General features: G+C 36.3%; 7 protein-coding genes, 1 long non-coding RNA gene and 1 other non-coding gene across 16 annotated transcripts in view; 2 read left to right on the top strand and 7 right to left on the bottom strand.

Annotated features, from left to right (window-relative positions):
• Positions 1-2167, bottom strand: part of LOC106436805 (probable thimet oligopeptidase) — a 4750-nt gene extending 2583 nt beyond the window's left edge. Inside the window, exons 1-8 of one of the 2 annotated variants that reach the window (XM_013877753.3) lie at positions 1892-2167; positions 1699-1823; positions 1461-1624; positions 1287-1377; positions 652-831; positions 462-542; positions 198-278; positions 32-124 (exon numbers count right to left, since the gene is read on the bottom strand). In XM_013877753.3, coding sequence (XP_013733207.1) covers positions 32-124; positions 198-278; positions 462-542; positions 652-831; positions 1287-1377; positions 1461-1624; positions 1699-1823; positions 1892-2051 — 975 coding nt within the window. In that variant the 5' untranslated portion in view covers positions 2052-2167. The remainder of the gene's footprint in view (positions 1-31; positions 125-197; positions 279-461; positions 543-651; positions 832-1286; positions 1378-1460; positions 1625-1698; positions 1824-1891) is intronic. The other variant, XM_013877754.3, reaches the window with a different exon arrangement.
• Positions 2168-2243: 76 nt separating this feature from the next.
• Positions 2244-5180, top strand: LOC106436808 (signal recognition particle subunit SRP72-like). The gene is made up of 6 exons (XM_048760174.1): positions 2244-2445; positions 2521-2647; positions 2759-3113; positions 3477-3577; positions 3660-3941; positions 4027-5180. Exons 3-6 carry the CDS (start codon positions 3083-3085, stop codon positions 4993-4995), a joined length of 1383 nt encoding a protein of 460 aa, XP_048616131.1. The 5' UTR covers positions 2244-2445; positions 2521-2647; positions 2759-3082; the 3' UTR covers positions 4996-5180.
• Positions 5181-5794: 614 nt separating this feature from the next.
• LOC125589366 lies at positions 5795-5990 on the bottom strand. Its single transcript, XR_007325556.1, has one exon. It is a non-coding gene; the product is annotated as a U2 spliceosomal RNA (small nuclear RNA).
• Positions 5991-7426: 1436 nt separating this feature from the next.
• LOC106436803 lies at positions 7427-11044 on the bottom strand. 2 transcript variants are annotated; one of them, XM_013877750.3, is made up of 5 exons: positions 10408-11044; positions 10169-10231; positions 9244-9675; positions 8609-8930; positions 7427-7744 (listed from the first exon to the last, which is right to left on the bottom strand). In XM_013877750.3, the coding sequence occupies exons 1-5, from the start codon at positions 10894-10896 to the stop codon at positions 7602-7604; spliced, it is 1449 nt and encodes a 482-aa protein (XP_013733204.1). In that variant the 5' UTR covers positions 10897-11044; the 3' UTR covers positions 7427-7601. The 2 variants fall into 2 exon arrangements, with proteins under 2 accessions (XP_013733204.1, XP_013733205.1); XM_013877751.3 differs by lacking the exon at positions 10169-10231 and having other exon boundaries at positions 10408-11013.
• Positions 11045-33606: 22562 nt separating this feature from the next.
• Positions 33607-39311, bottom strand: LOC111207131 (lipoxygenase 6, chloroplastic). Its single transcript, XM_022704806.2, has 9 exons — positions 38828-39311; positions 37351-37625; positions 37022-37256; positions 36592-36924; positions 36426-36511; positions 35945-36058; positions 35564-35868; positions 35210-35476; positions 33607-34500 (listed from the first exon to the last, which is right to left on the bottom strand). Exons 1-9 carry the CDS (start codon positions 39210-39212, stop codon positions 33741-33743), a joined length of 2760 nt encoding a protein of 919 aa, XP_022560527.2. The 5' UTR covers positions 39213-39311; the 3' UTR covers positions 33607-33740.
• Positions 39312-42732: 3421 nt separating this feature from the next.
• On the top strand, positions 42733-44100 carry LOC111206934 (glutathione S-transferase T3-like). The gene is made up of 4 exons (XM_022704408.1): positions 42733-43098; positions 43140-43296; positions 43358-43423; positions 44060-44100. The coding sequence occupies exons 1-4, from the start codon at positions 42733-42735 to the stop codon at positions 44098-44100; spliced, it is 630 nt and encodes a 209-aa protein (XP_022560129.1).
• Positions 44101-54598: 10498 nt separating this feature from the next.
• LOC111207201 (E3 ubiquitin-protein ligase ORTHRUS 2-like) lies at positions 54599-59013 on the bottom strand. Its single transcript, XM_022705003.2, has 9 exons — positions 58244-59013; positions 57063-57592; positions 56767-56892; positions 56373-56472; positions 56215-56279; positions 56037-56139; positions 55763-55907; positions 55418-55632; positions 54599-55030 (listed from the first exon to the last, which is right to left on the bottom strand). Exons 1-9 carry the CDS (start codon positions 58688-58690, stop codon positions 54779-54781), a joined length of 1983 nt encoding a protein of 660 aa, XP_022560724.2. The 5' UTR covers positions 58691-59013; the 3' UTR covers positions 54599-54778.
• A 3207-nt stretch (positions 59014-62220) lies between these two features.
• On the bottom strand, positions 62221-64464 carry LOC125588627. 6 transcript variants are annotated; one of them, XR_007324762.1, is made up of 8 exons: positions 64088-64461; positions 63927-64013; positions 63643-63839; positions 63380-63528; positions 63184-63298; positions 63020-63045; positions 62789-62944; positions 62221-62629 (listed from the first exon to the last, which is right to left on the bottom strand). It is a non-coding gene; the product is annotated as an uncharacterized LOC125588627 (long non-coding RNA). The 6 variants fall into 6 exon arrangements; XR_007324764.1 differs by lacking the exon at positions 62221-62629 and having other exon boundaries at positions 62671-62944; positions 63643-63801; positions 64088-64464; XR_007324761.1 differs by lacking the exon at positions 62221-62629 and having other exon boundaries at positions 62672-62944; positions 63380-63523; positions 64088-64462.
• A 783-nt stretch (positions 64465-65247) lies between these two features.
• LOC125588517 (F-box/kelch-repeat protein At4g38940-like) lies at positions 65248-66723 on the bottom strand. Its single transcript, XM_048759903.1, has 2 exons — positions 65764-66723; positions 65248-65331 (listed from the first exon to the last, which is right to left on the bottom strand). The coding sequence occupies exons 1-2, from the start codon at positions 66721-66723 to the stop codon at positions 65248-65250; spliced, it is 1044 nt and encodes a 347-aa protein (XP_048615860.1).
• Positions 66724-69744: the final 3021 nt, after the last annotated feature.

Below are 69744 nucleotides of genomic sequence, written 5' to 3' on the forward strand. Positions count from 1 at the left end.
TGACAAACCACGTGAAGGATCTTTCACAAACCGTTGTTGATGTCTTTGACATCCTATGATCAAGAGCATAATCAGCGAAGTGTGCATAGCCAAGTAAGCGAGCTAATCTATGGCGCGACTGAACCTACAAAGACAAGAATATTTAGAAGTCTGCTGCAGGCTCCTGCCAAGGGTTTCTGGAGTAAACATGCAAATACCAATTTTTGTAACACCGGAATATTGGCATCTCCACATCTCTTTCCATATGCCATAGCCACTGTCTTCCTTGTCTTGGCTATCTGCAAAGTTTAAAACAACAGCCAAAATTTGTTTAAAGATAACTTTGAATGTGTTGGCCTGAACATAGAGAGATGTTGAAATTCTTCCCCAGTTATACAAAGCTAGCATCAAGAACTGGAAGTAAATGTATCTTCCACATTTGCTGTGGCAAGGCAATTAAAAAGGAACATGGGAATTGTTACCTTGCATAACTCCAGAATAGCTGCTACGTGACTACTTTCCAAGGTGAGCTTAAATTCTTTACTTTGAGTTTTATCCAAACTCTGCAGGAAGAAATGCAGAAATGAAAAATAGTTCAGAACAAGTCAAGTCCGAGACACGTGACGGATTTGCATGTGACAGAGTAAGCTAAATAATATTCAGGTTAAACACCTGAAGAAATTCTACAGGCAAACCAGCAAGCTCAGCCTCAGTAAAGAAAAGACAAGAACTATCTTCATTTAAATTCTGAACGTATCGCAAGCTTAGCTCGTCAATTTCATCTTTCAATCTCTCTACTTCCTCTCTTTTTGTTGTAGTAAGGTTCAGACCATTGTCCTCGAAGTCTCTAACCTGTCACTGATAAAACATAAATCAATACTCAAACCCCCACAGCTTAGCAAAAACAACTAAGTCAGCAAGCAACTCTCGCAAACGTGCTATACTGCTATGAAATAAAGCTCATTATCCCATCCGCTTTCTTCTAGCGCAACTGGAGGAAGATCATGAATACTAAACCCTAAAAGAGTGATATTTGCTAGTCCATGAGGATCAGAAAACTTCAAAAGTATCAAATTTGCAAGTGGACATGTTGTTAAGCAATTCAAAGCTGGTCAATCCACTTTCAAACAGTACAAAGTCATGGACTAACAAATTACAGAAGTGTGAAAGAGAAATTAGAATTGGTAACAACTAACAACTTCGCAGAAGGAACATTATACATTTGGGAGATGCTTAACCCCATAACCATGTGATATAGTAGTATCTGAGACAGCCAGAGAAAAATCATATGATTCAGTTTTCCTTACCAGACACTGTAGATAGCATTTAGCTTCAGGAGCAATTGATTCTCCCTTTGCAGCATAAATTCTGATAACCCGATAAACATCTTCACGTTTCCTGATAAGCTTGCCACAAAGATACGATCATCAGTTTCAAAAACAGCATTCCGTGCCCCCATCAAAAAAGAATCCACAAAACACCTGCAGGAGAGAAGATGAGCGTCTATCTTCAGCTCAGCTTCAGCACTAGCTTTACGAACATTATCCTGAGGAGATAACATCTTAGGAACCACACAGCATTGTATAAGAGGAAGCAGCCTTGCTTCAAGCTCCGCCAGCGGCAACACAACGTTCTCATAAGAGAGCTTACAAGATTAATCAGACATTCAAGTCAGTAACATTTTTTTCCATATTGGTGAATCGAGTGATTTCGAGTTACCTTGTTTAGAGGAACCGAGGCAACAGCGTCGTGAACTCGAGTGGACTTGGAGATGATTTGGTCAGCTAAATCGAGGATCTCCTTCGCGGATAGGTTAACGCAAACAGAATCGCAACCGGGAAGACCTAAATCGAGAATCCGTAGTCAGCATTGTGAGATATGGATTCAAGCAAGCGCAAGCGAGGGAGAGTACCTTTCTTTTTGGATTTTTGCTTGTGAGAGTTGAAAGCGAAGATGGCGAAACTGACGGCGAGTCCAAACAGCCCGGCGGCTCCGGTGAAGGTTACGAGTTTGAGCTTCTTAGGGTTAGATCCTTGCGTTTTCTTGTCGTTTCCTTCATCGTTTTCTGACATTTTCGCTATTTTCTCTCTCGGGGAAATAAAATTGGGAGTGGGAGGGAAAAGCTTAGAAGGTGTAGTGAGTCCCTCGGCTCCCTGATGTCCCCCTCAAGGCTGGAAGTGATAGGCGGACGGGATAATCTTCGTGTGGAGACGTTAGAGAAAAAATGGATCATGGTAAAGGCCCATTTAAAAGCCCATGAGTATCGTCTTCGACAACACATGCATCAAACCTTTCTCTAGTTCCATCTCCGTTTTCTTCTCCCAGCAAAGCCATCGATGGCTCCTAAATCGAAAGAGAAACCCAAAACCTCACAGCCTCCCCCTGCAATCGAAGATCTCTTCACCACTCTCGATAGGCACATCAATCGATCCGAATACGAACAAGCCGTTAAGGTCGCTGATCAAGGTACACACTACTCAGCTCCACCTCCCTCCTACAATTCTCAGGTGAAATTGAAATTGTGATTGTTTTTTTTTCCAGTTTTGTCGATTGCACCTGCCGATGAGGATGCAAAGCTGTGGCTCTTGTCAAAGACGATAAGATCGACGACGCTCTCTCCGTCATTCACTCTTTCCACAAGCTTCCCATCGATCTAGGGTTTCAAAAGGTCAGTTTCCATAAGAGTAATCGAACTACATTGTGCATTCTAGTTTACTCGAAATGAATGATTGTATAGCTCTTAACGGTTTCTCTATTATTGATTGATTCTCTTAATCAGGCGTATTGCTTGTACCGTCAAAACAAGCTAGACGAGGCTATTGCGTGTTAAAGAGGCCGAGAGAGAGATTCCGAGACTTCGCTTTTGGAGGCTCAGATTCTCTACCGTCTGGGGAAAACAGATGCTTGCGTGGGTGTGTATCAGACGCTCAAGGACTCGGAGATTGAAACGGCAGAGGTCAATTTCGTGGCCGGTTTGGTTTCCGCTGGTAAAGCTTCTCAAGTGAAAGGAGCGTTGGAGACTTGGAGGATCAAACCAACTAGTAGCGCTTTGAGTTGGCTTTTAACACTGCTTGCTCTTTGATTGAGAACGGTAACTACGCCAATGCAGAACAGCTTTTGCTCACTGCCAGGAGGTAAATTATCTCTCTTTTTCTCTGAGAAGTTCGAGACATAATGTTATTAGGATTGGTCATTATCCTTATCTCCTAGGCGATTGTTCCTAATAGTAACTGTTAATTGGACCCCCCCCCCCCCCCCCCACTTCTTTTGGTTATTCTTCTAGAAGAACACTGAACCTTGCTGTTTGGTCTCAGTTCTTTCTTGTCTTATCATCAATGCTCACTGTTTAATCATAATATCTCTATTGATAGTCACATCAATCTAGTATTAGGGATGTATGTGTATCAACACTTCAAGTACATTGATCATTTGGCTACTGATTCTCGAAGTTTTTGTACAATATACACATTTTCTGATATAGATGCTGTTGGTTTGAGACATAATTGGTCAGGAAACACTCACGGATGACGGTTTTGCTGATGAGGATATTGAAAATGAGCTGGGCCCAATTTCTGTCCAATTAGCATATGTCCAACAGGTATTTTTCATGCTGCTCGCCTTGTCTTTAACTTTATGTCAGGATATCTTCCACTCGTTAGTAACGTAGTTTTTTTAATCAGGTCCTTGGACAAACTCAAGAATCCAGCAGCTCTTATGTAGACATCATTAAACGAAACGTTGTTGATGAGTCGTCACTTGCTGTTACTGTGAACAACCTTATCGCCTTGAAAGGTTCCAAAGATGTTTCTGATGGCTTGAGGAAGCTTGATCGGCTGAAAGACCAAGACTCCCAGATTTTTAAGCTTTCTCAAGCACTTGATGCGAAGCTTTCGCAGAAACATAAGGAAGCTATATATGCCAAACGCGTCCTTCTGCTCCTCCATGCTAATAAGATTGATCAGGTTCTTGTAACTTGAAATCTTATTTATGCCTCTATTTTTTTCCTTGCTTATTTGGCTTGACCAGTTCAAAACTTTCTCACCTCAGGCACGAGAACTTTGTGCTGCGCTGACTGGCCTGTTTCCTGAGAGTGTTATGCCTACATTGCTTCAAGCTGCTGTTTTGGTGAGAGAGAACAAGGCTGCGAAAGCTGAAGAACTTCTGGGACAGTGTGCTGAAAAGTTCCCGGAGAAGTCTAAGTTGGTTCTCTTGGCCAGGGCACAAATTGCTGCGTCTGCTACTCATCCTCAAGTAGCAGCAGAGTCCCTGTCCCAAATAACTGATATCCAGCATTTTCCTGCAACTGTTGCCACCATTGTTGCACTCAAAGAGCGCGCTGGGGACAACGCTGGTGCTGCAGCTGTTCTTGACTCATCAATCAAGTGGTGGTCAAATTCGATGATAGAAACCAATAAGCTTAGCATATTGATGCCGGAGGCTGCTTCCTTCAAGCTCAGGCATGGTCAAGAAGAGGAGGCTTCACGGCTATACGAGGAGATTGTGAAAAAACATAAAAGCACAGATGCTCTGGTTGGTCTCGTGACTACACTTGCTTGCGTCAACGTCGAGAAAGCGGAAACTTATGAGAAACAGCTAAAACCGTTGCCGGGGTTGAAAGCTGTTGATGTGGATAACCTTGAAAAGACATCTGGTGCAAAACCTATGGAAGGCGCTGCTGCTTCAGCGATGCAGGAAGAAGTGAAGAGCAAAGAGAAGGCAAAGAGGAAGAGGAAGAGAAAGCCAAAGTATCCGAAAGGATTTGATCTGGCAAACCCGGGTCCACCTCCGGACCCTGAAAGGTGGCTTCCGAGAAGGGAAATGTCAAGTTACAGACCCAAGAGGAAGGACAAGAGAGCAGCTCAAATCCGTGGCTCGCAGGGTGCAGTGACGAAGCAAGATAAACAAGAAACAGCTCCTTCAACTTCAAAGTCAAGCCAAGCGACTAATAAGAGTGCAGGTGCTGATCATTCGAAGCCTGCTTCCTCTAAGGCCTCGAAGAAGAAGTCTAGGAGATGAACAGTTACTAAAAAACAATAAAAGGACTTGGTTAAAATCACAACACAAGAGCTGGATTTATCAAGTTTTAGTTTTTTTTTGTTTCTTTTATCAAATGTTAGTTGTCTTGGCCCTCAAAAGATTTTGGTTCATTTCTTTGTCTGCCATAACTCTTTTGCATTAAACAAAGAATCATTTCTCTCTCAGTGGTCAAAGCTGCAGCTTCTGTCGTTAAGTCTGACTATGTTTATATAGTATCTGTTTTTTTCTTGGAGTTCTGCTGTGTTTACGCAAATAGGTTATGATAGCATCAAGAAAGGGAAAGATGTACTTGATATGAAAGGTTTGTAGCCACATAAATGAGATCTCATCTTATCCTTTACTTTAGCTTGAGTGTGTCTTGAGTCCACTCCTGCAACCTTAAATATTTGAGTATGCGGATGTTATGACTCGTCGTTCACTAGTTGCGTATAATCCGAGAAATATGTGGAAGATGAAGATAGAAAACGCTTTTAACTTACCTTAGGGCTTTCATACACTCGAATCTAGATAGATTTTCACTGTCCTTTTAGATGCAAATGGGGATCTCAAAGCTCAGAAATCTCTGTAACTGTATCACCATTCCCCAAGGAGAGGAATGTGTACATGATGCATTGCAGGAATACACATTTGGTGTGTGTTACTTTTCTGGTCATTGACCTTGACTACAACTCTACCAGCTATTGCGGACGTTTAAGTAAGTTAAAATGAACTATCTCCTTCCCTTCGGCTATGCTGAAACCATTGGCTGTTTTAACCGTAAAATTTAACTATTGATTTAGCGGGATGAGCCAGGCCCATGCAGTAGTGCAACGCATGAGCGACTCATAGAGGCCCAGATAGCAAGCTATCTTGATAGGCTTCTTCCCTTAAAAAATAGAGTTAATATCGTGTGGTCCGATGGACCACATATCAGATATTAAACTGATAAGAACAGATACTACACTTGATCTTAGCCAAAAGGCCGAGAAATGTATGATTTGAAAGTTAGGCTCAGCTTCCTTTTTATAGTGCCAAGCTTATGCCCAATGCTTCTATACATAGCGATGTGGGATGTTGGAAATAGCCTTTTTAGTTTTCTTAGGCATCTTTTCTGTCTTCAACCAAACAAGTTGGCTTCATCCGCTTCCCGAGACCGCTTTGCTTCCATATTCTTACTTCTTCTTTTTGCTCTCATCCTCTTTCGTTGGAGGAGGATCATGGGTTGTGTGTGTAGTACTATTGAACAGCCTACGATTGCCCCAAATCAATGTTCTCCTCTTCTTGCAGATCTTTTCAGAATCAAAGAAACATTAGCGAAGAGAAACATCTTTGAACTATTTATTTCTAGCTTTCTTGTTCTTGTTCTTGCTATCAGTTTTCAGGTATTACATTCCTTTTAGCAACCAATTCGTTTTTTTCCTACACACCTCTACGTTTCTGGTCATCTGCTTGGTTGGCACAAAAAGAATCAAATATTTCTTATATTTTCTGTTCTGTCTGAAAACTAGACCATCTTTGGTTTAACTTTCTTCACCTAATTTTACAATGAAAATAGATGGGTTTGATGCAACATACAAAGTTTTGATCAAGGATGAAATGGATGGGTTTCTGGTCATATGGCTCGTTTGAACTCTCTTAATGATCATATCATCCTCATTGTTTTCTATATCACTATTGTGTCCATTCTCTCCCTGCGCTGACACATTATTGATGTTGAATTTCACCACAAACTTTTCTGACTCATCGGCCAAATGGAGTCCCAAACTTTTCGACTCATTGTCTGGAATCCCATTCAAAAGGCTGGATAAAAATAGTTTGTATGTCTTTTAAAAGAAAACATGTGCTCAAACGATATGTCTACATCTATTTTTGTTACATGTCTACATCTATTTTTGAGTAGATATGCAGGCCAGAGTCCTTTGTTATCATATATTCTTTCTGTTGCTTCTGAAGATGCAGTAGAAAACAATGAGGATGATATGATCATTAAGAGAGTTTAAACGAGCCATATGTGTTCTCAATGGCTCTGGACCTAACCTGGTTGCAGGTTCATGTATGACAGAACTGAGGACAGGTTTAATGCACTAGAAAAGCGGATAGTAAGGAATGCAGATGCATTTGTTGCCAAGGGGTTATATGAGGAACAGGTGGATCCAGCTGTTACTTCACAGATAGCTTTGGTTATTATACACAAGACACTACTTAGGTGTCATATAGGATTTAACATCTTGGTAAAAATGACTATAGTTAGTGACATAACAGTCTTTCAAACATGTGAAGCACTTCAGTGCTGAATATCCTGATTTTCCCTATCCTAATGGCAGGAAACCTAAACTCAAAACTGAGATACAAATTTGGTTTTATGGTCTAAATAATGATCTTCCAACCGCATTCATATGAGAAAAAAAAACTTCAGGTGTATAAGAAAAAATCAATCAAAGCCTCATCAATAAAAGCTTATAATACACTGTACAGGTAAGCAAATTAAGAGCTCATGACAAGTTTCTTCTTCTCTCAATTGCAAAAAAAAAAATTGAAAATTTTACATAATTGGCAAAAGGGTTAAAAAAGTGTATGATACACCAAACCTTTATTTTGTTGTGTGGTCATTCAGAAGTGAAGACTACAGTCCTCCCAAGTACAAAGGTAACAAGAGAGAGCTCAATGAAGAATATTGTGTTTATCAAATGCCTGTCTACTGTCCACCCGAATATCGTTATCCCACCTGGATTCATCTGCAAATACAACACTGCAACAACAATCATCAAGACCATGTTTGTTTTTGTATTTGATACACCATTTAGATGAATCATCTAAATACAACATCTAAATATTGCATCCAAACGTTGTTTGGTTTTATAGTTGGTATTTGCATCCAAATACAACATCTAGGTCAGCTATCATGACTGGTTTCGAGTAGGCCTGGGCGTTCGGTTTTCGGTTCGGTTCCGGTTCGGTTCTTTCGGTTTTCGGTTTTTCGGTTATAGAGATATAGGAACCATTCGGTTATCTATGAAATTCGGTTCGGGTCCGGTTTGGTTCTTTTCGGTTTCGGGTCGGTTCATATAACAATTATAAGAACCGACTAATATCCGATAAATTTGTGGTTTCAATTCAGTTACGGTTCGGTTCCCTTTTTCGGTTAATTTTGGATGACTCGGGGTAAAAACAATTTATTGGGAATTTTTTGGATATAAATAGGATAATTCGGATAAATTTTAATATTTTGGATAAAAACTATTCGGGTAATTCAGTTCTTTAGGATAATGTGGATAATTTAAAACTCTAGATAAAAAAAATATTCGAGTATTTCGATTTTTTGGATAGTTCAGTATATAAGTAGTGAGTTTTGAATATTTAGTATTTTTAATACTAAAATATAATTAATATTTTTAGGTATATAAATTTTATTTCGGATATTCGGATATCCATTCGGTTCTCGGTTCGGTTTCGGTTTTTTGGTTATAGAAATATAGGAACCGTTCGGTTATCTTTGAACTTTGGTTCGGTTTAGGATTCGGTTTTTCGGTTCGGTTCCGGTTTAGTTTTCGCTTTTTATGCCCATGCCTAGTTTCGCGGAAAAGAAAAGAAAAAAGGGTGAAACAATCCTCACCGAAAGCTTGTCTTCTGTGATATGAGGACATGGACATGTATGAAGAAAAGTGGCTGTTATTAGCAGGCATCCTCATGTAGTGATCCATTGATTCCACATCGCTTTCTGAAGGTGAAATCCGAAAGGAGATGGGTGGATTCGTGGTGGCTTCCAAGTGAACACCACTAGGAGAAGCCCTGATTTGAGTTGAATCTGTAGATGAACAAGACATTATCGCATGCCATTTACTTGCAACTGATGCTATTGCTTGTGCTCTGTGAGATATCTTCGTTGCTGCGTGTAAACATAAAATTATTCCAACAACTTGGACCACAGCCGAGACCTGAACATAAACCTTTCCAAGCTTAACCTCACCAGATAAAAGCATTAAAAACATCTCTAACCCCACTTTATTTTTCAATCTAAAATAGAATTTAAAGTAAAAGAATTCAAACTCAACTCTATTTCTCACCCTATAATAGTGTAAAAATAGGTTTAATCTATAAATAAAATAATTCATTTATTTTTATTCATCACTCTGTTTTTCACTATAAAATAAAATACTATTGGAGAATATAACTCAACTTTATTATAGAGTTTACTCTATTTCATTGGAAATACTCTAACCATTAATGTAAACGAAGAAGTTAACTTACAGCAAAATCACCACCGTTTATATAAGTGATACGCCCACTGTACGCAGTGGTCTGGAAAAGTGTAGTGAACTGGCTAGCCGTGACGACCAGAAACTGCAGAACCAGAAAGATGCGGAACCTATGGCTTATTTTGGATAGGTAACGGCGCAAATTAGTGTGCTCACCGATGAAAAAGGAGATTTCGGACTCCTCATCTAAGAGCTTTGCGTAATCTTCAAAGTGAATGACTTGCAAGTTGCAGACCAAATGAAACATGGAGCTCGCAGCTAGAAAGATAGTGCTTAAGTAAGTCCATGACAAGATCATTGATACGAGGATAAAAACAGATAGCCACGGCTGGTCATGAGGCACATATAGCATTCGAATAATCTCCCGAACAGCTTTTAGTCCAAAACATATGAGCGACCATAGTCCAAGCAGTTTCACAGAGTTCTGCAACGAGGTAAAAGAGAAAAAAAAATTCAGCTTTCCACATCAGATGCTTACTTTTATCACAAAAAAAAAATCTCGAAGTTCTGATTTCAAGCAAAATAAACACTTTATGCAAAGTTTATAAATTACAAGATCGAGTTACAATTGGGAAAAAAATTAATATTAGATGTTGTGATTTCAGAGGATTTCTGGAGGATTACAAGATTAGGTTTAGAAACTCCTAATAAAGGAAAAAAATCATGCAAAGTTAGAGACTATATAATGTGACATAAGAACAATTTTTTTTTAACACTAGTTAAATTACCAATTACATCATCATCGTATAATCTTTTATTCTATTACATATGATGATCAAGTACCTGCAACTTCACTATATTATCGTTTTGGACATTAAAAACAGACATCGGCTCAAAACCTCTTCCTAATCTAAAAAAATACATTCTAGAATTAATGTAAAAATACCGATAAGGTTTGGGACGAAACTAGCACTAACATGTTGCGGTTTCAGACATTCAAAGACGGTGTTCCGTCCAAAACCTCCACCTAGAAAAGCACACTACAGATTTAAATGTCAATTTCAGTTTTCAAGATTGAAAACACATTCAAGAATTGATGCATGCACATACAAGAAGAAGAAGCAGGTCATATGATATGTAGAACCAATGATCCTTCATAATCAACCAAGAATCATCACAGAAGGAAAAAAAAAAAGTAGAAGAAGAATCAAATCACCGAGATTTGCTGCATATACTGATCCTTGAGCCGTCCCATACGACCACTGAGTTGATCAACAAATAAAAACTCCCTAATCCCATACTTCCTCAAGTTATGCGAAACGCAGAGCAGAGAGACACCAGCCAGACACGCCTGCGAGACAACGATGTTGAGCTCGAAGCTCTTGTTCTGATACGTCTCACACCCTTTGCAATGTCCTAGCTCCAACACCGTCACCGGAAGCACCAAACCGATCGTCAAAAACACGATCCATGACAAGACGAGGCTTCGCGTTGACGACTGGTTAAACCCGAGGAGCGTCAGAAACATCTCTAGCCTTTGCAGCGTTTGGCCGAGGTCGTCGTCTTCGTCGGGCGGAGGCTGTTCTTGATCGAGCAACGGCGTTTCAGTGGCAACTGGTGGTGATTGGTCACTAGTCGACATCAGAGCTTGAATACGTTTGTAGAAACCCACGGCGACGGATACGATCTCATTCAAAATGGACATCTGACCGTTCAAACGCCCGGTCGACGGCTGTGATTCATCTTTCGGGTTAATCGGGAATCAGAAGAAATGAGGGATTGTCATTTATCGAGGGGAAAGTTTATAAAAATTAAATTTCTTTGTTATGTGATTTTAAGCCGTTAGATTGGATGTTAGACTGATGATTGAACGGTCGATGAGGAACATAAAATGCACCACCTGATTCTTCATTTGGGACGTGGGAAAGAATAATACTTTGGTACTCGATACAGATTTAAACTTGTTTATAATATCTTTTGCTGACGGTTCAGTTCATAGTGTACAACGTTTATTTTTTTTTAATTTGGTTTGACCAAACATATATACAAGATTATCTATGATTCTTTCAATTATTTTTCTTAAATTACATCTTTAAAAGTATAAAATAACATCAAAATATTGAAATAATATGGAAATTAGAGATGAATTTCATTATAAAGAATATATATATAAGCAATAGAAATCGTTGTTTATATCTTACAATACTAAAATGGGATATTGGGAGTGTTTAGGGTGTCTACCTCGGCACAAAAAAACAACCAATAACAATCTTTCATATTGCCACATCGTCACTGCTTTCTCGATAACAAAATTCTAAAGACTGCGTTTGGGCTCTATATTAATTTTAAAGGCCCAGATGACCTTCATTTGACAAAGCTCATATCCAAAACACTAACGACTCTCTTCTTCCACTTCGTCTTCTCTTATTCCTCTCCATCCAATCTTTGTTGTTATTAAGCCTCATCTGCTATCAATCAATGGTGTTCTTCAATATCCTTTTAATGAATTTGTTTCACCTCTCTCTCATTTTCCTTCTTTACAAACCACTTCGTTTTAAGTTGGTTCTATTCAATCCTGAAAATCTCTTCCCAAAAAAAGAAGGGTTTCAGTCTTCAATAGACGCTGAGAAGAGAGCCGACATATTTCGAAGTTCCAGTGTGAAATCATTTCCATGGCCATGTATTGCTTCTACAGTCCCAACAATATTATGTTAATAATGTCAAAGAATCTATTTGCATTATGGTATATCTCACCAATGAGTTTGCGATCTGTAGTGTCCATAACGGTCTTCCGAGTGTCTGAACTCTCATATGTTATTGGTCCAGTTCATGGACCGAGGAGGAATGAAAGAGAGCTACAGAACTACCACTTCGCCTAGGTTACCATGTCAGTTCTGACTTTGTTGGCATGTTCTAATCATACAAAGGAACACGAATGTAAAATTTAGTTTTTTAAAAGCGCTCCATAAGATTGGAAACTGTCTCCATCTTATTCAGTGTTTCCCAATTTGTTTATATTCTGGAATCACAGTTCTGCAACTGTAATTGAGTTTCACCCAATGGAATATTGCTTAAGCAGCTGATGTGTAATTGTTGTTTTTCCTTTAAAAGCATGAGAATGACTAAAGTTTCATTTTTAATTTCTGGAAGATTTGATGCCTTTTTAATATCTTCACCATTTTTTGATCTTTGTCATGGGAGTATTAAGAGTTATATCCTCATAATTTATTTCATCCCCAGCATCTTGAACGAGCTCTGAGTCAATTCTCTATCTTATTGAGTATGCCAGAATCCAGATTCGTTAAAGACATGTGTTTCAGTTAAATCATTTCAGAGTATTGTGTTGTTCTGGTGGTGGACAAACAAAACATCATAGCTTTTCCAGCACTCTATGGAACCTGCATATGGAAACAATGATTGTTCCTCAACCGTTTATGCCTGATCAATTAGGGAGCCGAGGGTTCATATTTGATCTCCAAATCCTAATGCTTCAGATGCTACGTCAGTGCTTAACTACTCCATACAAACAGTGAAACAGGGGAGGCGTTTACTCTTCGGTTTATGCGTGATGGGGTTATATGTTTATTTTCTCATATATATGTATACTAGGTTAAGATCCGCGCCTTGCGCGGGATAAATATTATATATAAATTACTTTTATGTATTATATGTTTTTTACATATTATGAAATAATAAATATATATTGAATAATTAAAAATTTAGTAACTATTACGTATATAGTTAAATTGGTGCAAATACATAGATAAATTTTATTAATTCATACAAACACTTTTTCCATTTAATATGGTATAAAATTAAATTTAAATGATATTAACATAGATATATAGTACATTTTTAATATTTACATCTGTTAAAAAATATTTTATACTCATATTATTTTTGATCATTTGTATTTCTTTATAACAAAAATTTTAAATCACTGATAACAATAAAAAATTTGTAGGATGTTTAATAGTTTTAGTAATTTATAATTTAAAAAAAATTCAATACAAAGTTTAAAATCTAAATATTAAGTTGTCAATATTTTTTCCAAATGTTTATCAAAAAAAATTCAAAGTAAATTTCGAAATTAAAATACTTATGTATTTTATATGGTATATAATTTCTTTAAAAAAATTATTAATATACATATATGTAATATTTATTAAATGAGACTTCCTACTTATGTAATTTCGTAATCATTTGAATCTTGTTATAACATAAATTTTAAACATGGATCAGAAAAATTTTAATATGAGTTTTTAACAACTTTAGTCATTTATAGTCGTTTTTAAAAATTCAAAATATAATATATACGAAAAAATCTAAATTTTTATTATATAGTTAATGTGGTTGTTTAATTTATTTTAGTAAGTTAAAATTTTAAAAAATGATAGAGAATAGACTAATTTGTATCAAATCTTTATTATTCAAAATTATTAATTGTCATATATACTTTAGTCGCATTAGGTAATTCCGTGATTTTTATTTATGGAAACAATGTAGAACATTCATGATTAATTTATGGTTAGTTTAATAAAAGCTTATTAAATATTTATATGGACCAACATATTTTTCTAAGGATTCTATGAATGATTTTGGTGATGTCACGTGGCTACAAAAATATGTTGTAATGCTTCTCTTTTAATATATAAGGGATATATCTTTCCTGTGGTTTTGAATTTCTTAGAGTTCATACAATCATATTCTAATCCAAAGATGACTCTCTCTCTCTCTCTCTCTCTCTCTCTCTCTCTCTCTCTCTCTCTCTCTCTCTCTCTCTCTTCTCTCTTTGCAGTTACAGCATCTAGCATCTAAGGAGAAGAAAAAGAAGAGGAGATGTGAAATATTTCTTAGCTTGTTCTTTGATCTATGTAATTTTTCCAGTTTTCTCTCATACATGGAGCATATCATATGTAAGCCTCTCCATCTCCTTTCAAAAAGAGATATCTGTCTTCAAGCTTTCAGTTGTACTGTTGGATAAAGTCATGTGAACTCTGTTTCTGCAGAGATATTTGGTGCTGCAATTGGCAAAGGAAAACAAGCTGCTAAAACGTAAGCTTTTGTGTGAATGTGTTTGGTATAATCGTAGTATGATTTATGTGTCTGGTCTGAAGCAATTTCTAACTTCACAATGAACCAGACAAGTAAATTAAGAAAAATCGAAGGAGCTTCTATGGCTAATGGGATTAATGATACCTAACTTCTGTAGTAAACTATTGTAGTGGTTCTCTTGAAGACTTGTGATTTATAAGAAACGAATCTTTGATACTTTTAGAGTGAAACATGGCGAGGGAATGCTATAAGGTAATTTCTAAACTAAACTCCTCATCATATATCTATATTCCAACTCAAAGAGTGAAAAAACATGAATTGGACTGGAATTTTGTCAATGTGATAAAAACAGCTGCGAGGAGCACATCAGATGTGAATCACTCAAGGTTTATGCAGAAATCAGGAAAAGAGTCAGGGGAAGAGGAAGAGGAAGAAAAGGATCGAGAGAAAGGATCAAATAAAGTGAACAAGAAACTGAGAGAAAAATCTAGAATATCAAAAAGTCTTACCAAATATGGTCATGGTCATTATCACGACCATGATGTGTACGAAGAAGAATATGACGAGCAAGAACCAGAACGGCAAAGTGAGCCAGATTTGACATTTAACTTGAGAAGATATAAGCGTTATGTATTTTTGCATTAACGGTGTCTATGTTTTACATCTGAATAGCATAGTTTATAATCTAGGAGAAGCTAATTTTCCAGCACCGGAGGAGATCAGTCCACCAGGGAAAAAAATGTTTTTCTGTTCGTGTCTTCGGATTATACCAAGTGTCCAAGTTTGAAAGAAGATTATATTTTGGTATCTCATGTTTTGCTTCAACAATGTCATAGGGACGCCTGCTTAGAATGCACGAATCTGGTCAGTGCTTTGAAATAGAAGCAAGAAATGTAAGGGCAAACCAAGACCTGATGTCACACCTGAAAGTAAAATTGCTGTAAAAGATTCATTCAACTGAATGTAGGAGCTTCGACTAAGTTTATTTTTCTTTCAATAGTATTCTTTTTGTACGTCTTATGAGCCATTCATTGATAATTTATCATAATATAAATGTTCTCCAACATCTATGTGTATATGGTTGAGACTCTCCAACATCTATGTGTATATATGGTTGAGCCCAGCGTGTTGCTATAATTGCGCTTTTTTCTTCCTCTTAAATCAGTGTGATAAGAAAAACAAGTGTAATCAAGTCCTGCTATTAGCATATCAGAGTTTTGGCTTAGTGTTAGGAGATTTGAGTGTATATCCTCTCATGTGTATTAATGTGCATGTACATTATGCAGTTTTTTTATTGTTTTTGTTTTCAGTCATGTATGTATATGATATATCTAAATTGGATAATATCTCTGCAGAATAAACAACAAAGGACTGTTTGAATCAAGAGAATGACAAATTGTCTTTTGCTTGCAAAACACAAGGAACTAATGGTTATAATAATCTTGCATTTTCATAAGTAATGAACACACATTTTTTCTAACTAACCTACAAACAAGAGTTTTTTATCATAATTTTTTTTGCAGCAAGAAAAAGAAGCTCTAACTCAAAGAAAAGGGAAATAGCTGATGATGTTCCAAATACAGTGAATCTAAAGTTTACAGAAAAGATGCAGCAGAAAGATGGAGAAGCTGATGAAAAAAAAAGAGTGGTGTCAGGTTTGAAGTACAGAAGAACCTAATCGGAATATGAATTTGATTTGATGGACGAACGAAAAGTGGTGCACCCAGCTACCTATTTTATTATTTAGTTTTCTTAGCTAAGAAATTAAATATGATCTCCCTAATTTGACTTTATATGATGTTCTTTGTTTCATCGCTTTCTTGCTTAAACGTGCATTCAATAAAACCTATTGACTTATATTTGTGTGAAGATATTTGTTTGCATTGTCTAATCATCGTAATTGATTTAGGGATGGTAATGTAAAAATGGTGTTCTGTATTATGAGACTGCAGGCAACTTGGTATGTAGCCAACTGTTTGAAAACAACTTAAGAGCATGCGCAAGAGTAAGTCTCAGTTTTTTTTTGCCAGCAACGTCCTCTGATCTATCCCATTTAGCTCCAAAATTACATACTAATTCAATCATTAGAGTTATTATAACAAAGAGTCATCAAAGCTATTTAAAGTAAAAGTAAAGATTAAGGCCTTTGAGACGAGGCCGGAATTCTTAATTTGGAGCGTCATTGTTTGTTTATATGATTTAAATATCAAGTTTCGGTGATGGTTTGTTTAAAAAGTTTGTTCTGGTTTGGTCTGTTTTTTTTTATTTGTAATGTATTTTCAAGAATTGGTTTGAAGAATAACATTATTCTTATGTTTGAATCAATTTTTTGCTTCAATATTTGTAATGTATTTTCAAGAATTGTTAGAAATGAATCAAACAAGTAATAAAAGAGAGATATGCTCAAAGGAGAAGCATGCCACGTCCTCTTAAAAAATCAGCCAATAAAAAACAATTATTTTACCACGTCATATCAGTTCAAGTCGAAAATGCATAAAAATAGGCTTCTTCGTGCGGGTTTATAATATTAAGGATTGGCCCAGATCGAGTCCACCTCTCAAATGAAGCGTTGATCGTTTCTTTCATAGGGACTCCGTCTTCTCCGTTTCCTATACCAGTAAATCTCCGTTAGTCTCTTCAACAATCAATTATGTTCTTCACTCCCATCTTAAAGAATTCGTTTCACTTCCCTTTCTTTCTACTCCTTTATAAACCGCTTCGTCTACACTTACCTCAAATAAACCCGAAACTATCCTAAGCTAAAGTAATGGTGATGAAACCCTAACAGTTCCAAAGCTAAAGCGCATGAATCGTATCCTCCTCTTGGTATGTAATATCGTAATCCACTTCTTATTTTGTTAGGATTCCTTGCGGTAGAAGAATGAACCCTTTGATATTCTGGCTCGACTCTAAATCTCTCTTTCCCTGGTGATCAAATTGATTACGTTACCAATCTCAGTATCTTCCGCTGGGATATCCACCTCAAACGCCTCCGGGTCCTCTTTAAGAAGAAGCAGCAGGAGGAAACTGGTAGGGTCCGTAGAGCCATTGCATCGAGGTAACGAATCAAAGCAGTGATCTTTTTGTTTACATTTGATTGGTTATAGTAATAAAGTTTAAGCCTTTTGATTGGTTATAGTAATAAAGTTTAAGCCTTTGTCACTTGTTGAATAATGTCTTGAATCTGTTGGGCCTTAGTCTTTTTTGAGGCCCACTAGTGCTAGGGTTTTCTGGGACACAACTATATATATCTTGTGCCTCTTCTAAACCTAGTTAGCAGCCGTAGAGAAACTAGATCTGATATTCTTGTAGACAGATCTCTGTAATTCCTTCATCAATAAAATCTCTCTTTGCCCGTAGACATAGCCGTCAGGGGTGAACCACGTTAAATCTCTGTGTCTTTCTTTATTGTTTATCCATCTGTTAATCTCTATCTTCTCACATCCGTCACAACAAACTGGTATCAGAGCTTCGGGTTGAATCTGGTGAGAAGATGTATGGGATGAATATGAAGATCGACAAGTTTAATGGAAGGAACAGTTTCAGTCGCTGGCAAATCAAGATGAAGGTGTTGCTGAAGCAACAAGGTCTTTGGGCACCGTTGTCAGGGAAGAAGGTTGAACATGTTACTACTGAGATGGAGGTTAGTGAAGAGAAGATGTATTCAACAATTCTGTTGTGTCTGGCAGATGAGATCATCATCGAAGTTTCCGGTGTTGATGTTGCAGCTGATTTGTGGTCGAAGTTAGGGAGTCTATACATGACGAAGTCTCTGACTAAGAAGCTACTTCTGAAACAACGTCTTTTTCTCTATGAGGATGCAAGAAGGTACACAAATCCAAGATCATCTTGGCAGTCTAAATTCCATCTTGTTGGATCTGAGGAATATTGATGTTAAGGTGGAAGATGAGGATGCAGCACTGATTTTGTTGGTATCACTACCAAACTCCTATGAGAACTTTGTTCAGTCATTCATAGGGAGTAAGGATACAGTGAGTTTGGAGGAAGTCAGGTCAGCATTTCATAGCAGGGAGTTGCGACACAAGGCATCTGGTTCTGGTACAGACGACCAAGCTTCTGGGTTGTTTGTAGGTGGTGGAAAGAACTTTGGAAAAGGTAAGAAGTCGAAAGACAAAAGGTCATTTTCAAAGGGTCCTAAACCAACTGATATTTGCAATTACTGCAAAGAGAATGAGGCTAAATCTGATGAAGATATTGCGCTGGTTGCTCGTGAAAAAACACATCCTAGAGATGTGTGGGTCCTGGACACAGGCGCATCTTATCATATGTGTCCAAGGAGAGAATGGTTCTCAGAGTATGAGGCAGTGACTGATGGCAAGATCAAGATGGCGAATGACTTTGCTTACGATATTGCAGGAATCGGTTCTATTAAGCTCAGGACACATGGTGATAGAGTCTGCACGTTGACTGAAGTTAGACATGTTCCATCTATGTCTAAGAACTTGATCTCAGTTAGTCTTTTGGATAGCAGAGGTTTCAAGTATTCAGGTGGAGATGGAATTCTGAGTGTCTACAGAGGTTCAAATGTGATTCTCAGAGGTTTCATTCATGGTACTTTGTATTTGCTGGAAGGTTCTACGGTTTCAAGTTCAGCAAATGTTGCATCTCCAGAGGTTCGCAAGGAAGATATGGACAAGTTGTGGCATATGAGGGTTGGACATATGAGCGAGGGTGGGATGCAGATTCTGTCGAAGCAGGATCTTCTTTGTGGTCATAGGACCAAGAGCTTTGAGTTCTGTGAGCACTGTGTGTTTGGGAAGCTGCACAGAAAGAAGTTTCCTAAGGTTGTTCATAAAACAAAAGGCACGATGGATTACATCCATTCAGATTGTTGGGGTCCCTCCAAGGTGGAGTCGCTGAAGGGTCACAGGTATTTTGTGTCCATGATTGATGACTATTCGAGGAAGACTTGGATAACATTCATGAAGCACAAAAGTGAAGCTTTCAACAGCTTCAAGGAGTGGAAGATACTGGTGGAGAATCAAACTGAGAAGAAGATTAAGAGGCTTCATACTGATAATGGTCTGGAATTCTGTTCAACAGAGTTCAATCAGTTTTGTAAGGATGCAGGGATTGCTAGGCATCATACAATCAGGTATACACCACAGCAGAATGGTGTAGCAGAGAGAATGAACCAGACATTGCTGGAGAGAGCGAGGTGCATGCTTTCTAATTCTGGTTTAGAGAAGAAGTTTTGGGCTGATGCAGTGAACACAGCTTGTTATTTGATCAATCTTGGACCGTATACAGGGATCGAGTGTCGAATACCTAATGAGGTCTGGTCAAGCAGATCTGTTGATTATTCTATTCTGAGAGTCTTTGCTGGCACGGTTTACTATCATGTTAATGAAGGAAAGCTGGAACCAAGAGCGAAGAAGGGAGTGTTTATGGGATATGGAGATGGTGTAAAGGGATACAGAGTTTGGTCTCCATCTGAGAAACGGGTTGTTATGAGCAGGAACGTTGTGTTTGATGAGAGTTCTATGTTCAAAGTTTCAGCTGAGTCCATTTCAGAAGCAGAGCAGGAGAATGTTGACAAGCAGGTGGAGCTACAGGAAGTGCAGTCAGACCACCCAGGATCAACCGATCCAGTGTCAGGGAGCGATCGATCTACGCCAGACACAGGATTGGGCGATGGCAGAGATCTCCGATCGATGTCCGACAACACGAAATCGATTGATCCTCAGGAAGAGAGCGAGCGATCGACGTCTGATGAGCAGCCTCAATCTTCCAATTCTGGAAATCAACGTATTGGGTCTGAAAAACGTAGTATTGCTAAAGACAGACCAAAGAGAGTTGAGTTAGACCACCAGAGAGATATTAGTTTGAAGATATGGTGGGTTATGCACTACAAGTTGCAGAGGAAGTGGACACTTACGAGCCGTCTACTTATAGAGAAGTCATTTCAAGTTATGCATCTGAGAAATGGTTTGCTTCAATGGAAATGAGATGGAATCTCATGAAAAGAATTACACATGGGATTTGGTCACACTACCACCTGGGAGAAAAGTTGTGACTTGCAAGTGGATTTATAAGCTAAAAGAAGGTCAGTCACCAGAAGAGGGAGTCAAGTATAAATATCGAGTTGTTGCTAGAGGTTTCTGTCAAAGAGAAGGCGTGGACTACAATGAGATATTCTCACCCGTGGTCAGACACACCTCTATTAGAGTGCTATTGGCGATAGTAGCACGTCAGGATCTGGAGTTGGATCAACTTCATGTGAAGACTGCTTTTCTTCATGGAGAGCTTGAGGAGGAGATCTATATGACTCAGCCTGAGGGTTTTCGATTTCCTGGTAATGAAGATCATGTGTGCAAGTTGAGGAAGTCGCTGTATGGACTTAAGCAGTCTCCGAGATAGTGGTACAAGAGGTTTGACACCTATATGGTCAAGTCGGGTTACGACAGGAGTCTTTATGACTGTTGTGTCTACATGAGCAAGGTGGAGGATGAGTCGTATATCTACCTGGTGTTGTATGTAGACGACATGCTGATAGCTGCCAAGAAGAAGTGTTATGTTCAGAAGCTGAAAGAACTACTGAGTTCTGAGTTTGAGATGAAAGATTTGGTTGCTGCGAGGAAGATTCTAGGAATGGAGATCTTCAGGGATAGGACGAAGAAGAAGTTGTTCTTGTCACAAAAGGCCTACATTGAAAAGGTCTTGACAAGATTCGGGATGCTTAATGTTAAGCCTATCGATACTCCATGTGCAGCAAATTTTCATCCTACCATGACTGATGAAATGCCTGAAGGGGAAATCGATTATATGTCACGTGTTCCTTATGCTAGTGCTGTAGGAATTTTGATGTATGCTATGGTTTGTACAAGACCAGATCTTGCACACGTAGTCAGTGTTGTGAGTAGGTTCATGGTTCAGCCGCGAAAGGAGCACTGGATCTCTGTGAAGAGGATTTTCCGGTACCTTATGGGTACATCTAATATTGGTCTTGTCTATGGAGACAAGGATCCGAGACTGGTTACTGAGTATTCTGATTCGGACTATGCAGGAGATGTGGACATCAGGAGATCTATGACTGGTTACGTATTTACTTTGGGTGGTTCTGTTGTGAGCTGGAAGACGACTTTGCAGTCGATAGTGACTTTGTCTACAACTGAGGCAGAGTATATAGCATTGACAGAAGCTGCTAAGGAGGCAATATGGTTGAGAGGATTTGCCAGTGATCTTGGTCTTCATCATGATCAGGCTACTGTGTTCTGTGATAGCTTAAGTGATATCTGCTTAGGAAAGGATCAGGTTCATCATGAGAGAACCAAACATATCGATGTAAGATACCATTTTCTGAGAGATGAGAAGAGGATTGAAGTGAAGAAGGTAGGAACAGCTGATAATCCTGCGGATATGTTCACTAAGCCGGTTCCTCATAGCAAGTTCAAGCATTGTCTTGATTTGCTAAACATCTCAAGCTGTTAAATCTGGCCCTGATGGGCGTTTGGCCCTGAGGGGCATCTGGCTCGAAAAGGAGCATCTGGCCCAAGTGAGGGCATCTGGTTCTGAGGAGCATCTGGTCCGACGGGACATCTGACATCTGAGTTCGATGGAACATCTGAACAAAGAGAGAGTCTGGTACATCTGTATTCTGAGCACGAAGAAGTGCATTCTGGTACATCTGATTATGGAGGATTCAAGTCAAGGTGGAGATTTGTTGAATAATGCCTTGAATCTGTTGGGCTTTAGTCTTTTTTGAGGCCCACTAGTGCTAGGGTTTTCTGGGACACAACTATATATATCTTGTGCCTCCTCTAAACCTAGTTAGCAGCCATAGAGAAACTATATCTGATCTTCTTGTAGACAGATCTTTGTAATTACTCCATCAATAAAATCTCTCTTTGCCTGTGGACGTAGCCGTTAGGGGTGAACCACGTTAAATCTCGGTGTCTTTCTTTATTGTTTATCCATCTGTTAATCTCTATCTTCTCACATCCGTCACAACATCACTATTCAGTGTTCAGGAGCCTTTGAGCAGCGAAGGGTTTCGTGTTTTAGTCAAGCACCGACACTCCTATGTCTCCGTTGATCTCTCCGACGACGACTCCAAAGGCTTCTCAGCTTCGAAAGAGGGTATTATCCTCCACTGGGACGTCTCCTCTGGGGAAAAAGGAGATTTACAAATGGCCGAGTGATGATACTCTCAAGTCTCACGGGATGAAAGTGAGGGAGCCTCGGATTAAAAAGCACAGCAGAGCGACTCTCGCCTTAGCTGCTAGCTCCGATGGTCGTTACTTGGCGACTGGAGGAGTTGATCACCATGTTCATATATGGGACGTTTTGACCAGAGAACACGTCCAGGCCTTTCCGGGTCACAGGAACACAGTTTCTTGTCTGTGTTTCTGACACGGGTCCACGGATCTTTATTCCGGTTTGTTTGATCGGAGCGTCAAGGCGTGGAATGTGGAGGATAAGGCTTTTGTGCAAGACAGTTTTGGGCACCAGTATTATGTCTTAGCCATCGATGCGCAGAGGAAAGAGCGTGCGAATTCTGTTGGAAGAGATAGAACAATGCAGTTACACAAGGTGAATAGGGTTTCTCTTAATCTTCTATGTGAACACTATTGGTGCACTGTCTCTTGAGAGCTGCTGTTTCATCAGTGATACTGAGTACCGGTCTGGTTCTGATAACATGACTGTTGCACTCTGGGGGATGTTGAAAAAGAAACCGATATTTCTCCTTAAGAATGAGCATTCCGTTGCAGCTGATGGAATCACCATTAATGGTAAGTTGCTTTTAACATTGCAGCATATAGTTAGTCAGAGAACACACAATTTTCTATTGTTTTATTTCAGCTGTTTTAATTCTTTTAAAAAAAACAGAAAATGGTGATCATGATAAAGTGGAGTATAATAACTCTTGCACAGCAAGTTCTTGGGTCAGTTCAGTTGCTGTATGTAGAGGTAGTGATCTTTCTGCATCTGGAGCTGGTAATGGTTTTGTGCATTTGATGGCTGTTAAAGCAAGTGCCCTTCGGCCTTTATTCAAGCTTCCATTGGTGAGGTTACCTGACCTCCACCTCAAACGCCTCCGGGTCCTCCTTACGAAGGCGCCTATCAGGGTACTTCTCAGTCTCAGCCTCAGCCTCAGCCTCCACCAGAACAATACAATCACTGTCTGCTATCATGATCATCACTATTACTAGGACGCGAACTCTGATTACAGCTCTTGCATCCGTGGCTGGTTCGTTCCTTGCTCTCCTTCTTTTTGGATCCATGATAAATTATTTTCCTAGATCAATGTATCGTTACCTACTTACTATACGTGTTTTAGGAGTATTGAATCAATAATATTGATAATGATTCCGTTATTGCGTTCTTAGTCTTTAAATGAACTCTCAAACATGATATGAGTTTCTGTCATCAGGACATCATCTTCTTCTGTTAAACAAAGTCCCATCTAATATATTTTAGCTGTTCTGTCTGAAACTTTCAGTGTATTCACTTGTGATGTACCAACTTATATTATGTTTCGTTACAGTGAAGTGACCAGTGAAGTGACTCAGTTAACCAAATAGTTTTTGTTGCTGCTGTTTGTTAGAGGAATGCCGCTTAAGTTTAATAGCTATCGGATCGAACCACTAAGACCCAAAACGAAAGTCAACTTTGTTGCCTGTTTTTTTATGTTTATCAGATTTAATTAAAGAGGAGACCAGTGGAAGATAAGATCAAGAGGAACAAGATCAAGAACAGATCACTCCATCAATATGTTGTTCTCTGGGAATACAAAGAATTGATCAAAAAGACAAGACGTGGTCCTTCTATACAATCTGTCAAGCTATGAGGGTTCTGAAACCGAAGGAAATGTAAGAATCATTATACATCCTTCCTTTATTAAATAATCTCATGAAAGAACTGATTATATGGATAACGCTTTCAACTTTCCTTTTGTATGTATAGTTTGAATTTTTATAATTATTGAATCTCACCTTCGGGGTTAACGTAATCTCATCATCTTCCTTTTTCACATATCTCAGACTCGGATCTTTAGATTAGTAAACACAAATGAGACCCCTTTCTAATTGCAGAATCATTTGTTGTGTGTTATGGATGGCTGGTGGTTACATCTCAAAGGCTTCGCCTTACATTTTATCACTTCGTCTGAACCTCAGGAACTTTAGGTTCTGGAACCACAATCGAGCATCACGCTGATCTAGAATCGGTGGAGTTCTGGAATGGTTTAGCTAAAGAGACAAAATGATCTAGATTTCACATTTTACTTTAGATCAAACAAGGAAACAGAGAGAACATTCATCAATTATTCAAGAAGCAAATAGCCAAATATATGTCTAGAAAGGCTTATTCTCGAGTTTGTTATCAAAAACTTTACTCCCCTCTGTTGTTTCTGTTGCTTCTGCATGTATTTTTTTTTTTTTGACAGCAAACAATCACAGACTCATGTAGACTCTGTAAACCAAATTGGTAATTCTGCATCCATGTGTACAACGAAAGACGATTGTTGCCAGGCACTGTGTGCTAAGCTATCCGCCTTTAGGTTCGCCGCCCTGGGTACATGAATGATTTTTGAGTTGAGAAAGCTTCTTCTTAAAAGCTTGATGTCTTCCATATAGGTTCCAAATAATGGTCATTCTTCCGGTTCCGAAACCATCTTCACCAATTGAGAACAATCCGTTGCAAACGTAACCTGAAACTGTCTTAAATTCCTCATACATTCCATTGCCCATATCAATGCCTCCACCTCCGAATGCAGAGGTGATAGACATGCCGTACATTTCTTGCCCCTAGCAAATCATCAAAACCCGGTAAAGTACTAAACCAGCCTTGCCCTGAAAAAAGATCCTTATCTTTCCAGGAGCCATCTATAAAACACCATCTTCCTGAGTTCGCTTGAATAGGGTTGCTTTGCACTTCCTGTACCACCCGCTGATTCCTTAATACATGTGCCTCAGCCCAAAGTGTTGATTCCAATTCTGCTATTTTGAAGGTTTCCCTCGGGTCAATATCAATATTGCTAAATATTTTGTTATTCCGACATTTCCATATATACAATAATATCCTTGCGAACTGATGGTCATCCATTTTTGGATTAACTCTCCAAAAGAGATGATCCATATTGGCGAAGAAGGAGCTCATAAGAAAGATATTCAGGTTCGATGTTATCTTAGATAGCACCCACACTTGTCGTGTTGGAGGACATTCAAAGAACACATGGTTAATTGATTCCTCATGATCTCCGCATCGTTTACAACATATATCTCCCACGCTTCTGCATGTATTATTTCGAAGAAAATATATGTAAACAATATCATTTCTAATTTTCTATGACCCAACTTAATTATTAAGATGCGAAATTGAGTATTTGATAGTATTCTTTTATATGGGATATGTGTAAGGCGATGGAAAAGCCAAAGGATCTACTAATTAATGGTCTGACTGGTTTATCCGCTATCACCCACAAATGCAGCTTTTGCGGTTAGTAGCGGTTCCTGGCGTTTTACAACAATCACAGAAACCGTTTTACACTGTTCCAAACTTCTCAAAATCAAAAGCTGGTAATCTTTTTTTCATTTTTTTAAAAAAATATGTAAATATAAAAATAAATAATTATATATTTTTTTTTATAAATACTAACATATATATATAAAATTTTAGTACTATTATTTTATAAATTTAACTTTTATATTTATTTTAATGATATGATTTATAAATATAATTTTAATATTTATTATAATAATATTATTTATAAATATAGTTTTATATTTATTATATTATATTGAGTATTAAAATTAGCATTTTTGTAATTAAACTTTCTGCCTATTAAATAATGTTTTATTAATTTTTTTTTTCATATGTGGGTAAACCAATCAAAATGATCCGTAAACGCAATAATTTTCAAACGTTGTGTCAGTTATACAAAACACTTAATAATGCTTAAAATCGCAGCCACCCACTTCCGCAAACTCCCGCAACTGCAACCGTTACGTTTGAACCAGTCAAACCTTAAATATTACTTTATTAGTTGACAATCATATGACCAAAACCTTTGAGTCCAAATGAAGCGGACCGATGGACGGGTTCATAGGTGCATAGCATATACTAAGGGTACGATTGGTTTCTCCGCTACCACCCGCAAACACAGTTTTTGCAGGTTGTAGCGGTTGTTGGCGTTTTGCAACAATCATTCAAACCGCTCTAAACCTTATAAATTCAAAAGCTGGTTACATCTAACGTTTGCGTTTGCAGTTGCGGGAGGATAAATTTTTTTCTTTTTTTAAAAAACAATATAAATACATAAATAAAAAATTTTCAATAAGAATTTTAAATTTGAATTATAAAAATACAAAAATATATCTATTATATTTTAATTAATATTATAAATTTTTTAAATAAAAACATTTTCTATAATTTAAAAAAAAATTAAAACTATAACTTTCTAAATATACTTTTATATTTATTATAATATTATGATTTTTGATATTTTTATAATTATATAAAATGTAAATATTGTTAATTTATTATTTAACCGCTGCTGCATTTGGTTGTTAACCAGTCATAAGTATCCCGCATACGCACTAATTTCTAACCGCAGAACCAGTCGTACAAATCTTTTAAAACCGCTAGAAATCGCAACCACCTGTATCCGCAAACTTCCGAAACCATAACCAAAAACCGATGCGTTTGAACCAGTCAGGCCCTAAATTCAACGGGTACTTGGGCTGATTATAAAATTATAACAAACCAATATTAACTCAGATATCGGTTGCCAGTTGGCCAAAACTGGGTTAACTTGGGTTTGAGGTTAAACAATAAATTTTCCGCTTCCACTAAAAGTTTTACTTGCTTTCTTTTCATTATTTTTATAACGTTAACCATTTTTTTTTTAATTTTTTACCCACTTCTACTATATTATTCATTATTTTCAATGTCAGTAGCCATATTAAATTCAAAGAAGATGTATTAGTTCCTTTCTAACTAATTTTGTATTTTGGATTTATAATATTTTTAATTCATAATGAAACGACAGATTTTAGATTTTCTGATTCTTACTATTTTAATGTTTCATTATAATTCAACCATTTATTTCATAATATAATGGTTTAAAAGTACTTTTGCAATATATACATTATTTTCATATTTCAATGTAATTTTATACTTATTAGATATTTTGTGGCCAATTAAATTATGCTAATTATTGTCTAATTGGTTGAATTTAAATTACAAAACACAGTTTTCTAAATTAATAATTTTTATATTAAAGATTTAAATTAAAACTAATTACATTTTAAAACCGATAGAGTAATCTGTATACTAAGGGGATGACTGGTTTTTCCGCTACCACCCGCAAACGCAGCATTTACGGTTGGTCGCGGTTGTCAGCGATCCGCAACAATCATCCAAACCGCTCTAAACCGCTTCTAACCGCTTCAAACCGCTTCAAACCAAAAGCTGGCTCCAGCTAGCGTTTGCGGTTGCGGGCTGTTGCGGGAGGACAATTTTTTTTCTTTTTTCTAAAACAATATAAATACAAAAATAAAAAATTTCAATAAATTTTTTAAAATTGAAATTATAAAAATAATAAAATATACCTATCATTTATAATTAATATTATAAATTTTTATAATTAATATTATAAATTTTTATAATAAAAATAAATTAAATAATTTTGAAATATAATTTTCTAAACATAAATTTTATATTTATTATAATTTTATGAATTTTGATATTTTTATAATTATATTAAATGTAAATATTGTTAATTTATTATTTAACCGTTACTGCATTTTGTAGTTAACCAGTCATAAGTATCCTGCAAACGCATCAATTTTTAACCGCATTACCAGTCGTACAAATCTCTTAAAACTACTAAAAACTGCAACCACCTGCATGCGCAAACTCTCGCAGCCGCAACCGCTGCGTTTGAACCAGTCAGACCCTAACTCTACACAGATATGAGGATACAAATTTTAAAGTGGTCTCACATTGAATTTCTCTCATTCTGTGCAGTCCTAATTGAAAAGAAATAAGCAAACATCTAATATTATAATATTCTCAATATATTAGAAATGGTCGAACCGTACAAAGACTATACAAACCAGTTACGGGTGATGTTAGGAATATTAGTGGCTAAATCAGTTTTCTTTCGCACAAACACTCACTCCATTTATGAAGTGTAATTTTTCTATCTAATGATATCAGTTATTTGATCAGAAAAAAAAAAAGAAAAGAAATTGTCAAACTGTACAAAGACTATATACATTGTAATTGGAGAAACAAAAGAAACAAAAATCAATCGATGACTTTTAAGGTATATGACCCGGAAGCATAATGACTGGGTGATATATACAGACAGCAACATACAACTTATTTGCAAATAAATTTTCATATAGACTCAAGAATGACGAAAAATATGTCATCAAAATATATTGTATATATTGTGATAAATATATTCAATCACATTAGTATTTTCATGATATTTTTTCTTAATAGAAAGATAGTAAACAAATTTGTAAATATCATATACACTACTAAAAAAATCAGATCCTTTAAATAATAACAAAAAGATATAATGAAGGTACAAATATTGGAAACATCAATTCTCTGCAATTAAAAATAGGACAATAAAAATTTAAAAATACGAAATAAAACAAAAAATAAATATAGTAAAAAAGATTTAGTAAAATAAAATCATATTATAGTTTCCATAATTTTATTTATTTATAATTTTCATAATTTATAGTGCTCAGTTACGCTAAAAAGTCTAAATTTACAACATACACAATTTTATTTCCATGTTTTAAACCTATTACCTAATTAAAATGATTCTAAAATAAATGACAGCATGAAGATTGGAAAATCTAAATAAAAAATATATGATAAAATATAATACATAATGTTAAAGTTACATTATCATTGATCACTAAAAATCATGATCGTAGCAATAAAAATAAAATTACAAACATTTTTATTAAAACCATAGAAACACAACAAAGTGTTATTAAATATACAAAATACAAATTTGACATAAAAACTCACTAATATGACGGAACAGCATTTAAATAAATAATTTTATCGTCACAAGCTCGGAAATTTCAAGTTGTTATCGTCACAAGCATAAGACTATCTAAAGGTAAGCGATCTATATTTAATTTATTGTTCATACATATAATACACTCACTATTGCGGGAAAACTACAACTCAGCTTCATCACTAACAACAAAATTTTACTTTGATAGCTTAATCAAATACATCAAGCACCTCAAAGGACGAATAACAAGTCAACCAAATAATGAACTCAAGAGCACCTTCACCTATTCAACGAAACAAAAACATCAAGACAAATCAAAGCAATAGAGGAAAATACGCTCTCCAACCTCTTCATGTTTCTTTATTCGTATCCCAGCAAATTATTGTACTATGCCTTCGAATATAATAAGTGCACTAAATCTATTTTCATCAATTCATTCACAAATTTTATCTCTCCAACTAGAAAAAAGTTATAAGACATCCAATCAAATCTTAATTAAAATTAGCAAATACATTTTCAATATTTTAAGAGATTTCCACCTTAAAATTAATATATTTAATTAAAAGCATTATCCGCGCGTAGCGCGGACAAAGAATCTAGTGATTCTAAAGTTAAAACATAGTTTAAATTTGCAGTAGATTTTATAATTGTTTTATACAAAAACTAAGTAAAGATGAAATGTATTTACATCATAACTAGGTTTAGTTAACTTTTATTCATCTTACTTATCATTCTATATATGACTTCGAGTAATAATAAACAACAAATTGTGAGTTAAATTATTTTGAATTTGTTAGACAGAAGGCAAAGAATAAATTCAAACCAATTTAAAGTTTCTACCCATTTAATAGTGCTTAAAATTTATTGTAACATATATACACAATTTATATTCAAATATAAGTGCAAATTTTATAAAAATACCCCGTGCGTAGCATGTCCAATATGGTAAAACCGAACCGTACCGAACCGAACCGAACCGAACCGAACCGAAATAGACAATATGGTGTGGTTTTGGTATATACCATATAAACCAAATGGATATGATTTTATAAAAACCGCAGGATTTGGATATGGTTTGGTTTATAACCGATTAAACCGAATAAAACCGATCAAAAGAAGAAACATGTAAATATGTACACATTTTATAACGTCACATGAAAATCTATTTGTTATATAAGTTATTCTTTTGTTAATAATTATTACCATATTTTTTATAGTAATAAAGAATCCTAATTTAAAAAACACTTAAAATATAATTGAAAAAAAATTCATCGCAACTGAGGCTTCTTATTTTCTTAATCTTCTTCTTTTAATCATTTTGCTTTCTTTTAGCATTGATTAAATTGAAGCGAACGTTATAAATTTGATGGATAATAACTAGAAAAAATTCTTCGCAACTTTTTTCTTATTTATAAACGAACAGAGTTTCACTCGAAAAAGCATGACTTTGATGAACACTCAATATGGAAGAGTGAAAAAACTTTTCTTTCATACTTCTCTTTTGTTTTTTATTTTTATTTTCAAAATTTAGAGCTTTGATTTTAATTCTAGATTTGATTATTTCATCTAAAGTTATAAGCGTTTTTATTTTTTTTGTTCTTTTATTTGAAAATATAATATTTTTTTAATAAATGACTGGATGACAATATGACTCTAAAATTTATATAATATGATCGCAAAATAAATAATTATGTTTTGGTATAAAACCGAATAAACCGAAAACCGACGGTATATAAACCGAACCGAACCAAAGTAAATATGGATTTAGAATTTTAGTTATATTTACTAACCGAAATACCGAAAAAACCGAACCGATATCCGGATTGAACACCCCTAGCTCTATATACAGTAATTGTTAATTTATGATTTTAATGATCAATTCATATATTTATCCAAAAAAATTCATTATATTACTATTTTGTGGAATATGTCTATTTTACATTAATTCAATTTAGAACCATAAAATCACTAATTAATCAAATATTAAATTATTGAGATTATAATATATTTAGGTTTTAAGTACTAATTCATATCTTGGGTTCAAAATTTTCAATTTTTCAAGCTTTTGAATATATGTCGAATTTAGATGGTTTTAAATAATATATAAACCTTTTTGACAACATACATAAACTTTTTAAAAGTGTCATAAATCTGTTCAGATGTTTTTATAAATCGGATTAGTATGGGTTAGGTTTTTTTATTAGGGTTTGATTCAGATCTTAGATGCAATTATAAATGTCGAGGTCTAATTCGCAGATACCACCAAAATTCGTTTCTTTATCTCCACGAAGATCATTACAATGAAATAAAGTTGAGGGCCTGCAAATCTTGCGTGGTTTCAGTCCTTCAGAATCAGACCCCATCTAATGTTGCATTTTCCTTTTTCTTATCTAATATTATATTTTTATACGTCATACGAATACACACAAAAAAAAAAACTAAAAGATACTATTGTGTGATCAGTTCAAAATACTCTATGGGGCATTATATGAGGAACACGAAGCGTCGAAGCCCAATGTCTAAATGCCGCTACAAGATCTCATAGGGCGCATTGCTAATAACACCATTTTTTCTCCAAATAAACTTTTATCTGATTACGAAACTGATTATGCTATTAGATACGGGTTCTGCAATGCACCGTGTAAACAAAATGACGATAAGGTAAGTAGGTAACATGGTCATATTATTACTTGTTTGTTGGTAGTTGGAAGGACAGTAATTGTGAAAAGTTACTGCTATCAGCGCGCCGTTCAATATTATATCATCCATCCGTTCAATAAATATAGACTTTTTAGTATTTTCGCACATACTAAGAAAACACATTAAACTATCATAATAAATGTATTGTTTTCTGTAATTTTCAATTTTCAATAACTTTTAACCAATAGTAATTCAATAAAGTCAATTAATCTTTTTAAAGTTCACAATTTTTTCATAAAAAACACAAAAATACATCTTTGCGAAACAAATTTTTTTTTAAAAAAGTCTATCGTTAAGGATTGAATGAAGTAGGTGCTAGGTAAAAATAAAAATAAACCTTCAAATTTTAACTTTTAGGTATTTTAGTAGTATTTTTTTCCTTTCAAGTTTTGGTATTATATGTATATTGTAAATAAATATATATATATATATATATATATATATATATATATATATCTTGTTATGAGTACTTATATGTATATTGTCAATAAATATATTCAGCAACGCTTTTAAATCAAAAACCTTGTACTATTTCTTAAATTTATATTATTCAAAAATATAAATATATAAAATCAGAAACTTTGATTATTACAACACCAAATTGAATGTGGGGTGTGGCAGGGCACCCTTTGCCCCCTCCTCAGCCGGCATTGACCGCGATTACAAAGACCGCATACAATGACAACTTTGACAAGAAGCATACAAAGTGATTTCTGTAGACTACTGTGGTGTTTTTATTATTTGCAATTTGGTTTTAGGCGTCCCAAATAGGGCTGGACATTTTATTCGTTAAATTTGATTCGATTTATTATTTGTTTCGATTCGATCCGAAAATTCGGGATATCTGTAAACTTTCGAAGCAAAGCAAATACTAAAAATCAATATCCGTTAAAATCGAAACAAATCACAAATATTAAAATTTCGAGAAACGGATATCCGATCCGATCCGGTAATATATAAACATGTATATCTTGATTATATTTAAAGTTTTTAATGTATAAAATTATATAATTATTATTCTAACATATGATTTGATAAATTATATTCACGTTATTACTTATATAAAAATATTACATAAAATGAAGAGAACACATTCTGACAATTATAATTTTAATTTTTTTCTTAAGTTTTGTGTTATTATAATTGTTAACTAAATTCAAAAAATTTACAAAATATGTAGATTCACTACTTCTTTTAATTTTTATCATATATATCATGCAAAAAAATATTTTACAAAACAAATTTGTATCAAACTTTTAAGATTATTTGTATTAATCAAAACATATGAGATATCCGTAAGTATTCTTAAATATCCGCAAATATCTATTTATTTTCCGGATATCCGATTTTCTGAATATTCGTATTTTTCTGAAGCAAAGCAAATCGAAAAATTAGATATCCGTGACATACGAAGCAAATCACAAATACCTTCAAAAACCTGGATATCCAATCCGGCCTAGTCCCAAGTATACTAACTATGATAATGATACCCATTTACAGATTTTATTTATTTATCAGAAAATGTCTATGTAAGGAAAAAATAGTCACGAGCATTTTCCACTTTTTTTTTATTACCGATGAATTTAGCTTTAGTCACTGTCAGTCCTAAATTTATATAAAAAATAAAAATTTATGCAATACGATACAAGTATAAAACTTCTTGCATTACTATTATTGATAAACGAAGAAGGAAAAAAAACATAGTAATCCTCATATATATATTTTACAGATATAGACTCTACCACCAAACAAAAACCCATACAACATAATAATAACATAAACTATATGGAAATGCTGTTTGGAATACCACGGCCGGTGACTCCATGTGGTGAAGTAGGTAGAAGCAGCTCGTAAGGAGGCATCCCAGCACCTGTTCTGTTCTTCAGTTTCTTATCTTTGTTTCTCTTATTTATCTTCTTCTCTACCTCCTCAAGCTCCTCCGAAAACTTGCTAAAATACTTAACCACTTCCTCATCTTGAAACCAACGTCTCTGATTCTCTTTCAAATCGATCAAGTACTCTTCGTCAGCGGAATGCGTCGAGAGCGTCTCCTGCACCGCCATCACTTTAGTTGCTTGGAGTTGTGTCGCTAAAGAGCTTAGGAAGCTGTACTGAGGGTTTCTCATGAACATTTCGTACTCCGGATCGTTTTCGTGTGGTATAAGTTTCCTCAACAGCGTAGGTCGGTTCGGGACGTACCCACCGAACGGGTACTGGCCGAAGTTGATGGCCGCGTGTTGTCCCGAGGCGATCCATATCATGTTGGTTAGGATCTCGGACAAGTCTTGTGTTGTGTTGAGTTTAGGCCACCAAGGCTCGTCTTTCTTGTCGTAGTGACCTTTGTTCTTGATCTCATCCCACCAAGCTTGGAGCTCAAAGTCAGAGGCTATGGATTTGGGATCAGAGTAGAAGTGTTTCACATAGGATTCAACTAGGTTCTTGATGGCTTTCCAGATCAAAAGACCATCTGCTGCGTATGGATAGTCTTCGATCACAAGCTTCACACCACATTCCTCTGAAGCATCTTCTTCTGCCATTCCCCTATAAATGATGTCATATCGCATTAGATAGAGAGACAAACAAACTTAAGCATAATTGGCTATATATATAAGGGCAAATCTCCAAAATAGCACATTTCTAAGTTTATATCACAAAAATAGCACTCAAAAACTAAAATGACCAAAATAGCACATTTCTAAGTTTATCCTTTGAAAATTTTAATTTTTTTATTTTTCAAAATTTGAAATCTTATCCCCAAAACCTCATTTCTCAACTCTAAACCCTAAACCCTAAACTCTAAACACTAAACCCTAAACCATAAACCATAAACCATAAACTCTAAACCCTAAACCCTAAAATCTAAACCCTAAACCCTAAACTCTAAACCCTAAACCCTAAACCCTAAATTTTAAACCCTAAACCCTAAACCCTAAACCCTAAACCCTAAACCCTAAACCCTAAATTTTAAACCCTAAACCCTAAATCCTAAACCCCACCCTTTAACTCTAAACCCTAAGTTTGTGACTTTTGATAAAACATTAAGTGCTATTTTTGTGACTTTTGACCTTGAGTGCTAGTTTGGGAACAAAAACTTGAATTAGTGTTATTTTTGTCTTTTTCTCTATATATAATAAGAAAACCATAAAACCCTAAAACAATAGAATTAATTACCATATTAATAAGTAATAAACTAGATAATCATAATATTTGGAATATGACCAAACTAAGAGAGTGTTTGTTTTTTATTAACCTTCGAACAAGATCAGCAGGAAGTCCTTCCATGTCAAACCGCCACATGTTCTTGTACGCCGCAGAGCTTAGTTCCATCGAGTATTTTCCTGGAGTGAAGCAACTTTCGATGATTCCTCCTCCATTGATTAGGCTCTTACGTGCACGCGCATTGATTTCTAGCGTGTAGCGCATGTGAGGGTGAAGCAGCTTGTAAACCGGATGCATTGTACTCAGCTGTCTGTTAGTAGCAATGATGTATGGCTCCATGGAAGCATGAGTCCTTAGCCTAAGGATTGTGGAAAAACATAAAAACATGTCTCTTCAGTACAACAATAGAGACCACAAAATAAAAGCTCAAGTTAACTTAAGTTACCAGTGGTTTACTAGTTGATGAACACCAGCATCGTTTGAGCAGACATGAGCTTTAGCTAGTTTCCACATCCAGTGAGTGGTAGCGTCATGTCCATGCACATAAACGAACTTGTTATCGTTATCCGGCGTGGGAGGCAACGAGAGCTCTATAGCCAACGGCCTCAGTGCACCCGCCTTTGAATAGAAGAAGATTGTTCTTGATGCATATGTTTTTCTTGGATCGTCTTTGAGGGAGTTTATCTTGTCCACAAATGGCAAGAGCATGTCATGGTAGTCCAATAGAAACAACCTCTTCTCTTCAAACGCCTGGATTCACCAATGTATTAAACCTTTTAGTCTTGAGAACAACAGGAGAGAATTATATAGTGCACTATTACTAAACCTGTTCCAAAGTCATTCCATAGTGTTGAACTTCTTTAGCAATCACTTCTTCTGTGAGAGCAGATTCTTGGGGTCCATATACAGCCGGGTCAAGCTTGCTTCGAATTGGCAGCTCCTATCAATACACACAACAAATTTCATAAGAGAAATATCATATGATAGCATTAAGATACATTTTTATTCTAAAAATAGCATATAAGAAAAGAATTTCAAAAATGGTATTAATTAAAGACATTTTTATTTTACATTGTGGATTTGAGTTTAGTGGTTAGGGTTTATAGTTTAGTATTTAAGGGGTGGAATAAGGGTTTAGGATTTGAAGCAATTTAGTTATTTTACTCTTTAATTAAATACCACTTTAGGGATTTTTCTCATTTTATGCGATTTTTGTCACAAAAAAGTGCTATAAAAGCATTTAACATTTCAGAAACTCTCATACAATAATATTCTTGATTTTAAAAATGGTGAAAAACGAAACATACCTTCAGAAGCTCAATGTTCACAGGGTTGACACCAGCGAGAGCCTGACGTCCAAATTCATTGTCTCTCAGCCATGCAAACCTGTCCGCTGAACAACCAAACCAGAAAATACATTTCAGGAATGGTTACACTCTGAATGTGACCATTTCAAGAATAACAAAAGGTTACATTTTATAACGGCTGGTGTGTCGTATTTTAGTAGTGTTTCTCCAACGTTGAGGATCCCATCCACAAAACTACCAAAAAAGCCCCCAAGACCTGTGTCTTTTGGCTCCGTGGGTCTCAAGACAATGTCACATTTATATAGTTTATCGATATCCGAGAAGCATGTGAATGGAATGTCTAAGTTTGACAATGCAGCTGCAATAGATGGGACTAGGTTGTGAAAGAGAGCCTTTAATCTCCCAGCTGTGAAAGTGTCTCTCTTGATATCCTCGAATTCTTCGTCTCTTGGAACATAAAACTCCTCCTTGTCTTTTCCTCTGCTCTCACACGGTGGGTCTGAATGATAGAACCAAGCAAGTCAAGAACCAAAGACAATATGCTAATATTACTTAGTACTATGTAAAGTGAGTTAGAGAGAAGAGAGATGGATCACTTTTTGAAACGAGAGGCCGGCCAGACCTGCAGCGTCTTGGATACGGCATCTCTGGTCCACCAAGAATAGGTCTAACTCGATCTTTTTTACGTGGATCGCCTAAATCGTTGTAAACATCGTAGTCATAGATCCTCTCATGAGGCTTTCTGTCGCCTTTTCCATTACCACGGACACTTCTCAAGTCCTTTTCTCGTAGTTCTTTGATCCCGGCAGGGGTGTGGGAAGGTAAGCATGGCTAGTGAAACAACATCAAGAATAATAGTTAGGTGAAAGATGTTTAAAGAAATAAAATGAAGTTTGATGATAAGGAGAAGAAGAAGTATTCTCACTTGACTTCTGAAGATAATCCTGCCATCAGGGTTATCATTCCTGGAGTGGATCCAAGTGTTACCAGGGAAGAGAATGGTGTCACTGCCGTCACGGATGATAATCTCTGACAAGCAAATCTCTGAGGAAAGGAGATTGGTGACAAGAATGGCACCTGGTTTACCAAAGTCAGTCGGTACGGTGAAGGTGGCTGTGAACTCAAGGTTTCTAGGATCGTTCCGAGCCTTGGGGAGTCCTAGCACTGGAGTTTCTAAACTCCTCCTACCTGAACCAGTTTCTGTAACATATAAATAACAAACATTAGCCGTGTTCTTTTGGAAGACGCTGACGCAGCGGCTAACTACCCAATTTATAACTATTTTCTTGTTCACGCATCTGGAAAGTGACACCGGCGGCGATGATTTTGCCTATCAAAAATAAACACAGCGATCATTCTAACTGCCGCTACTTTTTACAGCGTCGGTCACGGCACCGGAAACCTTAACGGAAGTAGCCTTAATTAATTTTCTCCCATCTTTTATTTATTTTGATGTTCAATTTTTGATCGCTAACCGCTGTGTCTGCGTCTTCCAAAAGAACACGGCTATTGTGTCACCATCCAAGTTAATATTTAATAGAGAAGAAGCCTGTGCTGGTAAAAATGTTAACCCTATTGAAATCCTTTTTTACTGCAACTATAAACATTTAAGTGGACATTTCCAATGCCCAAAAATAGTATTTTAATTTTCAATACTACTTATAACACTATTACTTTCAATATAATCTAACTATTTATTAAATGTTAAATAAATCAAACAAATTATAATACAACATGTGGCAGATGAGTACAAGTTTTTAAGGATACTGATACTCTAAAACATATAATAAGAGATCTAAATAATGTATAACGGAATGAAAAGTCAAGTATCTTTTTCTACATTATTTAATGCTCTCAGTAACTTGTTATACAGTCTTTAGACTAAATGAGAAACCGGATTTGATAATTTCACAACCTGGCACAAAAATACACAGACTAAGATATTCATACAATAAAAGTAAGAAAGAATGAAAGATAAAAAGTCAGATCTAGCGAGGAAGATGAAAGATTCGGTTTTGCAGCAAAGTGATCATTACAATGGACAACTAGTTCTGACAGAAGGGCCATGACAGCAAAGAAGGGAAGAGAATAAGAATTGATTTGCTTATGGTCCTTTTAACTAGCAACCACTAATCAAAATCTAATATCCATGGAATTATCATTAATTATGCACGAGTAAATAGCTGTGATCTTGAGTTTAGCACCAAAACAAAAATGAAATCAAGAATCAAAACCTAAGTCCAGGATAAATCCAAGAAAGGCAGAAACGACCAAACTGGTAAAAACTGGGACTGAATCTATGTGTTTGGTTTTGTTCTCTAGCTCAAAATAGTGATAAACTGATTTGTATTTTTTTAAAGCAAATATAATTTTAGAAACAAAAGAAGTAAGTGAAAACGAACCAGGATCTATATCTTCACTAACAAGCTGAATCAACATCCCTTGACCGACAGCTTTCATTAAAAGCTCAAACTGATGCCCGAGCCTCTCGGTTAGCTTCTCCCTCATTTTCTTCCTGATCTTCACGACCGCCATAACCGTTTTTGTTCCTGTATACTTAGATCTCTGCCATGGAAACGCAGGAGAGCTACTACTATATACGACTGATCTGTTTTTACTTTTCTCGTCTTCTTGATCCACCGCCTTTTCTTCCCGCGAGATCACAGCTCGAACTTGTCTCGAGAGAGAAACTCGGTGTTGTAGCCGACGTGGAAGTACGGGAAACGCCGGAGATCTCACTAGGCTGACGCCGTAGAAGTTCGTTTTCACCGGAGACGCTATAAACATTTTTATACTTTTTTGTTGTTTTTATTTTTTTTCTCTGTATTTGGAGAGAGGGAGCGAGCAAGAAAGCTGATAAATAACGCAAGCGTGAAGCGTTCGTCTCGTGGACCTCGTGGTGCTAGAGGAATTCAGACGTGTGAAACGACTGTGTTTTGGTAAATTTTCAGTACACATTCCCAATTACGGTGAAACTAAAATGACGACAGTTCTTATGGTCAAACAAATGATCCTGGTCCGAACCAAAATTTACGCGTGTAAGAGCGCGTGAGTTACATATTCCCACAAGTAGAAAGCAACGTGTATGACTGTTCAGTGGGATAAGAGTATGATTATCCCAAAGACCCTTCTCTTATTTTTTTCTTTTAATACTTTTAAATAACATTAAATAGTAAATGTTAGTTAAGAAACATCACTCTAACATTTATATGTTCCAATGCAAGTTTCTTAATTTAAGGTTTTTAAAAAAACTTTGGTTAAACTCATCAAAGATAAATCAAATATCATGACTAAAGAGATGAACTATAAACTGAATCAGTCTTAAAAACACCAAAACAGACATTCATATGCAACAAGGCGTGTCTGCATCATCAAACGACTAAACAATCTAACCTCTTGGATCTTATCCTATTAGAATGGAAGGATTATCCAAACTCAAAACAGACCAAGGGAAGAAACTAACCTATAGCGAAGCCTTGGTACTCAATAGTGGAATCATCTGGTCGTGCGTTGGATTTGTTCTCAAACTCCATGGTGTAAGACATCCCCGAGCAACCTTCTTGCTTGACATCAATCCTCAAGCATAACCGAGAAACCTATAAATATTACTGCAAAATGCGTATAGAGACCCAAAAAAAAACTCAAAAAGATTGAGGACTAATGGAAGGTCTGATTACTGAAGGCATTTCCAGAAGTCTGTCTCTTTCCATCTCGTTCATGAAAGAATGCTTAGGCGTTATGGACATCTTGTCCATGACATGATCAACATCATCTTCCTCCTCTTCATCACTCTCCTCATCTCCGTTCACAATGATCTCAGCATCTTCATCACCATCATCTTCGTCATAGGTCGGTCTCACCATCGACCAGTAGATGAAATTCCCGGAGATAAAGCTTCAAGATCAGCCAAGAGCATGAAACCACCATTTAAGACGCATGATTCATTTGAGAACGAGCAAAAAAAAATCAGAGAAAGTGTTCAAAACCTGTTGGAACTTCTCAGCAAGCAAGGGTCAAAAGGGAAGAATGCATCAAGCTTCTTAGACCCACGGGAGAGCTCAGACTCAGTAGCTTATCGAAAATGAAGGAACAACTAGGATGGATCTCATCCGGAAGAGATTTTAAAACACTTAGCCAAAACCATTAAAAACAGATCAGCAATGATAAATTCATGAGCACGTACGTGAAGGAAACCTATAATCCACCTCAAAGAAGCTCAACATTGATCAAAATATCGATTAATGCTAAAATAAAGTTTGAGTCTTTAACAGTTACTTGAGCAAGCGGAGATCAGAGATGCTTCTTGGGAGCTTGAGCTTGCCGGATTTTGCAGCGGGCATGGTGATGTAGATGCATAAGAGACTAGAGGAGAAGACGAGGAAGACGCCGAGAGACACCGCGAGCTCCCATCGGCTGAGAGGGAACCGATCGAGCTTTGATCGCTTTCCAGAGGGGGAATCGTCGTCGTCGTCTGATATCGCTCCGAGCACTTCGTCTCTGATTAGGTTCCGTGTCTGAACCATCACCGAATGCAACATCAGAAGTTTCACGGCAAGCTTAATCCATCTGCAATGATTCGATTTTGAAGATTCAGAGAGTGTTAGATTCAGAAAGAAATCAATCAGATTATTATTTTTTGTTCTTCAGATTGACGTAGACAATGCTCTTACACAGTTATCAACTCCCCTTCGTCTTTTCCGGTAAGCAGAAGACGAAACAAGATACATTTCTTCTTTCTCTTAATTAAGAGACGTGTGTTAGGTTTATTTTTATTTTTCATATTTTTAAATCCTAAATAGTTTAACAAACACATTTAAAAGACTGGGATAATCCTGCTCTAAGCGGCATGGGAGTTTATGAGCTTTTTTTATTTACTTAAAAAATGCGACAGAACTCTCTTGTCAACGCAATAAAAGAACAATTCTGTAACTTTATGTTTATGAGTTACGTATGTATCTAGTAGGAGTATAAAACAAAACACCGAATCTTAGGGTTGGGTTGGGTAGGGTTAGGTAAGAGCAATTCCTAAACAAGTTTCTAAGAGCAGGTTTATTGGTAGCTCTTAACAAGAGCTCTTACATTAATTAGGGATTAAAAAAGGAAAGAAGAGGTGATTTGCCGAAGACGCGTAGCTTATTTAGTAGAAATAAGACACGTCCCTTAACTGCCACGTGTCGAAAAGTAATTGGAGAGAGGAGAGGTGGCGTTTTGATTCCGTCATTTTCTTCTTTTCTTTCTTTCTCGCGGATTCACTCTGCTCGAAGGCGATAGTGGTGATTTTTGTTCTCTCGGTGACTGTCCTCAACGAAACATCATAGTCTCTCGGTGGCGGCGTCGTAGTCTCTCGGTGGCTGTCCTCGACGAAGGTATACGGCGGGATCTCTCTCGTGGTGGCTCTCGGAGATGAAGAGAAATGGTTGATCCTCAGGCGAATCGAAAGGTAAAGATGAGTTAATCTGTTTGTATGTTTGAATATTTCGATTATGCATGTCTTATATTGTGCTTCTTCAACGCGAATCTTAAAAAGTTCAACCTCTGATTTGTTTTCAATTTTTCTTTCTTTGAGTCCTGAGATGGGTTGATCAAGAGGCGTGAAGTGGGCACATAAGCTGTCTCGTTGTGTGCCAAAACCACTCCCATGATTGGTGATAAAGGTAAATCTTTTTTTCTCTGATCTTTGTAATTGTATGAACGTTTCTATTAGCTCTGGAGAAGTAGATAAACCATTGTTTATATTCGTTGGTGTATTGTGATTGATGGTGCAAATGTTGTTGATTTAAATTCTTGATTGAAAAGAATTTTGAATTGGATAAAACCTTTGGCTCTGCTCTGTTGAATTGGATGATGAGTTTACTCTTGTTGTTGATTTAAATTTTTGATTGAAATGCATTTTGAATAGGATAAAACCTCTGTCTTTGCTCTGTTGAATAGGAAGGGAACGAGTTTACTCTTGTTGTTGACGAGTTTGCTCTTGTTTGAAATGAACCGAATTGTAGTTTTGTGTTAGGTCAGATAATGGTAGGCTTAGGTAATAAATGTTAGGTTAAGTCCATTTTATGGTTTTGTTTTTATGGTTGTGTGATGAATGCTCGTAGTTATATGTCAACTCAACGTTTATGGTTGGGTGTGATCAATGCTTGATCCTTCTCTTCCTTGTATAAATTGTGTTCTTCTCTTCTTAGTTTCTCACCTATCTTCTTTTCTTTATCTCTTCCTTCTACAACCGGTGTTCTTCTCTCTTTCTCTGTTTCATCTCTGTTCTTTGTTTCTCTCTTTCTCTGTTTCATCTCTGTTCTTTTCTTTCTCTATGGATTCTTATCCATCTTCCCAGACCTCAAAATTTGTTGAACTACTAAATAGTCAACAAAGCATTTCATTTGGTAACTATGAGGACAATGTCTCATTATCCTCATCACAAGCTCCGTATCTACGCAATCTAGGAACCGAAGATGGTGGAGAGACTGGTACAGAGCGGAGAGAACGAAGGAAGTGGGCGCCTGTGGATGATATTCTGCTCATTAGCTCCTGGTTAAACACAAGTAAAGATCCAGTGGTTAGCAATGAGCACAAATCAGGCGCTTTCTGGACAAGAGTAGCAGCTTACTTTGCAGCGAGTCAGAAGGTCTCTGGTTGCGACGAGAGACTGGTTGCGACAAGAGAGAGGCAAGTCATTGTAAGCAGAGATGGCACAGGATAAATGACCTCGTCTGCAAGTTCTGTGGAGCCTACGAAGCTGCAACAAGGGAGAGAAGCAGTGGCCAGAACGAGAATGACGTGTTGAAGCTTGCTCATGAGATATTTTACACCAACCATAAGAAGAAATTTAGCTTGGAACATGCTTGGAAGGAGCTGAAGAACGACCAGAAGTGGTGTGAGCTTGCATCTGCTAAAAAAGGTGGAAGCTCTAAAAAAAAAGTGTGAGGATGGTGCAGATTCTTCAAGCTCTCGAGCTACTGAGACTGTGCGTCCACCTGGTGTTAAAGCCACAAAAGCCGCTGGTAAGAAGACAGTGGTTGAGGATAATTCACTGAAGAAGTTTAAGACAATGTGGACCATAAAACAACATGACTTGGCCATGAAAGAACTGTTGTCTAAGATGAGTCTTCTGGACAATTTAATTGCCAAAAAGAACCTCTGGCTGATTATAAAGAAGCCCTCAAGAAGAAGCTCATCAATGACTTGTTGTCTAATTAGTCTTAGTGTATCTGTTTCAAGTGCTCTTTAATTTTCTTGCTATGTGCTCTTTAAGTTTGTTGTTCTATTATGTTTATGCGTTTGTTGTTCTGTAATGTTTAAGTTTCTGACGGTTTTAATGTAGTATAAATGTTTCAAATGTTCATGTTTATGACGGTTTTAATGTAGTATAAACGTTTCTACGTTTGTTGTTCTGGTTTGGTCATTGTTTCAAATGTTCATGTTGATCTTGTTCTGGTTTGGTGTTGTTTCAAATGTTCACGTTGATCTTGTTCTGGTTTGGTCATTGATTACATTTATCTTGTAATGCAGTTCTTTTATTCACGACAGAGAGGTCTTGTAATGCATGTCTTCAATGGCTCGGGAAAGGTTTGATGATCAAATTTTAATGTTGATCTTGTTCTGGTTTTGATTTTGACGGCTTTTTGTTTCTAATGCAGGTGAGAGCGTGGAGCATTGGGAGTCTTGTCTGTGTGTTTGAGTCTTGTGTGTGTTGTAGTCTAGTGTCACGAGAAATGTTGTGTATGTTGTAGTGTTGTGTCTGTTGTAGTGTGTGTTTGAGTTTTTGTTGTTGTCTTGTGTCACGAGAAATGTAGTCTAGCGTCACGAGATATGTATGTCTCTGTTGTTGTTGTCTTGTGTCACAGACACTTTAAAAATCACAAACACTCTTTTTCGCTTTATAAATCAGAAGTGTTGTTGTTGTCTTGTGTCACGATACTTTATAAAGCACAAACACTTCTTCTCTTTCTCTTCACATTTCTTCTCATCAACAATTTCTATAATCACACACAATCTCCATTCTCTTTCTATAAATCACTTTCTATATCATCAACAATTTCTAAAATCACAAACAAACTCCGTTCTCTTTCTATAAATCTCTTTCTATATCATCATCAATTTCTAAAATCACAAACAATCTCCATTCTCTTTCTATAATTCTCTTTCAATATCATCAACAATTTCTAAAATCACAAACAATCTCCATTCTCTCATGGCATCGTCTTCTAATCACAATTTGGAGGGATCAATTGATGAAATGTTCGATCAATATTTTGATCAACAATTTAATCAAACATTTGAGAATATGTGCAACGTTTACGGTGGTCAAGAAGAGGAAGGAGGGCAAGGAAAAAATGAGTTTTTATAGTTTGAAATCGTGAAGAAGGGCATCTCCGGTTATGGAATGATTATTTCAGTGACACTCCCACATATCCTGAAAATCTATTCAGACGATGATTTCGAATGAACAAGCTATTGTTCATGCGTATTGTTGATCGCCTCTCCAATGAAGTTGAATTCTTTCGTCAAAAGCAAGACGTTACCGGATGACTTGGTCTCTCTGCACTTCAAAAGTGTACACCAGCTATTCGTATGTTGGCATATGGTTATGCGCTTGATGCGGTCGACGAATACCTCCAGCTCGGTGCAACCACTGCTCGGTTATGTGTGGAAAACTTTGAGGAAGCAATAATAAAAAATTTCGGCGATGAGTACCTAAGAAGACCAACACCGGCTGATCTTCAGCGTCTTCTTCATATTGGAGAGCTTCGTGGATTTCCCGGGATGATAGGAAGCATCGATTGTATGCATTGGGAGTAGAAGAATTGTTCCACCGCTTGGAAATGCCAATATTCTCGTGGTTCGGGAAAACCCACAATCGTTTTAGAGGCGGTTGCTTCATTTGATCTCTGGATATGGCATGCGTATTTTGGACCTCCAGGTACCTTAAATGATATTAATGTTCTTGATCGCTCACATGTTTTCGATGATATAATAAATGGTCGAGCCCCCCAAGTGAATTTCTCGGTCAACGGAAGAGAGTACCATTTAGCTTACTATCTCTCCGATGGTATTTATCCAAAATGAGCAACTTTTATCCAATCTATTCCAATTCTCCAGGGGCCGAAAGCAGTTTTATTTGCGCAACGTCAAGAAGCTGTCCGAAAAGATGTCGAGCGTGCTTTTGGAGTTTTGCAAGCTCGATTTGCCATTGTCAAAAATCCCGCCCTTTCTTGGGATAAAATCAAGATTGGAAAGATTATGAGAGCATGTATCATACTCCATAATATGATAGTAGAAGACGAAAGAGATGAATACACTCAATATGATATCTCAGATTTCCAACAAGGAGAAGGGAGCTGGAGTTCACATGTCAATCCCACCTATTCTACATATATCCCAACTAATATCGCCAATCAGATGGGTGTTCGAACAATTTATAGACAAGCGCATCAACAACTGAAAGGTGACTTGGTTGAACATATATGGCTTAAATTTGGAAGTGATCAAGACAACAACTAAGCTTCGATGCCTCTTTGAAATTACTATCGTTTGTTTCCGTACTAAGCGTTTTTATGTTTTTATGTTTCTATTTTAAAATCTATGTTTAAAATGTTAAATTTGACTTTGTTTTGTTTAATAAATAAATTTAATCTTTGTTTCAAATTTAATGTTTATAAGAAAAATTTAATCTTTTTTTATTGTTAAAAACCTTAATTAAGATACCACCAATAAACCACTATAATTAATTGTCTCTTAACAAAGTTTCTTATCTTAATTTAATAATTAAAAAATCATTACAACCCACTTAGAGACACAAATGAGTTTTACCAATAAACATGCTCTAAGATGGTGTCTCATTTTGAAAGAAAATAAAAAAAAAAGTAAGAGATAAAGAGAGTCACAAAATATTTCATTTGATCAACTATGAGAAACTCCTAAAAACCTCTAATGCCATGCCATGCACTCCTGATCAATAACTCAATTTTCTAAATAATTAAAATTATATGAATACACATTATAATTACATGAACTTTTTGTTATTTCTGCTTTATTTTATAATTTTCACATGTTTAAAATCATTGAACGATACTTATTTTATTATTAAAATATTTTAAAACGAAACTTAATGTGAAACATTTTTTAAGCTAAACTTGAAGAGTAATTCACTGGAGTTTACACAGAGATGCCGTCTGAGAGTCTCCTAAACTAATCAGAATTAAAAACAAGAAAATGAATGAAAATATATCCTCTATTATAAATTTATAAGTGAGCAAAAGTCGTTCAAAAATGAAAAAAGTTGGTTGCAGTATATTTGAAAGCATTTAAAAAAAAAGAGGGTGGCCACCCAATAAAGGAGCTGCGTCACTTTTGTCAATTCACAAATGTCCGTCTCAAGATAATTGAAGCATATGGACTAATAGCATCTCCAATAAGAGATTTTAACATTGGGGTTCTCAATATATTTATATACATACTTATATATATTTTGCGAACCCCAACACTAGAACATACTCCCTCCGTTTTTTATTGATAGATTTTTTAGAAAAAAAAATTGTTTCAGAAAGATATATTTTTTGTGTTTTCTATGATAAAATTGTAAACTTCAAAAAAATTAATTGACTTTATTGAATTACTATTGGTTAAAAGTTATTGAAAATTGAAAATTGCAGAAAACGAAACATTTATTATGGTAGTTTAATGTGTTTTCTTAATATGTGTGAAAATACTAAAAATCGATCGTTTAGGAACAGAGGGAGAACATCAGAAGTGTTTGAACTGAAGTAAAAAGCTTCCATCAAAAAGCTGTGAGAAAAGTTCATCGTTAGCATTTGACACCTGACGAGCATATACTATCATTCATTCTCTTGCAGACATATATCTATCGTAACAGAAACTCTAAAATCAACTTTATATTATTGTATTTCAAATTCTTCGATATCTAAAGAATCATGTGTGTTATATCCATTTAGTTGAAATTCATTTCTTTTATTGCAGGTTTACAATTCAAATGATACCAAAAAACTCATAATCAAAACCCGTTACACCTTAAACCCGGGTCATTTATATGTCCATGGTGAAAAAGTCACATTAAAGTTCATTTTTCACATACCAATGAGAAATATCTGGATGAAGATGAAAATTATGTTTATTTGTCTTAAGATGAAAATCATTCAAATAGTTTGTTTAAATAAAATTTGAAACTTTGGACAAAAATGAGAAATATCTGGATGAATCATATTGATGTATCTATATGAAGATAATATTACAATCAAACTATCCGGATCCAAATTTTAGATAAACAGATTTATTATATAACTGATATATTCACCATTACAATATAAAAAGTAAATATTAAATTTTGATGTCAAAACTTCAAAATCACATTTCTTGCCTAAATAGTTTTTATGTTAAAATTGTAAAATAACATTTTCTACTAAAACTATAAAACTACAACTTTCGGTCAAAATATCAAACAACAAAATCACATTTTTCGGTCACCTAGTCACATTTTTTTCAGATCCGAAAATTATATTTTTCGTCAAAATCTTAAAAACATATTTGCTCATAAAATTTGTAGAAACTCATGTTCTTTCAAAACCACAAATCTACATTTTTTTGCCAAAACTATAAAATCACATTTCCATTTAAACTGTGAAATCATAATTTCTCAACAAAATCGTAAAATCACATTTGCCGGCATATTTTTCGCAAAAAATGTAAAACATATTTTTGCGCCAAACCACAAAAATCATATTTTTGTCAAAATACAAACTACTTTTCTGCTAAAATTGTTAAATCGCATTTTCGCCAAACCACAAAATCACATTTCTGCTAAAACCATGAAATTATACTTCCCTACCCAAATTAAAAAATCACATTAACCATAAAATTGTATCTTCTATCAAAATTACAAATCACATTTCTGTCAAAATAGCAAAATTATGTTTTCTACCAAAACCGTAAAATATATTTTTGCCAAAATCGCAAAACTATTTTTCACCAATCCCATAAACCACATTGTCTCGCCAATCCAAAAATGCACATTGTCTCACCAAAGCTGTAAATGAAATTTTCACAAGGTTTGCAAAATCGCATTGCCCACCAAAACCAAAAAGTTATATTATACATATTTATATGTTTTCACTTTTTGCTATTTTTGTAAGATTCCAAATGAACAGGTTTATATTACATATATACCCATATGAAAAGTTCATACTCTTGGATAAAATTTTAAATTATTGTATCCAAAATGAACAGGTTTATATTACATATATACTCACCGATGCAACACAGACGCGGCCTGGAAATCGGATTCAACAACAGCAGGAATCGGTTGGATCTTTACAGCTCCATCTACCTTGGAAGTCAACAGTGGATCGAAGGTTCAGATGCACGTATCCTCCCCGCTTCTCGCAGAAGCCTTAGCCATCAGGGAAGCTCTCCAACAGGCGATCTCCCTCAAGTTCACTCATATCTGGGTACGCTCAGACTCCCAAGTGCTCGTTAGAGCAATCGACCGGAATCGAAGTTCATCAGAACTCCACGGAGTTCTCTCGGGCATCACCGGCCTCGCGTCCTCGTTTATTTTCTGTTTTTTTTTTTCCTCTTTTATCCCTAGAAACTCAAATGAGCCTACAGATGCCCTAGCAAAGGCCTGCCTTGCAAATTTTGTATCATCTTGGCTTTAAGTTCCTTTTATTTAATGAAAGTATTAGTGTTTCAGAAAAAAAAACTCTTGGATAAAATTTTAAATTATTTTGTTTCAATATAAGTCATATCAAAAGTTAGTCTTCGACCACATGCATGCACACTCGTATTGGGCAATGGCTCTGTTTAGTTTTTGTTTTTGTTTTCGTTTTTCGTTTTTTTTTTTTTTTTTGTTAACTCTAGGCTTGTGAACTTGTAGATTTTGAATATAATTAAGCACATGTTCTTCTGCAAACTTATTGTACATGGCGATTTGCTTGGATGCTGTAAGATCTTTTTTTTTTGGAACACAACTTGCATTAAACTAAAAGGTTTCAAGCTCCTCTAGAGGGAGCAATTACAACAGACGCATTCAACAAGGCTTGCTTTGCCAGAGCATCCGCATCCTTGTTGTTTGTACGTCGAATCCAAGAAATAGAAAAAAAATCAAAAGCTGAAAATAAGCTGATAATATCGGCAAGGATGCCATATAGCTCTGAGATTGGAGACCCAGTCTTCAGAGCATTTACGAAGAGGAGGGAGTCAGATTGACAGTGCAGGTTCTGCGTGCCTCGGGTGACACAATCTGCCAGCGCTTCCCTTAGACCTAGAGCTTCTGCTACTAGGGGGGACGACACAAAGCAACAATGCGACATCCTTTTTGTGGTGGTGTTGTTCTCCCGTATGGTCCATCTAATCGGTAGATACTTCGAGAGACGATATCGATGGATAGTCAATTAACAATGGAGTCTACCTCTCTTTTTCTTTCTTTTTTATAATGTTTTGTACGTTTTTTTAATTGGCAACCACTGTTGTAAAAGAAAATTATAAAAATAAAGGTTCTCCAGAATGATTGGATTTGATGGTTGTTGATTATACATTCAAATTATTACACCTTGTCTAAAATTTGAATTAATTAGGTGAACCGTGTGAAGTGTGAACAGGTCATGTGTGATCGAATTGTATATGTACAAAGACAATGACTTGGAGATGCATTTTTTATATATATTTGTAACATTGAATTCATGTAACACTAACCAAACTATTGCTTTTCTGCCAAAATAAAATAAAATTAAGTGAAGAAGAGAACACAATATCGATTACAGACATATAATATGTTCCTCGTGGACAAATATCTGATCCGCGACGGCAATTATGATAAATTATGAAAAAAAAGGTAGAACACCAAACTTATGACTACCCAAGCCTCGCTTCACGTAGCTTCCTGATATGATCTCGTACTTGTACTTTATTTATGTTGATAATCCTGATCTTATAAGAGAATGAAAGGGTAACCAATTCTCTTTTAGTTTTAATTTACTAATTATTTATTTTATCTGTATTATTATATAAGACAACCATTAAATTAGAGATGTTAATTGGACTAACAACCTGCATTCAATAGCTCAATTCATTGTATGTTCAATTTTTGTTTTGACCGTGTGAGTCGATCCATCACGGACTATTGAGTGAATCTTCTGTATCGAAATCTGATTCTGCTAATTTTATGTGGTTTAGCAGAGTAAACTGTGGGACTCAGTGGAAAAAAAAGCAGAGTAACTATGGGTCAATAAACAAAATAAAACTAATGACATTTTTTTGTCATTTCAACACAGAAGACCTGATTAACAAAATCATATATGTTATATCTTCTTACAAAAAAAAACAAAAAACAAAAAACAAAATCATATATGTTTCATTTGATTTATACATGTGTTAATTACACTGAAAAGATAAGAGACAAGTAACTAACTCAAAGTCTTAAATAAATGGGGACTTATTGAATTAATGATCTGCGAGAATTTGGATATATATCAAATTCAAGGGATTTTCTAAAAAACTGGGATTTGAACAAAATTTTTAGGAGGCTATTAGAATGGAATTTTGGGATTTGAGAAACAAATAAAAACAATATTTTTAAGTTGAAATTATTTTAGGGTAACTATACCCAGAAAATATGGAAAGAACGACTAAAATTTACACTATATGATCATATCATTTTGCTAACTAAATTATACTGTACTAGTCATTTTTCTTTCATAATATCCATAGTGCCATGTACATGTAGCAAACTAAACACATATTTTCGCAGGATTGCATATCCAAATCACTATGATTTTCTTTCCCGTAAGCAAAACAAAGAGATAATAAACAAATAACAATTTCATAAAGCGTGATGAAGAGAAGGTGGTGTTTGATATTCAAAAGTTATATATTGTGGTTGTTGAGGAATTTTAAGGGCACTCTTTGATCAGATTTTGATCCGATCGTCGAACATACCAGAGTAACGAACCATTTCTCTGGTTTTCAACTGATTTGATCATTTTATTTTTGAGTTTAAAGGTTTAAAAAGAATATATAAACTAATCGTGTGTTTTTTTCTTTCAAATTTCATCTCTTTACATGGTATTTCTTTTTATTGAATTTGAAGTGTAAATCATTTTTTCTAATAATCCTAAATAATTTTTGATATATTCCACTGATGAAATCCATATTTTCCAATAAAGGAAGATTTGATAGGATTTATACAAATGTTATATCCAATAACCATGGATTTGTAAAAGTTATTATGAATACCATGTCCAATAAGAGAGGATTTAGAGAAAAACTATATTTCTATTAGATACTTTTTTTCAATAACCTGAATTTCGAAAACGAAGTGAACAATAACAAATTAAACAATGGAAGAGTTTATTGAAAATGAAACTAATGACTATTTTGTCATTTCTACATAGAAAACCTGTTAAACAAAATCAAATATGGTTCAGTTTTATTTATACATGTGTCAATTACAATGAGAAAGATATGAGACAAATAACTAACCCAAAGTCTCAAACCAATCTGATTTTCGAAAAATACATGAACAATAACAAATTAAACAAAGCAAGAGTTTACTAAAAATGAAACTCTAGAAACTCAATCCAAAAGCAACAAATGCAACAAAACATCACCAATAATTGTACCAAAAGGAAACTAAACATCACCAAATGGGAACATCAATAAAATTAACTTACATCACCAAAAAAAAAAATCAAAGAAAAACTCTTAACTGAAAGTTTGAAATCCAGGAAGCAAGATTAACACATCAAAGTTGATTTTCATCTTCGTCCTCGTCTTCATCATCCATAGTAGATTGAAAATATGGAACTAAATCTATTTAAGCTCATATATAATGATAAAATATGTGTAGAAGGTGTAATATAAATATGTTTCCATTTCATATGCTTTAGATCCTCTCAACCAAATGCGACTCCATATCAAAGTTTACACATTCTTAGGAAGTTATCGGCTTTCGTACTTGTTTAAAATGTGAAATCCAATGTTAAAAGAGGTTTTGAAAGCTATTGTTGTGATATAAATACTAAGCAAATTGAAAACCATCGAAAGTAACTCATTATATCTTTGAGACTAATATCGTATGATGTCTCACTATATCTTTGAGAACTATATTATTAATACTGATGTTGGAATTCGGTTAGTTCGGAACGGTCAAAATCTCACCGAAATGAACCAGAAAAAATTCGGTTCAGTTAGGTTTTCGGTTAGTTCGGTTTTAAAAAATCTGAACTTTTCAGTTTTGCGGTTAGTTACAAACTTCTGAACCGAGCTTTTTGATTTGGTGCGGCAAGCTCGGTTCGGTTAAAAATTTCAGTCTTAGTATAAACATTAACTCTTAGTTAAACCACTGGACTAAAAGACATCTGTGAAAGTTACTACATGACAGTCGAACCCACGACATTGGATATTAGGTGTTCATACTTACGAAAGTGAGAAGCTGTTGAGATATTGTTTAACTTCATCAAGCTATTTATAACATCTATACTATTTTCCACCTTATATCTCAATGCACGATCGAGCTCTTTTCTGATAACGTTGAACTTTACTTCCTTCAAAAGATAACTCACAAAATACGACTATATAAGTCAACTATCGTTAATTAAATAATTAGATATTTATAAGATCAGAGACCTTAGAAAAATCGCAAATATGTTCCTGGAGTAAATCCAACATTACTGATTTAGAGCCTAAAATGAGTCTAAATGGGATAAAGATCTCACATCGGAAATATGCAAGAGATTTGAGTAATATATAAGCGACTTAGACCAATCCACTAATTGCCAATTGGTTTTAAGTTGGAAGTCCAGGAAACTTATCATGGTATCAGAGCGAGGTTCAACATCCTGACCTATTAATCCGGCCTGGACAGTGGCCCGATCATCCCATTAGCGATGGCCCATAGAAGGTTCAGTTCCACCGAGATCGCTAGAAAAATAAAGCATGATCTCGGAGGGGGTATGATGGATTCTGCGAGATTGATGGTTATACGCACAATTATCTCGAGGGAGGGTGTTGGGATAAAGATCTCACATCGGAAATATAAAAGAGATTTGAGTAATATATAAGGGACTTGGACCAATACACTAATTGTCAAATGGTTTTAAGTTGGATGCACAGTAAACTTATCACTAAATGCAAATGTGAAGAAGGTAGTAACGTGAATAAGATGGTGAATCGCACCATTTAATAGAGGAGAAGAAGATAATCATATCAGAATCTGTTGCTGATGTAAAAGCTATTACCCCACAAGGGTACATGAACCTGGGAAGTCCCACTAAATGGCTCCATGCCAATAAAGAAAAAAGAAAGAAAGAGACACCACGTTATTGTTCCATAATGGATCCTCGCGTCTAACAAAATTTCTCCTTGATCATATATTTACCACGTTCCCTTGCCAATTTATATTTGCTTCTCTAACTACTTTTTGTTTGTTTGTTCAGAGAAGCTTAATGTCATGTATGACTCCGTTTCATGTTTAAGGTGCTTCATTTTAGTTAGCAATGTCTATGTATGTTTTGTGACTCCTTTGGACCACCCAATCAAAGAGCTTCATTTAAAATAAATGTGGTTAACAAGAATAAACAGAAAATATAATCTAACAAAATTATGAATAAATTGATTTATGATATTTACTATTTTTAATATCCAAACAAACTGTAAATAAATCAAAATGGCAGAACATTACCGGTAGTTGAAAGCATTTTGTGAACAGTTTTAACTGTTAGCTTGCTGTAGCAGTTTCTAGTGAATAAACTTTATCTTTGACCTAACATTAGGCGTACGTAATACTATTTTGTGCTTACAAGATTGTAGCTATATACAACGTGTGTGGTCTTCCTGCAGGCAGAATACCTATGTAGACAAAACCTTCGAAGTGATTCTACGTGCTAGTAATGCAGCAAAGCTTCTGAAAGCTCAAAAATATGTTCCATTGCAGAATCGCTCTTCAGTTTTGGGAGTCCTCTTGACTTAAGCCAGCCAGCCATCAGGTGATTAAATATAGAATAGCTCGTACAAGAGAAACTTGAATCTTTTCTGAAGCTTAAACAAAGCTCTGCTACCAATTGGATATGGAAAAATGAGGAACGACATGTTTCAGAAGTCTTAGATTTGGTTGTCACTAAGAAAGCTCTCACTTATTCGATTGCATGAACAGATGAAAACAAGGCTAAAAACAAGACAAAGCTTTCAAAGTCACTTACCGATCATAATACAAACGTTCCACAACAGACGTACTAAGAGATTTTTTTCCGTCATTGGTTCCGAGATACAAAAAAAAACCATCTCTATTTTACCTGATGGTTCGATCCAAAAAAAAGCACATTAGAGAGGCCTCTCTCTCTCTCTCACTACTTCATGTCAGGTACCACCATAGTCGCAGGAACTACTGTGTCAGTGTCCAGTTTGGCCCTCTTCCTCGGTAGTTCGGCTTCTTCAGTCACTACTGGAGTTTCTACTTCAGGGTCGGTAGTCTCACAGTTTTCCTCAGACTCTGACTCAGCTTTTTCTTCCATACTTGCGTCTTCACCTTCTTCAGACTCTGCCTTGTCCTCTTCCTTGTTCTTCAGCTTCTCTATCACCTCCATTACTTCTCTGTTAACCTGTTTACACATGATTACGTTTAGAACACAATGGCAATTTCACTAGGCAGGTTATTTCTCAAATTTGTATGGACGTAACGATAAATAGCGTATAATAAAGATTTCCTACACGACCACATTACAAAATGAATAATCTGGTGGTCTGACGATCTTGCTACCACTACTAGTCCAAATTTTTTAATCAGGCAAATCGCCATATTGGCAGATACTGTAAATAAGAAACATTTAGTTTACCACTGAACCAACTTCTTCATCTAGTTCTAGCAAAGATGAACCAACACTAATGCAACTTGCACTTGTATTCATGTAAGTGTATGAAATAAGTAAGATACGGAAGAAAGAAATTCATTGCATAACACCAATGCAAGAACAGATGATGATGTTCACCTGAGGGTTCTGGAGAAAGTCAGAGATGTCAGTGGGGCAACATGGACAGTTCATGACGTTCTTCTGTGCACGAAGTGTCCGCCCACCTCTGCTTCTTTCTCTCACTAGAGTTTGCCCAGCAAACTTATCTTCTAAGCAAGCCTTGCAGAAGTTATGAGCACAAGGCGTTGTCACAGGAAGAGTCATTACTTGACGGCAGATCTTGCAGCTAAACTCTGCATCAAGAAAATCACAACAAGGGTTTAGATGTGTACACAAACCACAGAAGAAATTGATAATTGGTGCAAATTCATAAACTTCTTCCCAGAAAATTAATAAAAGCAAAGGCCAGACAGAGACTCAAACCTTTCAGAAGTTTTTCTCTCACGGAATTTGAATGTGCCGCCTTTATGGCTCTCTTCATAGTCTTCCTCTCCTCAGGATCCAAAACATTAACTGCCTTTAAACTAGCAGGTGGAGGCTTCATCCATTTCCAACAAGCCTCACCTTCCTGATCAGTTAATCATCAGTAGGTAATAAAATTGAAATCTGGTCACAAGCCCAACTGTTAATAATTGGGAATTTGATCTAGGCGTATTGGAACTAAGCTATGAGAAGATAAAAGAGAGACGAAACTTACATCAAAATTCCATGATGGACTTTCCTTTCTCTCAAAGAGCTCTGTTGCCATCTTAAGCTCTGGAATGTTAGGCAAAGGTCTTGGACGATCCCCATGCTCATCACTGCATGCATTATGTCAAAGAGTTAAAGCTCAAATTGAAAATATAAAGAAGGCGCTTTCTAGAAGTAGATCAAACCTGGTCCATGGAGCAGGCTCATTGTCACACCTAACAAATAGGTAACGACAGACCTTGAAAGAACCCTACGGAAACAGAAGAATAGGTCAGGAAAAGAATCCAGCTCTGCATAAAAGACTAGTTGAAAATTTTTGGTTGTCACTCAGACACAGACATACCTGTATTCCAACTTTTCTCCAGCACTTCTCAATCCTGTAAACCCCATCATATCTCACTCCTGCCTCAGGGGCATATGCAGAACGCTTCTCCTTGTGAGACCTACGAAGAAAGGAATTAAATAAGTAGGATCACTTTAATGCTCAGACTTTATTGGTGAAGGTAAAAAAGGAATTAAAATGTGCATCCAAGGAACAGCCAGTTAACACAGAAGATAACATCAGAAAGTTTAGCTTAACTCTATAGGACCAACAACCTCTTATTCACTACAGAAAGCAAATTCAATGCAAGGAAAAGCATTTGAAATCACCTTACTGATTCAGTTTTTAGTATAGGAAAAATAAAAGAAAAACTAAGGATGTGAAAAGATGTTGAGAGAAATTGACTTTCACTAACCTGACAACACGAACGGGATAACCCATTTTGCAACTAACTCTTAAAGCTTCGTTTGACTTTTCAAACTTCTGGTCAAACGATTGATCCTTGTTAGTCCTTTTGTTGCCGCTAAGGTCTCTTCCGCCACTATGTGACACATATTCAAGACCAAAAGAGAATAAGTCTATCAGTAAATTGGAGTAACATATACAAGATTATCAAGAAACAAATCCTAGACCAGTAAGCCACTAATAAACGATAGAAACCAGGACTACTCAAATGGACCAAAAAAAAAAAGAGAGTACTGAAAAACAAACCTTCCTGTGTATAAGAACCATTCTCCATGATCCTCATCGTCCTCGTAACCTCCAGAGAGTGCCACGGATTGAGCTCCATAATTGGATTGTCCAGCAATCCCAGCAACGTGCGGGAAATGAGCTCCCCACTGCCTACACTCCAACCTATCCTCCCAGCTTTCTCCAACTAAGACACCTTGATTTCTGACAGGATCATTTTCGGCAGGAATAGGACCAAAGTGATCAGGCGGTATCGTCACATATATCCTGCCACTGGCGGCATTTGCCTTCCCGGTTTTCTTGGCGCGCTCGGTTGTAAATGCCTTATCTGGTCGGTCTTGGTTACTTATGAAATGAAAAACTTTGCCAGTACCCGCACCAGCACTCTTGGAAACCCTGGCCAGACGAATGGCAGACACGAGGGAGGAGTTAATCCTGGGATTGCTTGCCATTTTGGGAGGAATTGGGCTACGGCATTTAGCACAGGTTCGCTTCCCTTGACCAATCCACTTCTCAAAACACTTCAAACAAAAGTTGTGCCCGCATGGTGTCTGTAAAAAATACACATATAAAGATAATCCATCAGCTCTGCCTAATAGTTTTCAACTTTTTCAAAAAATACTCATCTACAAATCTAAAAGAAAAAAAAGATACTAATTAAAAAGTCTCGCCACTCAAAATACTCAACAAAAGCACAACTTTATGGTTTATCTTTTACAATAATAACAAGATATTTCTGAAAACAAAAAAAAAAAAAAAGAATCATCCATAAACTGCAACAAAAAAATCCAAATATAGAATACATCAACCATCAAAAACAGTATACACATATACAACCATTTGCGGAAACAAAGCTGCCTAACAAACACAATAAATTAGCCACCATAAACCTACATACTAAGTAAATCAAACAAAGAAACATGATAAATAAACAAGCATTAACAACGTAACGGCTAAGATGCCAAATCTGTTAGCTATAAACGTAGGTAAGCACACGGATTTATTGAACACAGTTTGTCACAAATGGTAAGCCCAATAAAAGCCCAAGCCATTGTAACAAACCTACTGCTGGAGTTTAGGTTTCAATCTCGAATTAGTAAATCACCAAAACTAACAAAATCCTAGATACGAAAACGGCTAAGCGAATCCAAGAATACACACACTCGATCTATCATACAGAGTCGAGTAGAGAGAAAGCGAACCGTGACGGGCCTCTCAGGCAGCTGAATACAGAAGGAACAGTTCAAGTTTTCTCCGAGCGCCTTCAAAAGATCAACATCGAGCCCCGCGCCCTTCTTCCCTTCTTCTTCGTCCTCATCGGCGGCGGATTTGCCGCTGAGCAGCTCCTGCCTCTTCTTAGCCTTATCCGCCTCGGTCAGAGACTCGTCGGCCTCTATCGCGCGGATCGCCGCTACCAGATCCGAGCCGCCGCCGGATTCGACTCCGGAAACGGGGAGGAGAGGGTCGATTTCGCCGGAGCAGTCGGGGCAGTGCCACTGCAGAGTGGAGGCTAGGGTTTCGGGAGGGGAGGAAAGGCACGGCGCGTGCCAGGGAGTACCGCACGTGCCGCACGTGAGGGTTTCTTCCTGAGGAGGCTTGGCCTTGCATCGTAGGCACGCCCCGTCGTTGTCGCAAGGAAGCTGGGCCATTTCGATGGAGAGAGAGGGGGGAGATTGGGAGAGAGAAAGGTGTTTCCGAGATTCGAGGTTGGAGAGAGAGAGAGAGGAGTGGAGGTAATTAAAGAGGGAGAGACGAAAAATACAGGGGCGGGGTTTTAAAATAATTTAAAATTCAAACAGGCGCCAAAACTAAAATATATAGTATTATTTAAGAAAAAAAGTTTATTATTCGATTTTTTGAATTTTCCGAATTTTTTTTTCTAATTTTATCTCGAAATCCCAAAAAATAGTTTTTAAATAATTATTTTAATCTAAATCTCCACCATATAATCTTAAACCTTAAATTTAGATTAGTTTATTAATGTCTTTTATTTTTTTTAATGTATATTTTTATGGTAAAAGAGTTTATAGTCCTATTCTAAGATATATTTCTAAACAGTAATCACTAATTAGAGATGTCAAACAGGTTTATCCATCTCATTATGTTCCGTACCACGGCGGGTTACAACGAGTCTGTCCTGCGCGGACTGCGGTCTTCAAAATACCGGTCCAAACCCATACCGCATAATATATAGGCCTTCACGGGTCGTCCCGTGGGACGCCTCCTTACTACAATTTTTTTCATGAATGTTCAAGTAGAAGAGTTGTACAAGAGAGTTAAAGAGAGCTCATTAAGTTTCACTAAAGCCTTATCAAAATTAATGCCACAAAACTCCGTTTGTGCTTGCGTTCTTGAGTTAAAAGCCTTCTTTGTTATCAGCATAAGCTTTTGTTGAGTTTGAATCTGATTGAGTTGTTGTCTTTGTATTAATTTGGCTCAAGTGTTGTATGTCTTCATCAAACCATCTCTCTTCTTAATTATTTGGATTGCAAAAAAAATCGTGAATCACTTTGCCAAATTATACGAGTGAAGTGATATACAACTAACTTTTCTCCTAAACAACATCATTGTAACCAAATTTAATTTAAGAAAAACACCACTTCACAGTACCGAAAACAAAACAAATCAACTTAAACAAGAAATATCACATTGTAATAAAACAATTCATAGTTGTGTGTAATAAAAAGAGAAAACCAAATCAAAACACTACCAGAGCTCGAATCGTCATCGCTGGAGCTGGAGTCGTCATCGCCGGAGCTCGAATCATCATCACCGGAGCTCGAATCATCATCGCCGGAACTCCTTATGTTTTTTGGGGGAAAAGTCACAAGAACCGCTTTCTTCTCGCTCTATTTCTCAATTTTTTCAGGTAAAATAAGAAATGAAGAAAAAAAATGTGGGCACCATGTAATTCCGCATAACCCGTTTCGGTCCATCCCGCATAACCCGTTTCGGTCCATCCCGCAAAAGACCCAGTCCCGCAAAAACCCATCCCGTGAGATCCGTAAATCAACCTCATTTCAATACCGTACCGCGACAGTCCTTTACGGGTCAGATATGTGGTCTAGATCCATGATTGCCATCTATATCACTAATGTTAAAATAAGAAAATGGTGGATAAGATTAGGTCTAGCTTTGAACATTTAGTTACACACCCATCCTTCTATATATCTACTTCTTTTGTCTTATTAAACATTTAGTAAAATAATCACATTACATTACATGGCCTATGATCTTTATCAGCTTTTGGGTTTTAAATTAGTAAACGGACACTGTGCTATTTCATGGCAACTCGTTAATAAATGTTTAATAGTCTACAAACATTAGAGCTATATTACTAAATCTTTTTTTCTTGTGCAGGTTTCACACAAAATAGTAGACTCAATCAAACATGAAGCAAATGAGCTGGTTTTGAGAGATTGTTTTTAGTACTCCGATTGAACATTAAGATTTATACCCTTTTGATTGGAATTTCTTCAGAAAACCGAGATCTAAAATTAACCATCCCATACACGACAGATGCAACAATTATTATATTACCCGCAAATGAGATAAACTTCTCGTTGTGATCATTTTGATAAAATGGCTGACGAGTAGCAAGATTGATTATTGTAGGATTCAGTGGCAATCCCCATTACCTCGTCAGAAACTTCTCAAGTTTAAACTACAGTATAACTTCTTTAAATTAATATTCTATAAATTAATATTCTATAAATTAATATACACTAAAAATCTCTATAAAATAATATAATTTTATAGTTTCAAATTGAGTTTTTGGTTCAATTAGTATATCGATAAATTAATATCTCTATAAATTAATAAAAAAAATTATAGTTTTGGTGTAGTCCCAATATTATTAATTTATAGAGGTTTCTTATTCCACTTATAAAATTATCGTTTTTATTTCATCATCACCTCCCAAAAAATCTCATTTGTCTGGGTTCATATCCAGCCCACACCATCCCTTGAAGTGCGCCATAACATGCGTTATACAGGAGAGTGCGCCAGAACTTGACGTGCTTGTCCGAGATCAACCGGGCGTTCCAATAATTTTGACAAAGCTTTCATCACCGTAATGAGCAAATGCGGAGACATGGAGTCACCTTGATGCAGCCCCATTTCAGTGGGAAAAAATAGCCAATGTTCCATTAATGGAAATAGAGAACCTAGGCAAGGTGATGAACACCATAATATAATATATATATATATAAACAAAGCCGAGAACCCTTGTGTTTCCAAGATCTTGAATATTAAATCCTAGTAGAGCGTGTCAAATATTTTCTGATATGCACCTTCAGCATGCAACTTTTGGACATGAAGCCTTCTCATAGTTCATAATAAGCTCTGATGAAACTATGACATTCTCACCAAGTATGCAGCCTTTCAAGAAAGCATATTGATTAGGGCTGAAGAAGAAAACAAGACTGATTTAAATCTATTTGTGATGATCTTAGAAATCAGATAATTTTGCATCAACTAACTGGTCTACAATCTCCAAATTTGCTGGCTTCTGGCTTTGTGCCTACCCCCACTAGTTGTTTTTTTCATTTATGGATGAGTGCGACTAACACATAGATCTTCTCAAACATATTTATTGAGAAATAATATAAGAGCATCTCAAGTCAACTTCTTAAGAATAGTTTTTTTTTACTATTATTATAATAACTAGTGGCTGGCCTCCGCGCAAGCGCGGAGATTTTGGTTTAATTTGAAATAGACCTAAGTCAACTGATAACATTGCCATGTGTATAAGAAAATGTTCATTTTCCATCAAATAGTTTAATATCTTCAATTACAATGCTTAGTTTTTAAGTGTTTGTTTTTAAACTTTGATTATGGCTTCTTGTAGGAAATAAGAAAGTTTATAAAGAAAAAAAAAAACAAAAAAGTTTATAAAGCTTGGTGAGGTCGGCTATTATATATGATAGTTTAATTATGTGATCTATATGAATATTAGGGTGAAAATAGTTATGAGCATTAGTTGGGCTTTAAAAATTTCGATTTGAGAAAATCACTGGATTGATAGGTTAATTTAAAAGTTGTCGTGTTTTGCTGTAAGACATCACTAAGCTTGTTGCCATTTTGTAGTTTGATAGGCTGTCTAGAAGTTAACCCGTTTTACTTTCTGAATATGTATTCCTGCATAAATAAAGGAGAGGTTTGTTTTGCTAAATACGGAAAGACACGTCAACGTTCCTCTTTATTTAAAATAAAAGTAACTATTCACCGAGTAGGAGATAGTTTAAATACATTACCAAACTTCAGATTCAGAAATAGATTTACTAAGAGGATGAGCACATATTTTGGGTTGTTTTCTTGAGAAGTGATAGAAACCAAGATTTTTATTTTTTTAGCATGTAAGTATTCAACTCTTTGATGAAGTGGGCTTGTGTGTTGTTGTACTCCGAATACCTCGCCATCAAACCTCTCGAATATGTTAGTCAAATTGTGGTGGTCCTTTTAAAAATAAGACGGCATCAGATTCTTATCATATTGAGGTTGATGGCTGTTTTACTATCTGAATATGTATTCATGCACAAAGTGAAACAAAGCCTTTTTCCCAATATGCAAATTCCCGTCAACGTTCCCTTTATTAAAAAAACTTTATTTTAAAACCAAGTAACAGTTAAGCAGAAGATAATTCAAAAAAAAAACAAAGCTGGAAAAATAAAAAACATGGAAAATAGTTATTTAAGGTACAGAAGTTAAGTGGGAATGACATTGTTGGACTTGAAAATATTACTCACAGGCGCTTGCGGGTGTTCTCATCGTCTCCAAAGCTTGGTTGGTTTTGCTGCCTCACCGTCCATTTCTTTCGTGTATGCATCACATGTGAAGTTGCCAGATGCTGGTGGTTGTTCCGATTAGTCGTACACCTGTGGTGCTTTGCTGCTGCTTGCAACCTGGAAAACAGTTTTGCATGTATTTTGTTTTAGAGCTCCCCAGACAATAATTCAATTAAACTTATATTAGCCAACCTCTGAATGTGTGTTGAGAGCCACATCTTCAGTGATTGAAGAGACGGTGAAGGTTCAGTGGTTGGGAGTAAAATTAAAATAGGTTTAAGTTTAGTGAGTCAATGAGAGCAACCTTGACCATTTTAAAAATATAAGATGAATGGAGTGCTGGGGTGGAAACTAACCTCCTCAAGAGCCATTGTGGCTGCATTTTTCTTGGTCTGTTTGGTCATCTCCGTGTCAGACACCACAAATACAGCATTTTCGTAGCCATCATCTAAAGGCTACTCGACATGGAACCTGGTAAAAGTGCGTGAAGTGGTGACGTTTGTTGATACTTTTGGATTGTTCTACCTTCGAGTGAGTATGATTATTCTGTACCTGATGACTCCAGTGACGTTTGGTGAAACACATCTATTGCACTGTAGTGAAGTCTTGGATTTGTCCAATCTCCTTCTGCAACCAGTGCAAGCGACAGAAGACCTCTTCTGTCGACCAACCATTTTGCTGGAGGACACCGACGATCTAGCCTTACATAGAAAATAAGCCTTATGGGTCTTAACGGAGAGAAATAAATGACCATTAGTTGGAGAATTCTAAAGTCGTATAGTATTCACAATATAGGATGACAGAGTTATATTAACCTAGTCGTTGGACTTTGGAGAGGCACTGTGAAGATCTCAACACGTGGGAGGACCTCTTCTGTCCTACCAATACCTCCAAAAATTTTAGGATTCACCGTGATGACCACCATGACAGAGTGGGTAGTATAGCCTGAGCACAAATTCCCCCAAAACTTGTGGCTGCGCCATCCCACAAAGACAAATACAGCATGACCAAACTGTAATTGGAGATAATATAAGTTAAGGAAAAGAAGAAATAAATGGAGATAAGCATGGAAACTTTGAAATGGCGAGTATGAACTTACAGCTCAATGAAAAAACGGACGACAAACGATTCGTTGCTGCCGCCTAGTTGAGGTCATAGCCTTACATGAAACATATTTGTTCAACATCTGAGAGTGTGAAAAGTATTTTACGATTCAATTGGATTGGTGAATTTAAAACTGAAAAAGGAAATAGACTCTACCGGGGAGTTATAAGTTCGTATTTGCAAGAGCGTGGAGATCGTCAAAGTTGGCCTTGGTAACATCTGTCTGGACAGAAATAGCATCGGAAGCAGACATTTTCAACAGTGGAATTAAAGATTAGCCGGTTGAGAGACACAATAAGCGAGTAAGCGATGTTTGATTCCCGATCCTGGCATCAATTATTTACAGAGATATCGATAGAATGAGAAGAGAGGGGGAGCTGAAGAGTTCCATGGATTTTTATTGGAGAAGATTAGAGAGAGGGAAGGAATACGGAGGTGAACCTAATCAAAGCCAAAAATAGCATTGACTGATGAAGGTGATACGACAAAGTGGAGAGAATTTGGGTTTCAATAATAGACGTAGCGTAAAACATGCTTATTTAGGTCTTTATGTGGGGAACTATAAATGGGTTTGGTATTTTTATAAAGTTGGATGGTTCGAGGCCCATAAAACAAAAACTCTTGATGACATGTGTAAATAATTGGTTCTAAATATTTTGTCCTATGTGGCATGCCTAAAAAGCTTTAAAAATAGTTCATTTTATATAGTAGGATGTTTTAAAAATAACTCCATAAGTATTTAAATTAAATGCAATTTTTTTTACCATTCCAAAAAACACAACAGTGTCATAGTTTCTACATTTTTCTGCAAGTATCTTAAAAAAAATCTTTTAACAATTTTTTCTTCTTTCTCCCTCCTTTTACTTTTATTAATAGTAAAGAGTGAAAAATTATTGCAGTAGTCTCTCACTACTGCCTTAAGAGCAGCTCCATCCTTGTAGATACCCAAAAAGAGTTCTTCCTAATTTGATATTAGTATTTTTGATGTTTTAAATTATATTTTTCAAACAGCCTAACTGGTGGATTTGGTATCGAGCTCATTTACTTGTTACGATCACAAGTTTATATGAAGGAAGGCTCCTGCATCAAACCATGATAAGAAAAAAAAATTATAAAAAAAAAACAAATAAAAAATTGTTGACCATACCAAGTCAAACTATCAGTTTGTGGAACAAAAAAAGCCTAAGAGAACATCATTCCGAAAGATGGTATCTGATTATAGGTCGGTTGTGTCTGCTGCATAAATTCATGATCAAACTGATGGAAACTGCTAGAAAATGGAAGAGGAATATCAAAGTTGTTGCAGCTTGCCATGCCTAGTTCCCCCAAGTAAGTAAATCCAAGTAATTACTACCATAATCTTGATTACAAGGTTGTTCAAAGGCAAAGGAGTTGGCCAACTGCCACACAACAGACAAACATCCCAAAATTGAAGATACATTTTTGTAACTGGGAACATGTTTTCATTTATTGAGAAGCAGTTACATACTTATAAGGAACACAACTTAAGAAAAGAGAGATATTTTGATTACATTTCAACACACCAAACGAATGCCCTCCTCACTTGATGCTCTCTAACAAAACCCAAATGACAACAAGTTTTACTGTTCTCTAAGAAACCCCCAAATCACAACAGAATTATAAGAAGGAGAGCGTTGTTGAATCAAAGCACAACATCTAGAGATTTCATAATGCGAAAACTACCAGCAATCAAAGCATGATCACTCCATTGATCAACTTCACCCCAAATCTGACCCCCTTTGCGTCTTTCCAGCGAAATTTCCGCAAATCAAAATCTCCCCAGTGCTTTCTTGTTTACAAAAAAAAAAAACCAGTTTGCCAGCGTAATTAGTCATAGCCATTGCCCAAAAACAAACAACACGTCTCATCTCAGCCATCAAATCTTCCACACCTTTCACCACTTGCCAACACTTGTGTTCTGGATCATATGCATTCAATTCCATGTCCGAATAATCGTAAAAGTACAAAACATCATCAACAATACATGCCTTCTCCCACTCCATTGAGTTAAGCACCTCGTCTGTCTCCCACTTGCTTTCCTTTGGGTCGTAAACAAAGCTATTCTGAAAATTCCTCATGTACATCTTACCAGCCATCACCACCAAGCAACCATCACGTATCTGCATCCTTGGCACTGTCATCGGACCTTCCCACGTTTGTGTTTCTGTATTGAACACCAGTATCCCATGTGACTTTTGATCGGTAACGTGATATCCATAGACGTAGATTCTCCCTCCGATGACATCAGCGAGTAGAGCAGACATGGGGAAAGGCATCCTCGGGAGATGTTGCACAGTGTGAGATGTATAGTCGATGATGTAAGATTTAAAACTAGAAAACGCATATATCCTCGAACCCACATCTACGAAGCTTCCATAAGGTGGCATTTCAGGAAGCCATGCAGGGATTAGGACCAAGTGGCTGCTATTGCGGTGGAGAGTATACAAACAGTCCACACGGTTGGCCCAGTTATAGAGGACAACATAGAGACAATGTTCAGTGCAGCCCAAGGAAAATCGTCTTGCGTATATCTCAAGCGACGAAACGAGTGACCGGAAGCTCTTTGAAACGAGGGAGACTCTCGGATAGTCACATATCCGTACACACGCCAATATGTCAGCCTTGACGTCTTCTGGAAGTGATGTAATCGGAAAACAGGGATGTCCGTTGCTAAGGCCTCCGCGATCAGAGGTGATCCCACGAAGCGTTGGAAGCGTGATTCCTGAATCGATGTTTGCAGCGATTGTCCCGTGAAGATCCAAGCAAGGCATGCGACCTGTTGATCCTTCTTCCAAGCTGTATCGGTCATACACCTTACCGTTTCTCCTTCAGGAGGTAAGGCTGTGACAAAACTGTTGGGGATTCTTCTAAGTGGGGGTAAGGTTCTTGAGGCTATTGTATTTCCTTGAGCCTTGCTCCATTCTTTTGCTAAACAGATATCATTTATTGCTGTGTCTTCAGGGGATATCAGTCGCTTCTCAAAAGTTAAGGTGTTTGTGGAAGTCCAGTTAGTTCTGCAGATCCATGGGAGGACATTGAGCGAGATTTCTGAAGGAGGTAGACAAGGCATCTTCCTGAAGGCTATAACCACCTATTTGAAAGTATTTCCTGCAGCTATGTGAACTGCATTTAGTAGTGGGATTTTCTCCCAAACCTTTTGAGAAAACATACAGGTAAAGAAAGTATGAACTGCTGATTCAGTTTCCTGACATCGACGACAATATTTCATCGCTATAACGCCTCTTGTCAACTGGTTTTCTCCAATGGGTAACGCGTTTTGGAGGATAGGCCACAAGAAGATTTTCATCTTTGGTGAATACGGTCCAGTCCACACGTCTTTGATCCAGTTGAAGCCTTCTCGAGAGATAATGCTTTCTTGTGAGATTGCTTGCATTGCTTTTGAGTAGTAACCAAACTTAGCTGAGTAGATCCCAGATTGCAGGGGCTGCTAAATGAATGCATCTTCAGCTCCTTTAATGCTTGGATGGAGGCACTGGATCTTAGTCGCCCATGCTGGTAAGATTTCTTCTAGTCTAGTGCTATTCCACTCCATTTCAGAGGTCAATAGGTCTGCCACTTTTAGGTCTAGGTGTTCCTCCGGAATAGGTCCAATCGGCCTTGTTGTGTCCTCAAGTGATATCCAAGAGTCTTTCCACACTCTTGTGGTTTGGCCATTGCCTACTGCATTTCCTAGATGTTCCTTTAGGAGATCTATTCCATGTAGGATTCCTTTCCACCCATGTGAACATGCATGAGGTATCTCAACATCTAGGAAGTTTTTGTTTTGACAGTATTTTCCCACCAGTATTCTAGCCAGTATGCTCTCTGGACCTGTGAGAATTCGCCATGCTAACTTAGCGAGGAGGGCTTGGTCGAAAATTTGTATGTCTCTGAGTCCCAAACCTCCCCCTGATTTAGGTTTTGTTAGCTTCTCCCAAGAGACCTAATACATTTTTTTTCTTCTCATCTGGCCCATCCCATCAAAATCGAGTTAACACTGATTGTATCCTTTTGCAGAGACTCATAGGGAGCTGGAAACATGACATTGTGTATGTTGGGATGGCTGACAAGACAGACTTCGACATAGTAAGCTTTCCAACTTTTGATAGGAATCTAGTGGAACAACTAGCTGCCCTTTGTCTGATTTTATCCACAATTGACGTGAATAGGTCTTTTTTATGCCTGCCAAAGTATTCAGGCAGCCCTAAGTACTTCCCCAAGCCTCCCTTTTTTGAGATTCCTAATATAGAATTCGCTTGTTTTCTCTCATTGCATGAGGTGTTTTGCCCGAGAAAGTAATAGAAGACTTCAGTTTGTTAATCTTCTGGCATGAGGCTTTCTCATAGTTCTAGAGGATTTGCACGAGTGCATTGCAGCTAGTGAGAACTGCATTACATAAGAACATTGTATCATCTGCAAAAAGCAGATGATTAACCCTCGGACACCTCCTCGCAACTCTAATTCCTTGGAGGGAGCCGTTCTTCTCAGCATTTCGGCACATGCCTAAGAATGAAGAGGTAAGGTGACAAGGGATCTCCCTGTCTGAACAACAAAAACAATTCATTTTTAATAAATGTACCCCATATCATTCAGTAACTAACCAATAAGTATTAAGTAGTAATAAGAACAATCCCATGATCACTAACTTTGATTTGCTGAGATTTTACAGCAGAGAGTGCTCAATGCATGGCTGCAATCCACTGTTATCTGCAAGAGCTATAGGGACAGAGACCAAGGCTTCTTCAAATGCCCTAATTGCATACTGCATATAGTAACCACTATATATCTCGTTCTCCACAATACAACATTTCATAATCATAGCAATGGTGTAGAGCTAGGCTATAAAACCTTGCAGAGAGTGAAAGTACACAACGCCACATAACAAAACCAAGATTCCATGGCGTTTGATAATCAAACCAATATAATTAAGCATTCCTTCCAAACGAGCAAAGGGCATGATTATGTACTCAACCTCATCAAAAGACATGGCTTCACCATTGATCAAAATCAATGGAGTTGTAAACTCCTGTCATCAAATTCTCATTAGGAGCGCCGATAAACCATCCTTGCCAAGCTTGAGAGAACCAAATTCACCACTTCATTTCATGTGCTTCTAGCTGATAGAACCGTATTATATAAACTACGGAGAATTTAACATTGTAAAAAATAAAATTGATAAAATTATACCAAAAATTAAGAAAAGGATGATACAACTGCAGAGTCGAGATATTATCTCTTTCCTTAACTCAAAATACGTCCCGTAGTGCGACAGTTCGATAACGTATTGAATCTCAGGATACATCTGTAAAAAATCTTCTGATTTGCGTCATTTTATCGTAAGCCTAACAAAACTAGTTTTGTGTATACTCTCGGACTCAAAAGAAAAGAATAGAAATAAAAAACACAAAAATAAAGAATCAAATATTCAAGTGGGAAAATTACTTTTTACTACATTCGTTCATATGAATGTGTCTCATGAGTTAACACAAGTGCTCCTTTTATACAGAAAAATGAAGACACGTTATGTCATTATGGAGTCAACAAAACGTACCATTTAAGTGCAATAATGGAATTTGAATTCCTTAATTCATAGCTCTTGTATGTTTCTCTTTTCAAGTCATAAAGGGGTTTTTGACCAAATCAAAATCCATCAATATATTTTTTTGGGTTTATATTTTACATTTAAGTAAATACAAAAAAAATTTAAGAATAAGGTTTTAATATAGACTAATTGACCTTAAGTCTAGTTAATCAATTAAATCAACATTCAAACTCAAATACATTTGCTTAGT

Source organism: Brassica napus, chromosome C6 (genome assembly GCF_020379485.1).
Source record: "Brassica napus cultivar Da-Ae chromosome C6, Da-Ae, whole genome shotgun sequence".
NCBI lineage: Eukaryota > Viridiplantae > Streptophyta > Magnoliopsida > Brassicales > Brassicaceae > Brassica > Brassica napus.

Bases quoted from the DNA above. Each gene is read 5' to 3' on its own strand.
- LOC106436808 (XM_048760174.1), top strand. From the start codon at position 3,083: ATGCAGAACAGCTTTTGCTCACTGCCAGGAG. The intron at 3,114-3,476 runs GTAAATTATCTC...TGTTGGTTTGAG, and splicing joins CTTTTGCTCACTGCCAGGAG to ACATAATTGGTCAGGAAACA. The intron at 3,942-4,026 runs GTTCTTGTAACT...TTCTCACCTCAG, and splicing joins ATGCTAATAAGATTGATCAG to GCACGAGAACTTTGTGCTGC.
- LOC106436803 (XM_013877750.3), bottom strand. From the start codon at position 10,896: ATGTCCATTTTGAATGAGATCGTATCCGTCGCCGTGGGTTTCTACAAA. The intron at 9,676-10,168 runs GTTAGTGCTAGT...ACCTCGTTGCAG, and splicing joins AATGTCTGAAACCGCAACAT to AACTCTGTGAAACTGCTTGG. The intron at 8,931-9,243 runs GTAAGTTAACTT...GTTTATGTTCAG, and splicing joins TAAACGGTGGTGATTTTGCT to GTCTCGGCTGTGGTCCAAGT.
- LOC111207131 (XM_022704806.2), bottom strand. From the start codon at position 39,212: ATGTTTATAGCGTCTCCGGTGAAAACGAACTTCTACGGCGTCAGCCTA. The intron at 37,626-38,827 runs GTTCGTTTTCAC...TATATGTTACAG, and splicing joins TAGTGAAGATATAGATCCTG to AAACTGGTTCAGGTAGGAGG. The intron at 37,257-37,350 runs GTGAGAATACTT...TTGTTTCACTAG, and splicing joins GGATTATCTTCAGAAGTCAA to CCATGCTTACCTTCCCACAC.
- LOC111206934 (XM_022704408.1), top strand. From the start codon at position 42,733: ATGGATTCTTATCCATCTTCCCAGACCTCAAAATTTGTTGAACTACTA. The intron at 43,099-43,139 runs GTAAGCAGAGAT...CTCGTCTGCAAG, and splicing joins CAAGAGAGAGGCAAGTCATT to TTCTGTGGAGCCTACGAAGC. The intron at 43,424-44,059 runs GTAAGAAGACAG...TTTCTAATGCAG, and splicing joins TAAAGCCACAAAAGCCGCTG to GTGAGAGCGTGGAGCATTGG.
- LOC111207201 (XM_022705003.2), bottom strand. From the start codon at position 58,690: ATGGCCCAGCTTCCTTGCGACAACGACGGGGCGTGCCTACGATGCAAG. The intron at 56,893-57,062 runs GTTTGTTTTTCA...TGTGTCACATAG, and splicing joins TGGTTCTTATACACAGGAAG to TGGCGGAAGAGACCTTAGCG. The intron at 56,140-56,214 runs GTTTGATCTACT...TAATGCATGCAG, and splicing joins GAGCCTGCTCCATGGACCAG to TGATGAGCATGGGGATCGTC.
- LOC125588517 (XM_048759903.1), bottom strand. From the start codon at position 66,723: ATGCCTTGCTTGGATCTTCACGGGACAATCGCTGCAAACATCGATTCA. The intron at 65,332-65,763 runs GTTTTTTTTTTT...GTTGTGTGGCAG, and splicing joins CTAATTACGCTGGCAAACTG to TTGGCCAACTCCTTTGCCTT.